The sequence below is a fragment of the Ostrinia nubilalis genome, chromosome 17 (genome assembly GCF_963855985.1).
Source record: "Ostrinia nubilalis chromosome 17, ilOstNubi1.1, whole genome shotgun sequence".
NCBI classification, from domain to species: Eukaryota; Metazoa; Arthropoda; class Insecta; order Lepidoptera; family Crambidae; genus Ostrinia; species Ostrinia nubilalis.
In genome coordinates, this window is record NC_087104.1 from 4,733,376 (window position 1) to 4,805,464 (window position 72,089).

At 36.5% G+C, this 72,089-nt stretch overlaps 1 protein-coding gene and 1 long non-coding RNA gene across 3 annotated transcripts; one reads left to right on the forward strand and one right to left on the reverse strand.

Annotated features, from left to right (window-relative positions):
* Window positions 1–20,048: 20,048 nt before the first annotated feature.
* Window positions 20,049–56,255, reverse strand: LOC135079881 (G-protein coupled receptor dmsr-1-like). Of its 2 annotated transcripts, XM_063974506.1 has the most exons (8): window positions 56,072–56,162; window positions 35,150–35,529; window positions 33,251–33,409; window positions 27,550–27,686; window positions 26,537–26,639; window positions 23,492–23,712; window positions 22,585–22,751; window positions 20,049–21,184 (listed from the first exon to the last, which is right to left on the reverse strand). In XM_063974506.1, exons 2-8 carry the CDS (start codon window positions 35,417–35,419, stop codon window positions 20,961–20,963), a joined length of 1,281 nt encoding a protein of 426 aa, XP_063830576.1. In that variant the 5' UTR covers window positions 35,420–35,529; window positions 56,072–56,162; the 3' UTR covers window positions 20,049–20,960. The 2 variants fall into 2 exon arrangements, with proteins under 2 accessions (XP_063830576.1, XP_063830577.1); XM_063974507.1 differs by lacking the exon at window positions 35,150–35,529 and having other exon boundaries at window positions 56,072–56,255.
* Window positions 56,256–62,643: 6,388 nt separating this feature from the next.
* LOC135079659 (uncharacterized) lies at window positions 62,644–63,493 on the forward strand. Its single transcript, XR_010258856.1, has 3 exons — window positions 62,644–62,745; window positions 62,934–63,072; window positions 63,158–63,493. It is a non-coding gene; the product is annotated as an uncharacterized LOC135079659 (long non-coding RNA).
* The last annotated feature ends 8,596 nt before the right edge of the window (window positions 63,494–72,089 follow it).

Below are 72,089 nucleotides of genomic sequence, written 5' to 3' on the forward strand. Positions count from 1 at the left end.
CAAAAAGCCCAATGACAAGCTTTGTTTCGTTTGGGACTAGAATTGTAGGACCTAGACAAGAGTACAAAAATTCAATTTGTGAAATGGCTCAATTAAACTAAAAATGATACGTATCCTCCATTGTACAGAATACACAAAACAACAGAAAGAATTTCAACGGAGTAAGTAATCCGGGTATCACCCAAAACCTAGTAGAGACAAATCTACTTTAACTTTAACTTTACTTTATCTGCAAATGCATTTTATTTGTTAATCAGTATTACCACAGAAAAAGCCCTGGTATAGGCACTTCTAATAAATTAGAATATAATGTCATAGTCATAGGTAGGTACCTACTCTAAAGCCTTGATCACACGTACCGAGTAAACGGGCGAGACAGTAAAATGTTTACTCGGTCGAGACAGTTGGATGAGCGAGTCACTCACACTCGAGCACATTCTCGCCCGATTACTCGGTACGTGTGATCAAGGCTTAAGGCTGAGTTGCACCATCTTACATTGACTTTGACAAACGTCAAAAAACTGTCAAACTCCATACAAAAAGCACCGGTTATTCGGGTAAATTATGTTGCGTTGGTGCAACTCAGCCTAAGTTTTCTACTCACGTTGTTGAGAACCATTATAAAGGTTAGATATTTGGCCACCTAGGTTTCATAGTACCTACCTATAGTACAATACCAGGTTGTAAGTCTCGTCGAAAATGCACAGGCTGTCCCATAATACTCGTAATTTATATCTTTTAAAAACACTAAAACGTAGTCATAGTCGTAACAAAGCATTATTTACGGCTTTTAACTTTTAGTTCATTGTTTTCAGTTAAAATATTAAACTGTAGCATATTCCACATATCGTAGTTTCAGTCCTGTAATATGTGGTTATTGTCAACTACATCGATATGTCACACTTTTAAATGTTTCATACATTGAAAGTAAATATAGTTATGTATGGACCAGTCATTATGGAAATCCAACGTGGACGTCTCTCGCTGCGTTTTCCGGTACGATTTCTCCTGTAATAGGTGAATAAACTCAAAAGTAATGGATATGCATACTAGAATGTGGTTTCGTCGTACAAACCTTAATTAAGTCCTGATTTGCATCACATAATTAACTTTATAATTAATGCGTAGTAAACTAAAATATGCATGTTCCTGAGAAAATTTTTCATACATTTCTAATTTCCATGTTACTCGGACCAGGAATTCTCAAACGTTGTTTACCTAAGCGCCGACATGATAATACATATGAAACGTATGGAAAAAAGTGTCATATGGATACGAATTTAATACATTTATAACCACCAGGTGAAAATATTGGATCATAAATCTATAAAACCAACAGTAGAGTAGCAGAGGCCTGCCTCCTCCATAGTAAACGGGAAGCCGTAAGACTCTATGAAATACCATAACAAAACAAAATACTTTTCATAAAATCACTTTTGCATTTCAATGCACAATTCAACGGTCTGTACAAAATGAGAAGGGATCTCGGTCACAGTTCACGACATTAAAGCTGCATTGGTTGAACTATGTCAATAGAAAAGAGCTGAGTGCAGGCTTCCACTACAGTAAAATGTTACTTCCTTAATTAGATTCCTTTGGCCCTATCACCGCGATATATTTTTTTTTACTAAAGCCTGGTCCGTGAGCACGTAGAATTTTGTCCAATGACACCAAGCTACCCATCCTTATCGCTCGCGCGTAATTATGTTGCTGTCGCGCTCGCACACTCACTGCGGGCACCCGTCGCACAGTCGCGATGGCTCACGGACCAGGCTTTAGTGTGCTAATCGGTGCATTGGCCTGGCATTTACCCGTATTGTGAAGACTGGTGCCTGAAGTAGGTTCTGAAAGCCTGTATTACAGGTCACCATACTCACTTTATTGGTTTTTATACGCATCTTAGCGGAATAAATACTGTTTTTATTTTTAAATAATCGCAAAAATATCAGAAGTATTGTGCATAAAATGTGATAGTATTAAAAGAGCATAGCTCGCATCGATTAAATATTGCAAAGAGTGATTCAGTTATTATATTTTAAGCTGCTACTTTTAGTTCAATTTTCAGTACGGTCTACAATGTAGACAGTAGAGTAGGCAAGTAGACTCTACATAATTTCCCCGAAATAATGGTAAGTTCAATGTTAATAAAACTATATTAGTTATTTTCCTTTAATCTCACAGTACGTCAAACAAGCAGACTGTTTGTAATTTGTAAAAAATACAAACAGTGGATCATCATTATAACCTATTATGAAGCCGATTAATTATATTGTAAACACAATATCGACAGTCTTGTTCTACGCTTGATCTACGAGAACTACTGACTAGTCCGATTTGAAAAATTATTTATAGTCCATTTATTGAGGAAGGCTTTAGATTAGGTATATATCATCACCCTTCAGCCAATAGGGGCGGAATAGTAAAGAAAAATGTTGCTAAAACAGGAAATATTATTCAAAGTACCTATTTTCACGCGTATAGGGTTGCCAGGTCCTATTGGCCGGACATGTCACGGGGGGGGGGGGGGGGGTTGCAATTACCTGGCAACCCTACACGCGTACAAACTTACGAAGTCGCGGGCACAAGCTAGTTTGTAATATTCTATTACTAGTACCCTTTCATGTCATTTTGATTAACAGAACAAAATTATCGAGCTGTGAAAAAAGAGAAGACATTTTCTGCCAAATTAAGGCACTTCGAGGAATCGTTGTTAAAGTATAAATATCTATAAGTTACTTACGCTTCATTAAATCAGCAGAACCTTGTGGAAGAACTCTTAAAGCGTTCTTATTAAATTAATATTTTTGGGCTATCTTGAGAGTCTTTCGTGGTACTAATTAGTCTGAAAAGTTTGCTGTTTTTAAGTAGGAGTTAAGATTTATTTTAAGAATAGGAATCAAGTCCCGAACGGGTATAAACATGCTGGTTTTAATCGTTCTTTTGTATTTGTAAATACATAGGAAACACCCAGCAAGACCAATACAAATATCCTAATGCAGTTTGGTTTATTAACCTAAGTAAAGTTTGAATTGAACCAAAATCAAATCTGCGAACACAATAATAACTATTCTACTAACTACCGCGGAAATTAGTCGTAAGAGATTTTCAGTCATTTTCAAAGCGTGTGTTAATTTCACTAACACCGTACAGGTAGCGCCATCTCTTTATATCACATTGAACTAACTACGTAGCGCCTATTCATAAACATCCACCCATTCAGATGGTGCTCGCTGATTCAAGTTTCGGGGCAACTTTCTTCAATTACTAAGCCCGTATTCACAAACGATGCTTGCTTAAGTGAAGCAGCAAATCGAACGCACAGCGTTGAATAGAGCTCTGTGATTGGTTCATGTCTCCCTGACCCACGGACCCTGTGCGTCCACGCGCACTGTGAGACCTCATAATAATGTTTGTGAAAATGGGCATTACACTCTACCGAATATATCTAGGTAAGTACCGAATCTTACTAATAAGTTATACATATTTTGTCGAGATGCGCCTTTTTTCTTGTTTTCAGAACTACGAATTTCGAAACTTGGAGAGAAATGATGAGAAATGAAGGTATTAAAAGGATTTCGACAAAACAACGAAATTAATTCTTCAAAAAAAAACAAATTTGACTAACTTCGACTGGAGTAAGCTGATTAAATCGTTAGAAATATCTTACCTATCCTATTCCTAAAAATACTTTCTTTGGCGTTGTTAGTTTATAAATTGAAATCCCCTTAGTAGAGCTAAATATTTCTTACACTTATAATTCCATAATTCATCTACTACATACACAAACTATTTTGGTATACAGGAAAGTATTTGTCATTCAAAACCGCGAATTGCATACACAGAGCCGGACCGTGAGTGTAGGGGGCCCTGGGCTAATACTACGACCGCGAGTTACTACTACTAATACTACTTAGGGGCCCATCTACTTTTACTCCACTCTTTCGCATCATCGTCTATTTTTGACTTGACTAATCTGGGGGCCCCTTGAATCCACTGGGCCCTGAGCTGAAGCCCAAAAACCTGTATGGTAGATCCGGCCCTGAGCATACAAAAGTGAGGAAACTTTGTGGACACTAATTTGGCTTCACGAATGCGAATAGACTTCCGCCTCATTATGCAGATGCATTTTGTAACTGCAATTAATTCTACCGCTCGACAGACAGTATAATTTCAGTTAACACAGAGTTAAGTTTCACTGTTAAACAATGAAAATGTCATTGTGGGTTTAAAGCTTTCGTAATCAGTTTACTTTTGAATTTGATTATCCTTTCTTTCGCGCATTCTAATAATAATTTATTTGTACTGAGGCACAGATTATTAATAAGTTACTACGATTGAGGTATTATAAGATAATAAATTTTCCTGATAGCATCAATTGGTGTTCAAATAAATAAATAAATAAATAAATAAGATAGTGTCCTGGACATGTCCAGGAGATTAGAGTTAACTATCCCTAACTGAACAAACGTACTTAGTAATTATGTGTAAAGATGTTTCATTCCCTGTAACAGTCCTTCCTTAGGACAGAAATATTTCTGGAAGCATTCATCAAGAGTGAAATGTTCCTAGTAGAATTCCTGGAACTTTGCCTTTCTTTCATTTTGTAAACAAATAAACTCGCAAACCAAACAACACGTTCATTGAACTGCGACAAAAGCTCCGTTCACATTTACATGGCCACGGTCTCCGTCACAAAAATTAAAAACAGACATTTATTTGCGAATATTACATGGGCGTTGTAAAAATAACTTAATCCGTGAATGGCGCTGCATATAAATGTGGTATCACCCCGACTGGCCACAACAGAGTTACAATCAGAAGTCTTCTTCTTTTCGTGTCGACAACAAACCTAAACAGTGTCAGCCCAAAACTCCGCCACAAGAGTGGCGTTGTCAGCAGCATTCATCAAATCCTCCTGAGTGCAGTTGCTCGGGCACTCAGGGCACGACATCAGGTGTTCATCGACTGGGGAACAAAACCGCACCTGCACTCCATGTTTAAGCCATCCAAGAATCCCCACCTGACCAGATTGTCCTTACTACGGCGTCCGAAGTCTATTTAAAGACTTCCAGGTAAGCCAGATCAGAAAATCAGAAGTGTTACTCCCAACTATCATAGACTTTGCATTTATCATCATCATCATTTCAGCCACGTCTACTCTGCACAGGCCTCCCCTGTTGATTTCCAGATTGGTCGGTTGGAAGCGTCCAACGCATCCAACGCTTTCCTGCAACCTTTATATTATGTGCTTCTGTCCACCTTATTGGAGGACGACCCACATTGCTTCTCCGTACGTGGCCTCTATTCCAATTTCAGAATCAGAATCTTTATTTGCGTAAAAACATGGTATACTTCCATTACCTTACTGACCTGCTAGCTTATTAAGATTTCTGCATTCTTACCCATTAAGTCAAACCTAATCCATATTTTAAATCACATTTGCATTTCTCGCTACTGTGTGATATCCTAGTTTTTTTATTAATTTGTGGCAGCCAAAACTCTAAAGCATTCTAGCTTATCTTAAGCTTGCGGAACGTGCAGCGAGAATGAAAACTTTGCGAATGTCGTGGTAGAAAGGGGAAACATTACATGCGCGTCAGTTGAAAAGTTTTGTTTGCAAGTGACGCTTTACATCACCTCAGGGTAAATTCAAAAGTTATGGCTATTTATACCGTGAACCTACTTCACCAACTTCAGCCGTTCTGACATGCTTGATCCCAGCTGTAAGTGACATAATCCGTACAAAGGTTAAAGGACAAGGTAGTTATGTTTTCATTATTTTAGAATAATACGTACTTTTTGTCCGTATTAGTGTGCCAGTATTTACTAACTCTAAAAGTTATACATACTGTAATGTAGATCAAGTGAGTACGCTCTATTCTTTCTCAGTCCATTTCACAGTTTGCTTGTGCGAGGCAGGAGGTTTCTGGAGAAATATACAGTTGTGGACTGACAATAAATCTAAGGCTGAGTTGCACCATCTTACTTTAGCTTTAACAAACGTCAAAATCTGTCAAACTCCATACAGGGTGGCCAAAACAGTGAGGTCTAAAAGAAAAATTTAGATTCCTTACATCAAGGTGTACCCAAATCACCCCCATGTATGTAATACGATTGTGCTTAGTTTAGGAGATAGAGTTAATTTTGTGATATTTTAAAATTTTGTGACCTAGTAGGCTTTAAACATTTTTATCTTTTTTTTGGGGTGACTTTTCTCAGATTTCTTTTTTTCGACAGATTTGTTATTAATTGCAGATGTTTGAAAAAAATAATCACCTTCCTATCTTTGATTCAAGATACAAAAGTTTTGCTAGAAACATTAAAATTATGCTTTTATCAGAACACTATCAAATTTTCAACTTAAAAGTTTAAGTAAAAAAAAGAACTTCCATAGGTCCAAAATCATTTTAAAAACTGCGCCGTTTCCTGAACATTCATAATAATACAAAAAAACATGTACTTAATGGGCCACTGTTTCCTGTAATCGGTCCACTAAAGTGGTAAGTCGGAGATTCTGTTACATGTTTTTGACTTTCTTAGAGTGAATTAATATTGGGAATCCTCTAAGTTTACATTACGTAGAACAGATTTAGAGCAGTAATTGGATAGAACATGTTTTTATTCTCAACAAGGAAGGTCTTGCCCTTCATCACACCTGGTGAAAACTGATGATTAGGCTGAAGGTGGAAGGGAACTTCAACTACAGAGGAACTATGGCTTCCTACCTCCAAATTCTGGAACACATTGTTATTTTAAGTAATTTTTAATGAACATAAACCAAATATCCCTCCTTCTTCTTCTCACTGTAGTAGGTATTTCAAGGGTAACAGTAAAATGTAACAACTGACTCTGTCTTCAAGTGGTAAGAGGTAAGTTTCAGAGGTCACGGCTTTGATTCCCAGTGGAGGTGAAATTTTCTGCTCGGTTTGGTTGGCGGTAGGGTTTGATCTAAGTCTGCCTGGCTAGCAACTCTATTTTCCTAAGTCTGTCACTATAACAATAATGTTAATAGCATTACTGTATTCCGGCATTTGGAGGTAGGAAGCTATAGTTCCTCTGTAGTTGAAGTTCCCTTCCACCTTCAGCCTAATCATCAGTTTCCGCCAGGTGTGATGAAGGGCAAGAGCTTCCTCGTTGAGAATAAAAACATGTTTTGTCCAGTTACTGCTCTAAATCTGTTCTACGTAATGTAAACTGAGAGGATTCCCAATATTAATTCACTCTAAGAAAGTCAAAAACATGTAACGGAATCTCCGACTTACCACTTTAGTGGACCGATTACAGGAAATAGTGGCCCATTAAGTAGTTACATGTTTTTTTGTATTATTATGAATGTTCAGGAAACGGCGCAGTTTTTAAAATGATTTTGGACCTATGGAAGTTCTTTTTATTACTTAAACTTTTAAGTTGAAAATTTGATAGTATTCTGATAAAAGCATAATTTTAATGTTTCTAGCAAAACTTTTGTATCTTGAATCAAAGATAGGAAGGTGATTATTTTTTTCAAACATCTGCAATTAATAACGAATCAGTCGAAAAAAAGAAATCCGAAAAAAGTCAACCCAAAAAAAAGATAAAAATGTTTAAAGCCTACTAGGTCATAAAATTTTAAAATATCACAAAATTAACTCTATCTCCTAAACTAAGCACAATCGTATTATATACATGGGGGTGATTTAGGTACACCTTGATGTAAGGAATCTAAATTTTTCTTTTAGACCTCACTGTTTTGGCCACCCTGTATAAAAATCAGCGGTTATTGTCATAGTTTCGGTTAAAATAAGTTGGTGCAACTCAGCCTAAGTGATGAGGATGGAAATGCTGCCGCGTAGAACGAATGAAAGGAAAGAAAATAGTCGGCAGGGAAAGTCAGGACAGTCTTCTGTCACGTTTCCATATACGAGGGTATTTTCAATTCTGACTAGACTACTAAAGAGAATTCGATACGCCACCAATAAACTTAGGTAAGTACTTGAACTTGTTGATCATTACAACAAAGCTATTACAAAATAATATAGTTATCAATGTCTGTCACAATACCTACATTAACCACTCAACAACGTTTAATTTTTTATCAGCCCAGACAGTTGGCGGCACTACTTTTTTCTAGAAATAAACCTAAATACTTTGTTATTTTATTCTATCAGTAAACAATAAAGCTTCTGCCGGTGGCTTCACCTGCCTCATAATTTCCTAAATCTTGCTTTTTTCTACAGTAAAATAGTCCAAGTTAATTCTTATAACATCAACAATTTCATTTATTTGTGTTCCAACATTTCATAAGGCAGCATGCCTAGACGTAATATTTTGGAATCCTACCAATCTATACTAATATTATAAAGCTGAAGAGTTTGTTTGTTTGTTTGTTTACTTGAACGCGCTAATCTCCGGAACTACTAGTCCGATTTCAAAAGTTCTTTCAGTGTTAGATAGCTCATTTATCAAGGAAGACAGGCTATACGATCAATAGGAGCAGAGCAACAATGAAAAATGTTGCGAAAACGGGTTTTCACGCGTACGAAGTCGCGGGCACAGCTAGTTTATCTAATATAAGTAATTGACATGTCTGGAACTTTGACGTCTCAAATTCCTGTAGTCAATAATAAAAAGGCATATTGTTTTATTAAATATTTTGAAGGACATGTCGTTCAGTACATAACAATAGAGTACCTACCTACGTTAGAGTAAAATTAAACTGCTGAAGAAATAAAAGTAATAATCAGATAAGACCAATACACAATAGAATACTGTGATAATATTGGGTATTGGTATAGGAATAAGGTATCCTAAGCTCGTCATGACAACATTTCAAAGTTGATTAATTGCCTTTGCACAGTAATTTGGGGGAGTGACGCTAGAGCCGCCGGTTAATAACATTAAGGTACATTCACATAGCTACGGGTGCGAGACGTGTCCGATACGTGGCACCTACGAGGATATTTACACCTGTAGTCCCGTGCGATGTGCTTACCATGAGTTTACGTTAGGTGTGCTCGCTAGCGAGTACGTCAAAGAATCTATGACATGAAGATTTTATTTCTTGAAAGTAGCCGCTAGGGGCGCTGCACAATATGTCACGTACATAGCGCAGTCGCTAGCGTGCACACCTAACGTAAACTCATGGTAAGCATACGGGTCCCGTACGTAATACTTACGGGGCTATCCGTATTCACAAACGATGCTTGCTTAAGTGAAGCAGCAAATAGAAGGCACAGCGTTGAATAGAGCTACAGAGCTCAATCACAGGATTGGTTCGTGTGTCACCCTGTAGGTACGTCCACGCGCACTGTGAGACCTCATAGTAATGTTTGTGAATACGGGCGTAAGTATTGTGCTAATGTGAAATTGAAAACGGCCCTATAAGAATATTCGACGAAAATAAGTGGAGATTTTACCAGGGAACCAACTGCAGTCCGATTAATATATAGTATATGTCGCAGACGGTCATGAGTACGGACACTAAAGTGAAACGCAAGTGCGCCACCTAGCGGCGAATCGGCGCAACACCGCTTTGGCGCGCTTCGACAGAGTCGTAACGGTCACGGCGGGACGGATCGAACTCACTTTCGCTCCGGACGCCGACAAGAGAAGACATCGTCACGGAACTGTCCCACGTTTCACCTAGTGCCTATTTTATCGCTCGACGAAGTCTAGATTGTAATACTAAGAACTAAGTGCTGATTTTGAACTCTATTTGACGATCATTAAAAGTGTTCGAACACAAGTCTCATTCTCATTGCGCGATACCCTATTTCGCCCACAATATCTGAGGTTCGAATCCCTGACGAGCCGACATATATTTATAATCATCAAAATCTAAATCAGATTTTCTAAATATACAGGGTGTCCCGTAATGTAACGTCAAGCCGGAACTGGGTGTTGAGGCAAGTTGTGCTGGTTATCAGAAAAATATAAAAAAAAATCTATGTGGCATATTTTAAAAATAATAGGCATTTAAAAAAAATCTAAAAATTCTACTCCAGGTGACGGTCCTTTTGCTCGTGTTGCCACAAATCTTCACTTTTTCCAAATTTTTTTTTTGTTATGTAACCCTGAATAATGCTTCTCTAAATTGTCATCAAAATTACAAAACCAGCTGCTCCAGCTTGGATGAAAAAATTACATTATTCCCAAAAAAAATTTCAAAATAAAATTTTTGCCTAGTTTAAACTGACTGTACTGAAAAAAAAAAGTACTACGCGAGTGTGGCAAGTGACGTCATAATTTGGCGCATTTAGTAAGGATTCCAAAATGGTATAACACTTGGTAAATTTTTGCTGTAATTGTCGACAATTTTTGTTTTTTTGGAAATAGTCCCGATTTTAACTTTATCTACCTTGGTTAAAAATTATTATTCTAATGTGCCCAAAATTCAAGTTTCTGTGACTGACTACCTTACAGTCAGTCACAGAAACTTTTGTCACCATGACAGTAATTAGTAGTTGACATACTGTGACAAAAGTCACCCGTGCGCGCGCGCCTTTACTACCTGCTCTGCCTGCACTTGTACTTGGTAACAGGGATAATAAGGATATGAAGTTTCGGTTATGGATACGGTTACGGATATTAGAATAATATTATACCGGTTTCGGTTACGGTCACGGATATGAAATCATTTCAGATTATCCGAAAGTCTCGGATAATTTCGGTTACGGAATTATTAGAATTTCAAAAATGTAGATATATTACAAATAGCAAGATGCTGCGTGAGCGTGACCCACATAGCTACTTTATGTACCAACTAAGACGACACCTATGTATGATAAAGGTAAAACAGGCTGGCATATTAGATGGTGCCAGCGAATGCCAGACAAGTTGGTAACAAATATTAAGATTTAAGGTACAATTCCAAGACGGGCCGCAGACCGCAAACTGCAACCGCAAACTGCAAAACTATGAAATCGGCAGCGCGGCATTGCAGCTGCGGCGTGTATACTGCTGATTTCATAGAGTTTTGCAGTTTGGCCTTTATCCGAAACTATCCGTAACTTTTGAATCAGTTTCGGTTACGGTTATGGACATTTTTTTATTTCGGATATCCGATAGTTTCGGTTACGGTTACGGATATCCATAACATCCCTGCTTGGTAAGATGGCCCTCTCCGTCCCGCTCATACCTTTTAAAATGGCTTCTCCACCTCACTTAAGCCAGAAACATGAATTTTGGGCACATTAGAATAATATTTTTAACCAAGGTAGATAAAGTTAAAAACGGAATTATTTCCAATAAACAAAAATTGTCGACAATTACAGCAAGATTTTACAAAGTGTTATACCATTTTGGAATCCTTACTAAATGCGCCAAATTATGACGTCACTTGCCACACTCGCGTAGTACAATTTTTTTTCAGTACAGTCAGTTTAAACTAAGCAAAATTTTTATTTTGATATTTTTTTTGGGAATAATGTATTTTTTTCATCCAAGTTGGAGCAGCTGGTTTTGTAATTTTGATAACAATTTAGAGAAGCATTATTCAGGGTTACATAACAAAAAAAAAATTTGGAAAAAGTGAAGATTTATGGCAACACGAGTAAAAGAACCGTCTCCTGGAGTAGAATTTTTTGATTTTTTTTAAATGCCTATTATTTTTAAAATATGCCACATAAATTTTTTTTATATTTTTCTGATAACCAGCACAACTTGCCTCAACACCCAGTTCCGGCTTGACGTTACATTACGGGACACCCTGTATATGTTATAGTCAAACCTCGAAGTTCCGGCACTCCTAGGTTTGTCTAGTCAATCCTCAGGTCTGACTAGAAGTCTTAGTCAACGCCCAAACATTTCGGCCTTTGACTAAATAATGTTAGTCAAACCTAGGAGTAACTAATTTGGTCAGACAAAGGTCGAAACTCAATTTAATGAAATCGGGGTTTGACTAGTCAAACCTCAATTAAGACTTTAAATTAAACTATACTTAATTCTGATCTCGAACTTTATTGCATAGGCGTTACGACGGTCGGTTTTCACGCGCACGCGCAGCTATCTCTTTAGGTGAAGGTACGAGTAACTAAACTTATACAATAGAGGTTGGTTGTCAGTGTTTCTAGATCGATCTTGATTAATTACTAATTTTTAGGGTTCTGTTACCTTAAAGGATAAAAAGTTTTGACCCTATTATTATGACTTCGCTAAATGTTGTCTGTCACCAGGCTCGTACCTCATGAATCATTCACTTTAAAAATAAATAATTCAATAAAATTCTTAATTATTTAAGGGCATAATACAGCAAACGTGACTTGTTGCAGTTTTTTACTTGATATTAATTAAAACGTAAGCAGGTGAACCCCTGAAATATTCACATAATTTTAGTTGCATTTTAAAAATAAATCATAAAATTAATATTTAAGGGGGCTCCCATACAACAAAAGAGTCGCACGGAACCCTTTGTGAGCGAATCCGACTCACACATGGCTGGTTTTCTATTTGCCGTCTACTTTTGACCGAGTCTGTCAGTCGTTTCTAGGATTGACTAGGCAAAGCACGAAACAGATTATTTTAGTTTCGATGTTTGACTGAACCGTTTAGGCACTTCTAGGTTTGACTTAGTCAAAGGCCGAAATAAGAATTTACTTCGGGGTTTGCCTGAAGGCCTTGGTCAAACCTAGGATAGACCAGTCATTCCGCGAAGAGACTGCATATCGACCTTTGACTATGACATATACTTAAACTAAGTGTATAAGAAAATAACTATTTTTCAAAATTACACCATTTTCCCGGAACATCGATAAAAACATTTCACAGAAAAATCTTCGTCATTCCCTCCATAATTCCTGAGTATTCAATGTGAGATTCAATGAGACCTTTCTTACCTTAATAAATTCACTTGATCGCTTAACCAACGCCTTGTTATCATGTTAGGCTTTTCATTCTGATTTTTTTCTTCCACTTTTCTAAGAACTAAACATTTAGAAAATAAAAACAGAGGATTTATGTGTTCTACCTTTGTCAATGAAATAAAAACGAAAGACATTTATTTCAGATTCATTTACCCATTACCTACAAAACACACTTAACGCTAGATTCATGTAATTGTCTAAATATAAAAATCCAACAAAAAAGACTTGAAACCAAAACGATTTTTGAGTAAATATGCACCTCAGTTTTACTAGAATTGTAATACCTAATTAAACAATAAAGTCGCCGGACGTTCGAGTAAGAGCAGATTACGAAAAAAGCATGATCTTGCCAAAATACAAAGGCTTTACAGTCATAATACTCACTACTTGATCGTATTCTATACGATAATTGTTATAAACTCAGAGGGGAAATGTCCTGTTAAGATATCCAGACCATTACTTTATATGGCAGAAATATTCACGATACGGTTTTATTCAAATCTGAACCTTACTGGAATAAATTAAAATCTAATAATTTCGTAGAATTTGAATTTCTGATGACTATAGAAAGCAGAATCCATTGTATGTACAGCGACGGGGGACCGCAGCGCTCATTATACGTGATTTTGCACTGAATTTAAGTTGTAGAACTAACGCTTTGTATGCTTTATGAAATTTAGAAATTCAGCAATAATAGGGTGTGATTTTTGCTGAAAATCTTGTCCGTAACTAGGTTTTCAGGTTGACTTGTCGAGGAGAATATGGGATTGAACAAAATTTTACAAAAAAAAACCTCAGTAAGTATTAGACATTAGTGTCGTGTAATTTACGTTGAATTCAACCAAAAAGGAATTCTGTTCAAGCCACACAAAGACCCAAAATCAGTTGAAAAGGAAAATTGCGTAAAAATAGCGAGATTCACAAATTATTCATAATGCTTGTTTAATCTCATCTGTGTATGGCTGGAATTTCCATTTTTAGATATTTTTCTCTCTTTTGCCTTTTCGAATCTCAAAATTTGCTGTACTTATTTAGAATACAAAAAAGGAAAATGTACCTAATCCTCTAAATTATTATACCTATTGTTCGTTCGTTATCGTCTATTTATACTTTTGTTTACATTTCCCTTGTCTCCTAACGACCAAGTTAAATATCCCTCGCGTTTTGGATAAAATTTATTGTAAATAAACTCCAAATGACCAGAAAAGGGAGGAACATTCCGTTTTGACGTTTTGCAGTGAATTTAAAGATTTGCCGCGAATACAATCTTTCAAGAAGAGAGTGTACCTACTTATACATACCTTTAAGGCCGGCAACGCATTTGTAACTCCCACGGGGCTGCGGGTGTCTAACGCCCGTATTCACAAACATTACTATGAGGTCTCACAGTGCGCGTGGACGCACAGGGTGACACACGAACCAATCACAGAGCTCTATTCAACGCTGTGCGTTTGCTGCTTCACTTTGTATAGGTAAGCATCTATTGTGAATACGGGCGTAGGTATGTGTCTTTTATAAAAACGGCGGTAATCACTTACCATCAGGTGATAAGTCTAGGTACTTATTTGCCCCCTGTCCCATAAAAAAAAAGAATAGACCACTTCCAAACTAGTTCACAATCATGGCATCGTGCTATTTTCACGTAATTTGTGAAAATGTGAATTAATATGAAATCGATCCCCTGATCGATATTTCAGTTGGTAGATTAACTTTTACAAGGCAATTTTTTTTACGAAAATTTGTTTAAGATCTATTTCAGGTTCTGGAGTGGAGGCCGCGTACCGGAAAACGCAGCGTGGGACTTCCACCCACAAGTTGGACTGACGACTTCATAAATGTAGCAGGAAGGCGTTGGACACAGGCCGCTACCAATGATCAACATGGAAATCATTGGGGGAGGCCATGTCCAGTAGTGGACGTCCTATGGCTAAATGATGATGATGAATAATAATTTCATACTACAGTTTAGTTACTTATTCAGTTGTATTCTCCATTTTATCTTAATAGGGAATCACATGGACGAGTCTGACCGTCCATCTATTGAACATCCATTAATGAAATCTAGAAAATAGCATATAAATATTTTGGATAAATTGCCAGCAATGTCAGACCTTAGCAAAATGGTTTAGAAGAAAGTCGTGAATCTGGAAAAAGCAATGCCCAATAAAAGTGGTAAACTACTTATGAATAATGTTGTAGTTATTTACTATTGTATCTGTCAATACCTAAATGTGAAAATCCATCACAGCTCCACTCGTGCTGTGCCTCTGTGTCAAATAAAATCTAACATCATGAGTATTTGTGTGTGTAAGTAAATATACAGGGTGGAAATGATAAGTGATCCACTCTATTATTTCTAAACTATAATTTCTAAAATATCGAAAACCTGTTATAAGAATGCAATTTACGAGAACACATTTTTTAACACTTCTAATATTGTTCGAAGTGGCATCCTTCATGTATGGAAGCTGGAAACGTTAAATTTTCGGATAGATTCAGTATTTTGTAACCTAGTACTGATACTGTTTGATAGAACTCGTGAAGCAGTTTCAGGACCAGTATCATTCACCAGTTTCAGGATCAGTAACCAGTTTTTCGATAATCTTGTGTAGTTTAAAAATTATCGAGTGATCACTTTATCCTTTCCTTATCTTTTCCACCCTGTATAAAAGTATAGAAGAAAATATATACCAAGATATGTAATAAAAGGAAAACCAATATTTGAGAATAACAGCGCTCATTTTCCGAAACCTTCGGACTTGTACAGTCAATAACAATTATAATATTCGTAGATAATACCGGTATTGCCTATAACCGTCAATTTTCAGCCATAAACATGATTTACAGGCCATAGAGTAACGTTTTATGATATGAGAATGATACATTAATCAATTTATGTGTTTATCATCGCAGTTTATCACAAGGTATTATAGTTAGGTAATTTTAAAGCTATCGATAGATAAAGCTTTATGGGTTACATTCTGCCTTCCAATTCCAAAAATCGCTTAGGTAAGTATGAAAAAATTAAGGCTAACAACATTAAAACATGTTCAATGATAAAAAAAATATTGAAAAAATTAAGGCTAACAACATTAAAACATGTTCAATGATAAAAGAAATATTGAAAAATTCATTGAAAAAAAGCAGCATTAAATATTAAAAAAATGTTTTCTTTACGTAAATCGATTAAGTTACTGATTCTGAGTCACTAGTAAAAATTTGGATACTAATTGCAAAGTCACCCTGTATATGCATCCGCATGCCAAAATCCGCATCACAGGAAAAAGGCACTTTTTATGTATTTTCAGTACCCGTATACCCGTCTACGTAACTTATAAAGTAAGGGCGTTATTCCGCCCTTACTTTATATTCCGTAGAGCCAGAACGGAAGCCATAAGTTATCTTTGCCTGCTCATGACTGTTTGGGGTCTGTCCTAGTTTTGATAAAACGTCCTCACATTTTATTTACATTGACCTATGCACCTCCCATTCGTCGTTCCTTTTTTGTGGTTCCCACTTATAAATTAGATTTTTTTTACCGTTAACTAATCAAAGAAATGTTCATTCTAGCCCTATAAATCTTTATTGGTTTTCTAAGTACATGTCTAGCTTTTTGTTATTGATGTCGTAGTTTTATGTCCGTTTTCACCATCAATCTCTAATTTTTAAGTGACCCCTATGATGACACTTAACATGAATTTGGTGTCATAGGGGTCACTTAAAAAGTAGGGATTGATGGTGAAAACGGGCATTAATTTCGTAGTTTCGTATTTCGACCTATAAAAGTTATCTCAACGATTGTGGTATAATTTACCCATTGGGATATGGTTTAAAGTTCTTGGCATTCGCGGTTTGGATTTTAAAATCTTATATCTTAGGTAAGAACATAAACCATAAAGCTATGTAAAAAAAATACCTAATTACCTATCTACTTTACTCAACTCGAGGTTGATAACGACATGGATAGATACGCTCTAATTGCGAAATTGCTTGTTGTTTTACTAATCATTTCCAAAATATTTATAATACGAGCGTGTATTTTTACCCTAATGAATTCTCATTTCCTTTGCATGTATACCGGCCCTATTGACTTGGCAGTTTGCCAAGTTGCTATAATGTTTATAGCACATGGGCGAGCCTATCCTATAACGTAAACTATTGACTCTTACGCTGGATTGCACCATCTTACTTTAACAGTAACTATAACATTAATCGATGTTTTTTGTATGTAATTTGACAGATTTTTGACGTTTGTTAAAGTCATAGTAAGATGGTGAAACCCAGCCTTATTCTAAAGCGCTAAGATTCATATAAACCGAATGACACTGGATGAATGATGGTGTGTTGAATACGGGACTTCAAAGAAATGTTTCTGTTTGTAGCAGAATTTCAACATTTGGTTCGAATTTGTAGACTTGATGACCTTATTTTAGATTAAAGTACTTACTTAGATATCCATCCCAGTTTTCACAAGCTATAACTTTCTTTAAGATCTAAAGAAAAAGCAGGAATTTAAAAGAAAAGTGTTAAATAAAATTACTACAAAATAATAGAGACTGTCCGTCTGTACTATGTCCGAGACCGTCTGTACTATGTCCGAGACCGTCTGTACTATGATCAGGAAGTTAGACGGGTCTTACTAAACTGGTTGAGATATTAAACTGCTGTCCAACATGCTTATTTGTTGCCTGCCAGTAACCAGTGCATATTTTTTTCTTAAAAGTTACTTAAACCTTTGTTTTGTCTCCTGTCATCATCTTTGCACTGGAGGGAAGTCGAACCTTAACTTTGAACTCCTATATTCTTCTGATTAATTTCGTTGTCCAAAGATAGTTTAACTTTCCCCTTGACAAACTTACGTTCACTGGTTGGGTTTTTTTTTGGCGGTCAAGTTGCAGATCCTGGCTACACAGGAGTTGCAGCGGTGGGAACGAAAGGTGGGAATAGTCCCGTTTGGATAACTGCAAGTGTTTTGTTCACTAGATAGTGTACCTCAAGCATCTAGTTAATAAAACAATTAATCCTGCTTTTCGCATTTAACCTCAAGCTGAATGTAAACCGCAATCGGACGTATGTAAATCAACTAACTTAATTAATCTTCTTTACCCATTTTATGTCATTAATAACTGTGTCAATAGATTTAGGAAATAGGATTGAAGTTAAATTGTGATGTAAATAAGGGAATTTAAACTTACCAAACTTTGTGGTCGACCTTTTATGGGTTTAATAGTATCTTCTCGGAGATACTGTCATAGTCAAATGAAGCTTTAGCCACTCTACAGCTAAATAAAAGCCCAAATGTTCAGCATACCACTTTATGACGTCAGAAATGTACTTAATCTTTCGATCTAACATACCTACTTACACAGACAGACATTACAGAGCATGACCCATGCTGAGCGGTGTCCAATTTTGGTTCTGAATACTTGTACAACATCATCATCATCATTTCAGCTATAGGACGTCCACTGCTGAACATAGGCCTCCCCCAATGCTTTCCACGTTGATCGATTGGTAGCGGCCTGCGTCCAGCGCTTCCCTGCTACCTTTACGATGTCGTCGGTCCACCTTGTAGGTGGACGTCTCACGCTGCGTTTTCCGGTACGCGGCCTCCATTTCAGAACCTTGCTGCCCCATCGGCCGTCAGTTCTGCGTACTATGTGCCCTGCCCATTGCCACTTTAGCTTGCTAATCCGTACTTAATTACTTGTACATATCTGTGTTGTTGTTGTTGTTAAGTTGGAACCAAAATAAATATTTTTCTTACTTGTATAGAAAGGTTAATTCAATCGCATGTCCAATCGGTCAGTAATAGGTCTCCGAAATCTCAATCAAGTCCCTCGTTCATCGGGCGGATTAACGTACGGTTTGCTTACCGGCTCAACCCTGTAGTGATGACTTATCTATTATTGTAATGTTTAGCTTACTTATTAACTTTAGATCTGATTTTATTTTTCCAACTGTACGCATACGGATCAAAACAGCATACTGTAAATGATCCAATCCCTGCAATATTGTAGTCTGAGTTATAAAGTCTGACCCTGTATTTGAAATCCAAATCCATGGGTGGATTATAAGGTGCAATGTGCATAGTCTGTTCATCTATGGCATTAAATTGATTGTGTATCCGAAGAAAATATTGTTAGCAACTCGCAAACATCTGTTGCTTTGAACGTTTTTCAGGTACTTATTTACCCGTTTGAAAGTACATTGTACTTAGGTACATCATTAGTTACGCGTGACATAATTATTGGAATAAGAAAAAATGTACACAAATATTCGTAGATTCCGTTTCTTTGTATTTGCGATTGCGATCTTCTTTCATCTTTATTACTTCCAGATACGTATTTATTTTCATTTTGATTTTCCCTTGTCGCTACATCTTTCTTATACTGCTTTTAAAAGTATGATTATACTTAACTTACCTACTTGTAAATGTGTTGATACCATTTGAAATTATATTTTTTTTATTAATTTTGAACAATCATAGATTACATCTGCATCCCCTGGATGAGATTGTTTCTCGAAACAGCTACGACACAAAAACTAAACACAGACCGCAAAATCTGTCAGTTCTAAGTATTACCTAATTACGAGGCTTGCGATCCATTCATGCCTCTAATAAATAAAATTATCTTCCCCAGCCACTCGGTAAAGATGTCCCGGTCCCCCGTTACTCATAATTACAGTAGCCCAACCACTGAAACGGTTTACCCTAACCATTCCTAGCTTAGTCAATTTACATGATAAAAAGCAAACCCGCAATATTGTCGTGAACACAAAAGTACGTCGAGTTAGCGGACGCTCGTATAATTTACGACGGGTAAAAATACAGCAGGACATGACAAATTACCCCAATCTTTGGGACAAAAAACACACATTTCACAGTCGCATCGTCATAGAAGATTATTGACTAAGAGCTAGTGAACTCCAGAGTCTGGAGTAGTGGAGTTTTACTAGTAACGTAGGTCTGGAGTCCAGACCTACGTTATTTTATAAAAGCTGAATGAAAGTTTGTCAGTTCATGATCCCAACATAGGTAAAACGTTTGCATCATGCAGTTTGGGTAATCGCGGCTTTGTCGACGTTCTTACCTATGTTGGGAGCATGCGCTGACAGACTTTCAGATTTTCTAAATTAACGTAGGCCTGGCGTTCACTAGCTTCTAGTCTATTAGGTTTCAGAATCGGGTAGTAAATGAAACAAAAGTTGTGTATTTATATGAGTAACAAAATAAACTGTATAATCAAGAAATTACATTTAATTTCCTTGAGTCCAGTTTTAAAGCACAAATCAAAAATATACGTCATAATTAAATTAGTAATACATTGAACAATTATTTTATTTTGTTGCGAAGCATAAATTTATTTCTTCAATTTACACTTCTTGACACACTTTGCCTAAAGGCGTCATACTAAGCTTTTTAGGGTTCCCTACTCAAAGGGTAAAAACGGGACCCTATTTTTATTGTATCTTGAGAGCAATGTTAATTTCATTATTGTTTATCAATCAGACGGACATTCTTTTATTTTACTCGCATCAACATTTTGCAATCGACGCCATAATTGTATCTTAATTTTAGACATTTTATACAATTTTCCTTATTTATAAACATTCATAATTTCCAATTGTACAGGGCTTCTCAAACAATGCCAATATTAGCATTCGAAGATTAATTTGTCACCATTAAAAAGTGAAAACAATTTTCTTGCTGTCAAGCAGCGCAGCTGGATTTACGTAGGTGCCTGATAGATTTAATAATAATATAAAAATCTTTATCATAAAGATTCAGAACGGCACCAATTTCCTGCTTGTCATATACAATAGTCGAGCATTATCTAGGATGAAAGCTTTATACGATAACAAGATACGTATAAAGAATCAACATCTGCATGTTCCACATCTTGAAAACCGTCTCTTTATCTTAAAAGTCTTTAAACGATAACATTGGCCTCTTTGAACAAAAAAAACAAACTGACTGTGATGTCAAATACATCACAGACATTGTTCGCTCTCTCTGCCTTCTCCTAGAAGTCCAGGATGCAATGTATCACACATTGATCGGAAAATTCGGAAACTTCACAAAAAATGCTGCGTCACACTTCTGCGACACTTTTTTAGTCACACGTAAGTCGTCTGCAGTTCTGTGGTGGAACTTGCTCTTGGTGTAGGAGCACACCTATTCCTGATCATGTGCCCGAAAGTGGTTCTGAACTGGCGGGACATGGAGCAGTAGAGGACGAAGTTGATGGCCCCGTTGAGGAGGGCCAGTGCATCCATCATCTCCCCGAAGAGATCGTAGCAACGCTTGAAGAAGCAACGCCCGAGCACTCCGCTTAGAAGACCTGGAACAAAAACTTTTGTTATACCTACAGAGTGTATAAGTCCTTAAATATACTAAGGTAAGGAATATTCTGGCAAGAGCTAGGTTCTTTTGACAAATACCAACTTCAATAGACGCCATGGATGTGTACTTAGAAATTTCCACAGATTTCATTAATACTGTAAGGGATATATGACGGGCTTGGTGCGTAGGCTTAGCGTTGTGTCAAGGATTAATTTACGTATTTTGTTACCTAACCTTCCCTAGTTTAATGTGCAGGCATAAGTTCTCCGCGTAAAAAAGTAACCATAATTGCATGACTTTTTTGATGTTCTGTATGTGCAATTTTAGAATCTTATTGATTTCTATTTCAATCTAATTTGGAACAGAATTCGGGAAGGTTGAAGTTATACCGCTGTATATCATCGCTATGCAATACCACAATATTGCTCCATTCCTATTGTATCACGATCTTCAACTATTTTAACATGTTTGAAATCTTTAAATCGTTGCGAATCCGGGATTAGCTCGTTGCAATCAACAGTAGGCAGCTAACGGATTCTCTCAACTTTGTTTACAATTCCTAATTTATTGATGACTGAAGTTCCACAAGTTTTTATTCGCGTATTTTCTAAAATAGGTTTTTATACTTACATATTTCCCGTGTTCAATGAGCCTTGTGTATCTGTCAGTGGCGGGTTTGTTTATAAACCCAACGACTTTGATCTAATCGGATATGAAATTGAAATTGACGGGCAAAACAAACTTATTATTAGACCAGAATTGAAGCCAATGAAAATATTTTGATCTTCTTTGCCTTTTTATTGATCTGCACATAAAATTTGAATAATTGATGTACGGATTTAATCGATCATAAAGCTTATAAATAAATCTTTGTTACATATTGACGCACAACCTTGACAGCCTGTAATAAATGATCTTCTTTGTCTCGTCTCCACTGCTCTTACCTATGTCTTATTGTATGTTTTGGTGAGTAGATTTATACTTGGCAAATTATGTCAATGCAGTTCGTCAAGAAGTCCCACGTAGCTGGCTGCAGCCATCCACTACTGCCAGTGGACATGCAGGTATGACGCGTTATCGCCAAGAAAAAGGGCGGGTTTTAGAATCACGCTGACCGCTCGCTGATCGTCGGCGCTGACAGATCAATATGTATGTAATTGAAGGGAACGTTCCTGAGTGACGCTGATCGCTCGGCGCCGACGCTTCATACATTTCGGCTGTCAGCGCTGACGGTCAGCGTGCGTCAGCGTGACTCTAAAACCAGCCTTAAGGTACAGACGACAGCATATCAATTTAATTTCTGTGGGTATCTTATATGTTAGTTGTGGTGCTACTTTTCAACAAAAATGTGTACCTACTCTGATATGCTGTACCTCGAATAAAATCTAAATACCTCACCTAATATACCCTGCGGGAACTCCGTCATCAGGAACAGGAGGAGCACCGCGACCAGCATCTTGGTGGTCCGGTCGGTGCGCCGCTCAGCCTTCGATCTCTTCGTAGACTTCCTTGTGAACACGTTCTTTTTAGCATTGCCGTTCACTATAGTTGGGCAGGCGTTATACCTGGAAGGAAATTACTTTGTAAACATACTAGAAGTGTAATGTTAAATGATATGGGTGATGATACGTGTTGATGGGTAGGAACTGTTTGAATGGTCTTGAGCAAGCTAACAGCTTTAACTGAAAATTTAACAAGGATACCAACTTCTTGTATGCCAGGGTAAAAATAACTTCTCAGCAAGCGACAATTTGGTGTAAATTAAAATTCATATAGGTAAACAAACCACATCACTGCTAGGCATAGTTATCTCCTAATGCACATTCTAATTTGGAAAACAGGACCATATATGCAAGCGTTTGTCGTTTCGCAGGTACTGCTGCTACTGGCGAAACAATTATCTCAACAACAGACCATGTATAAATCATATTCTAGGGATCGGTGGAATAGGAATAAGCACGATCGTTACTCAGTTTCTCAGTAACGTGATTCTTAGAAATCTCGTCGCGTTTGAATCGGAGTGTGTACGGAACCTAAAGCGTACCCTCTGTTTCTATGGACACATTATGCTGTCTCCAAGGCATTTTTTGGAGAAACAAATTATCTTAGGACAAATGGAAGGCAGACAGACGTGCTCGGGGCAGGGCACCGACGAGATCGTCAGACGCGATGAGGAAGACGGTGGGCGGGAGTTTGCATCGTGCGGTCCACACAGCTTATGACCGCAGTCTGTGGAGGAACACTATCTGTGGTCGCGATCCTCATCAGCGAGGGACCGAGGACGAAGAAGAAGACAGAACCTTACCCTTTCAAAGCTTTCTTCCTGCTATTAGCTCGGTACAGCGCGCGAATGAGCCAAGCACTGATCAGCGTCAGGATGACACACGGCAACAGCTTGATGAGTACACCATGCACCCAGAAGTTGATCTGGTACAGAGTCCCATCGTAGTCTGAGTCCACGTAGTACACCTTCGTAGGAATGGTCCCAGACTGGTCCACAGTGAAGTCATTGTGGATTGTGAACACCTGTGGAAAATGAACTTTAAATTGGCTTGAATTAAACACAGAAAGCGTTAACGCTTCGATTAACAACGAGTTCATTTTTAGAGAGAGAAAATAGCAGCGTTGGAATTTTTTCCCTAAAATTTTATGACCTATCAACTTTTCGCATTTTTGCATAGTTAAAACAAACCTTCAGTACTCATTTCTGGGAAAAATTCGGAACTGTTTTGATAAAACTCAGTCGTTATCTACGCTTTGTTTAGGTACATTGTGCATTGAACCTACAGGCTACTTCCTTGTTGTTGCTTCCTTGACTTAATCATGGACATGATCATGGAGTCAGTAGTGAATGGTCATAATCCACAAAAAAAATACATTATTTATACAATAGGTTAAAGATATCTTAGTATAATAGACTGATGCAGTTTACAGACCAAGAGCTAAGTTAGTTTAGTTTGTGGACGCACAGGGTCACACACGAACCAATCGCAGAGCTCTATTCAACGCTGTGCGTTCGATTTGCTGCTTCACTTAAGCAAGCATCGTATGTGAATATGGGTGTCAATTTTCTATAGTTTTTAGTTTGCATACAAGGAAAACTAGCTATGCTCTCGGTCTGCAAGTACTTATTAAACTTTTGTTTTAAAAAAATATTAATAAATGACCGATTTGTTACATCTCTAATGAATTTTCAATGAAACAAGACACCAAAACCACTAAAGCTAAAGATAATGAAACTGTTTATTCTACACCCATCTGTTGAATTATGGATGTGTATTTAATAATCTAATTGACTCGAGTAGTTCAAGGCACGCAACCGAAATACACTCAAACCGCAAGAGCTTGATGGCGTCCGTGCGGTTTATATTGTTTACGCCCTCATAAACCTCGAAGAAATCGATTAATCTAAGGTGCGACTTTGTCTTACCACAGCCTGGAGAAAACAGACTGTGCAGTTGTTTTAAAATCTGATATTAAAGTTTTACGACTTCAGCTATCATAAATTCTTGGATATTTATCGTTGCACTCTATAACAGTGTTATAATAACACTGATCGTTTCTGTTTTCAGGATGTTAATTTCGTAAACAAACTGAAAACCATTTCAAATGAATGTTTGTAAATCAAAAATTTTACAGATAAGAACAGGGCAACGTCAAACTATCCATAACTGCTGAATTCCTTTACTAGATCTATAATCTTATATTTTATCCATAAAATTCAGATTTTTTATACAAGGTGTTAGGCTAAACAGTCTTTTTCTTGTATAAAAATGTTAAATTTTAAGGAATTTTCCTATAGGTTTTGGACTCTTAACATGATACTGAGCTACCTGCGTGATTGAATCAGAAATGAGGAGATCCGTAGGAGAACCAGTGACTGACATAGCCCGCAGAATCGCTAAAATCAAGCGGCAGTGGGCGGGGCACATAGCTCGTAGAGCTGATGGCGCTGGGGCAGGAAAGTTCTTTAGTGGCGACCACGAGCCGGAAGACGTAGCGTGGGGCGGCCTCCCACTAGGTGGATCGATGATCTAGTGAAGGTCGCGGTAGGTGCCTGAATGCGAGCGGCGCAGGACTGGTCTTTGTGGAAATCCTTGGGGGAGGCCTTTGTCCAGCAGTGGACGTCTTTCGGCTGATAAGAACGAACGAACGAACTGAGCTACCAGTTAAAAGGATTTATGTCTAAACTAACACTCTGCATTAAAGACAAGCAAAAAGAATTGTATGTCTGGCTGACTGGCTGCTTAGCACATAGTTAAATAAATTAATTCATCAATTATTCAATTATTTTTATTCACTGGCTGTTTTATTCGAGATTGTAGCTTTGACTAGGCATTGCGGTAATTGTTTGTCCCACGCCATCCGAACCTTTATCAATCGCGAATAGTCTTCCGCTAATCTATTAATCTTGGCAACAAATTAGTTACGAACTGTTCCTAGTTAACTGATTTATTATCATCGTCTTCATCATTTTAGCCTGTAGCTAAAATGACGCTGCTGAACATAGGCCTCCCTCAATAATTTCCATATTGCCCGGTTGGTAGCGGCCTGCATCTAGCGCCTTCTTTCTGCCTTTAAGAGGTCTTCGGTTTTCCGGTAAGTGGCTGATACACTGATTTTTTTTACTTTATTCTCGTAGACTCAAAATTAAATTTTGGGGTCGTAAACTAGAATATTTAAAGAGCCTCTCCAATGGTTACACATATTATTATAGTTAGGCGAATTTAAGGGATTCCCTTGACGATAGCCAATGCCAACTCCAATCGCCAGGTGTACCTGCTCATGAGCATCCGCGAGTTTTCTCATAAATTCCCTCAGGATAACGGGGAACGATTATAGCTTGCTCTTCACTTCTCCCACTTACCCTGATTTAATGACAGTGAGGAAGCCTAATTGAAACGATAAATAAGAAACTTTTAACGTAATGAATCCTTGATGTTAAGACTGAAGACGTGATTATGTAAACAACATGTCGCACATTGAAATTAGAGACCTATCTAAAGTTCTATTAGAGACCTATCAGACCCCGGCAGGAAGAAATCGCTTCCCATCCCATTAACGAGTTAACTAGTATGATTTTTTTATTTGAAAACTTGAAAATATTTTTACTTTGTTTTCTAATGATATATTCAGTTAAAATTTTAGACACTGTACTCTTTCAAAAAATAATTCATACTGATATGCAGCAAGATATGCTGGAAAGTGACTATGGATTTTGCCTAGATTCCGTTAATTTTATAATAAAGTGATTCAGCACTATTTTCCTGGAATCCAACTTTCTGAAAAAACATTATATCCGTCTGGTCTATCACCCTGTATTTTAAACTACCTGAAGTAATATACTTACAAAGTACGAAGGTATGCACAGTATGGGCGGGAGGATAAAGCTCGCAAGAATCGCGGCGGTGCACCGGCGGTCCGTGCACAGAGACGCGCTGTATGAAGGGTACCTGGAACAAACAAGGATTTAGCAACTCCGAATTCATCGTTTGTACTAACTTCGTAGCGCTTCTGCAATCTAGGTAATAAACGACCGGATTCGTTAGCACGTTTAGGCAGAAGAGGATTTTGAGTGTTAAAAACAAAAGAATTTGTGTTTAAGTCAATTGTGCTATGTATCGTAAAGCTAGAATCTTTATGTGTGGAAGAATGACAAAAGGACTTATTCTCCGCTATATTCTATTAGAAACGATAAACACTTTATCGGGTTTGTTTACTATTCGACTTTCGCAAACAACAACAAAACCAAGTGACAAAAACTTAAGCAAATTGGAAATCCGATTAGTTTTCCGACACAAAATTCTGTGTTTTTCCTGTCCCTTCCATCTTGTACTTCGTAGAAATACAAAATCCTTTCAAAGAAGGCATGTCTAATGATGTGTGAACTGATCGCCTTAAAAGGGTCGATGCGTAAGCGAATTGCCCCGTCTGATTATAATGCATTAGGATCCAGTACTAGAGGCTGACAGTGACCTCAGATAGCCTACATGTTTGTTGGTCTTTAGATCCCTCGGGAGTTACCCAACTTTCACTGGTTACTCTGGTTAGTTGTATTGGCAAACAATCCGTCGATCTTGGTTTCACAGGAGTTGCAGTGACAAAAACAAAGGATGCTCATTCTGTACCTACCTCCAAATTACTTCAACCACACCAATAATGTAAGAGCCAAGGCACACGATGCGTTGCGGCGCCGCAGCGTAAGAATTTCGCCGTATCTCGCTCGCGACGTGTGCACATCACAGATATTTCTATGTAAAACGTCGCGGCGACGCAGCGACATCGCTCCGGAACCGCGACCCAACTCATCGTGTGCTTTCGCTTTAATGCAGTGTAAAGATGACAATATTTGTAATAACTTACTTGATCGCCAGGTACCTCCACACAGCGAGAGACAGCGTGAGAAGTATGGAGGCCGTGTGAAGAATCTGCGTGAAGTGCATGTGGAACAGCATGTACACCGCCCATGAGTACGGGTAGTCTTGCTGGCCGGGCAGCAACTGGTGACAAAAGCATCAATAACATAACGTCAGCGTATTACACTTGAATGCAGTGTCTAAGTAGCTCAGATAGAAGCGAAAGGTCGTGGGTTCAATTCCCACCTTAGGCAGTTCAAGTTATTTTAATTTGGTTCCAGCACCAATAAAGACCGGTCTTCGTGGAAATCCTTGGGAGAGGCCTTTGTCCAGCAGTGGACGTCTTTCGGCTAAAACGAACGAACGAACGAACCAATAAGGCTGGTTTAAACACAGCGATAATCGCGCGGTTGATGGCAGTTCTCGTACCTTTGGACGAAACCGTAACTGCACGGTTACCGCTTCAGTGAGGGATCGTACTATTTATTACTGTAAATCTAATGCCAATGTATTTTTGCTTTAATTTGTTTGGTTTTCCATTTTCCAATCTATAAAAATCCAAAAGCAATAAGTACCTTTTAAGTGAGGCAGTTTGTAAGAAACCATACGTAGGCATGCTTAGGCAGTATTACCTCCGTATAGGTACCTACTGAGAATTGGCTGAAAGTCAAAGCCAGTAGCGCAGAAATTTAAAAAATATATTCAGTAAGTAGGTATTAGCGTCGAACAAAACAGAACCGCAAAATTGTTAGAGAACTTCTTTCTAACTTTGATGATGTAGCGTAATAAAAACTTAATACAAAGCTACGTAAGTACGCCTACTCGAGCACGTAATGTAATTTCTTTATAACGTCAATCAACTAATTCTGCAAAACAGATGCGGCCATGTTTAAATTTTGTAACACGGCAGAATGAGTTCTTTTTAGGAATAATTTACTCACGGTTAAATCATTCCTAAAAAGCTAACTAAGCTTTGGTTCCGCGTCATTTGTTTCTTTTAACAAAAGATTTATATTTCGGTATGTTGGACAATTATAATTACCTCTTAATTGAAGGACCTGTCTAAAATAACAAAGCAACTCTCATACCTAATAAAATCGTTTGTATTTCATGAGAACTCATCAAATTAAATGGTCTCTAAACATTTCATTAGAAAAGGAAAATTATCATTAATCCGTAACGGTAGAAGGTAGAGTCGTTAAATATGCATCATATAACCACAAAATATAACTCTGTTTAATTTAAACTATATTTGATGTCACTTGTTTCTTCTACTTTACACTGCCTACTTATTTTACTTTAACTTTGACAAACGTCAAAAAGCTGTCAAACTCCATACACAAAACACCGGTTATCGCTATGGTGACGGTCAAAGTTTGGTGGTCCAATTCAGCCTTAGGCTGGGTTGCACCATCTTACTTTAACTTTAACAAACGTTAAAAATCTGTCAAACTCCATACAAAAAACACCGGTTATCATTAAAGTTACGGTCATAGTTAGGTGGTGCAACCCAGCCTTAGACTTTTCTGTCCATGTTCTACCTACTTTAGCCTGAAACCACGCTAACGCTTGTGTACTTGTGAACACGTGATTACTTGCATATTACACCATCATTCAAGTAACGCTACTTTCAAAGGGTTTCCAATTTAATCTTAACCCTTAATTAACCCACAGGCTCATATTACACGTGGCTCTAAAGCAATTCGCGAACTGTAATACGTCTCGGCATGTGTAATAACCGTAATTTGAAACAGATTATGAGTTAATAGTTTGGGGTTCAAAATGAACAACGAAGTCGGGCGAATTTGAGCGATATTGGCCCAACGTTTTAGGTATCGGTCTGCCGACTAGACCTAGGCTGTATTTATGCACTATAGATGAATGTTTAGCCTAACATTCATCTATAGTGTATACTAATATTTAACGTCCAGTAAACTTAAAAAAACACATATTGGAACTACGAGTGAAGTAATACATACTTTTCAAGTTTTCATAGATCTCATTACTTGAAAACATCTTCAATTTCAAAATACCTTGCTAAGATACAGTAGATAAAATGACAATGGTACAAAACAAATACACAATTGTCATTTTAAATACCAATCAAATTTTACTACAAACCAAAGGAAAATAAAATAAAGAAACATCAGCTCCATCAAATTAGACATTCGATCAAGAAGACCTCAAAGGAAATTCTCTGTCTAAGCAGAAATTTATTGCCCAGGATTGCAGGTCAGGCTCTGCGGGCAATCGATCAAAATTGTCTCAACGAGATGCAGTCGAGAAAAGATGGTTATGGCTTGACCGAGTTAATACTGCAAATGAAGTCCTATAGATTTCACATCTACGTATTCCAGTGAGAGGCAAAAGATACTACAGTAAGGAAAGAAAAGACACAAGCAAGATACATTGTACATTGTACGGACGTGTAAATAAGTGCACTAAAAAGGGCCTACATACTAATAAAGAGTTTTGGATTTGAAAAACTGTTATTTTTATAGTAGTTAACCAATATATTTGTACACCATGCTTGTACAGTCAATTTCACGTTCTCTCTAAGATTATCATGATAAAATTAAGAATGTTTTGCTTAAACAATAATAATAATAAATATAATCCTATTTTCACTAACAAAGAAAGAAAGAAAGAAAGAAAAAATATTTATTTGATTAAAGATGATTGATGCCCACTTTTGAGCTTAAAGAAGCCAGGAGACACCGCTATTCCTTAGAATATTATTTGTGCTTGATTTTACACAATACCTTGACAAATACTAATACTACTAATACTTGACTCTTTATTTTCACACCTGTAATTCTATACACTAATTTGATTTCAATAAATGTATACGTTGGAAATAAGCCAATCAATTTCTATTGTCTAGTTTCTCAGTACTTAAAGGCTTAACTACTTTAGACATCATCAATAAGTGCTCGTCGTCTGACTCCGAAGTTCTGAACTCTACAAAATTAAATTAGGTTAAATAAGCAAGCACCTTAATTAAGTGTTTATTAGCCGTAAATTATAATATTGAAAACAAAACTTTGACCGCTTCTACTCGGATCCGCAGTTTAACAAAGAATCTCGAAATGAAACTGCTTCTCTGCGAAAAGTTTAAGACAGACATTTAAACATTAAACATTATACCAAAGTTGTAAAGGTAAAAGGTTATCGAGTTTCAGGGTTAAATAATAATAAGGCCAAACTGAAGTTTGTTGCAGAGGAAACGTATATTGTTTCAAAATTTAATTGAAATATCATGGGTGTTATCTGACAGTGACTTCGAGGAAATTCCAGAGATAACTTACTGACGTATCAGTAATTTATTGCTAGCTTAATGAAATAGTTTTGGGTTTACACGCGCCATGGCATTTCTCTAAAATTCAAATTGGAGTAAGAATTTTACTTATTTCGAGTGGGATTTGCCACCATAATAGCTTTTTCCGTCTGGTGAGGGTCACAGGAGGTGCCTGAATACGGGCGGCGCAGGGCCGGTCATTGTGGAAAACCTTGGGGGAGGCCTTTGTCCAGCAGTGAACGTCATTTTGGCTGAAACGAAGCTTTTGAATAAAAACTGGTCAATGCAAGTCGGACTCGCGCACTGAGATATACAATCCTGACTCAGCTCTTTCCTAAATTGCATGTCTGCATTTTCTGCGTCAACATGGACCATCTTCGAAATATTTATTGTATAAAGAGATCTAACTCAGCAGTTTAGGTTCTCCCATACTGTAAAGTAACGTGTGATGTATTGTTTTATTGTTTTTGTAATGGCAAAAAAGTAACATAATTTTTACACTAAGGAAGCCCTTATAACATACCCTAGCTGTATATTCGTATTGCGTTAAATCCAGAAAATAATAAAATCTTAATCGACAGGCAAATGAACTAAGAAGTGGTAATAAGGTGCCGTTCTTCCTTTTGAAATACGGGACCCAAAGGAAAGAAAAAGCGACAAGCGACATTCCATTAATTTATGAGCTGTCCGTTAGATTACGAGGAAATAAAGCTTTCAAAAATATAATCTGTCATGACTATGTGAGTCTTTTGAGGAAACCTGACGACTAGGTAGATACCTATATAAAAAGCATGATCATTGTTGGTAACTTTTATCATATTAAGAATAATTATGAACATAATATTTTGTATTTTGCTTTTGGCATGTTTTTTTCCTAATGTTACATCACAAAATGGTTTACGGATCTTTAGATTATAATATCCTCCTAATTTCCTAGATTTATATCCTGTTCTTGATCACGGAACGTACGACAAAGTGCTAGTTAAATATGTTAATGTTACGTACGTATCTGTCTACTGTCCTCCCTCTCCCTAGGTAGTCTAGAAAATCGTTTTGTGTGATGTGCAAAATAAAGGTGCCTGCTTATCTTCAAAATTATCTTATTAATCTAAGTACTTCTTTAAAATAGCATTTCTGTAAAATCTAGATTCTACTGTTTCAATTGAATGCTTGGCAGGAGCTGTAGTTTAAAGAAAACTCTTGTTTGTTACTTTTTGCTCCATCCTTTGGAGACGACCTTTTCACTGGAACTCGGCGCAAGAAAGTCTTTGAAATATTCAACTGTTGTTCGTTGAAATTGATATTGAGAGATTTCTAGTAACATCTCCATTTACCGAGATAGTGCTCACAAATTACGAACTACGTGTTAAAATTTAGCTATCTTTCTTTTAGTCCATGCAACTTCTGCTTCTTCTGTCATATGCATAATTAAACAAGTGATAAAAACATCTGCAAGATGCCTTTGCTTATTTTTATAACGTATTAAAGTATAATCTCACCGGTTTAAACAAGCATAGAGATTTACTAACACCACTTTGATAAGTAAAAGGTACATTTGTTTTATTATTTACTTGGGTCTTTAATCCATGCACTTTGTGTCATTTACTGTAGTTTCTAGTCCTACATACCTACATATATTGAATAGTCAAGTCTAGGGTAACCTTGACAATAATTGAAATAAATAATAGCGTTCCCTTAGATTACCAGTAAGCTATAAGTAAGGGAAGCCACTTTTATAGAGGGTATGAAATTATAAAGATTAAGTACCCTTGTAGTGGACCCTAAATATATCACCAAAGAGTCCAGTTTTGAATTATTCGAGTTGATAGCAATATTTCAACATTTTCAACGGCAAATCCGCAAAAGCCCTGTACCCTTTGAACGTGCGCCCGCTGTAAGCACTCGCAGCACATAATTAACTCCAGCCCTTTAGTTTTAATCGTTTAATGGCCCCAAAAGATCTGAGCATAAAACGCTGAATGAAGGTTACATTAAACTATTAGAAGAGAGTGATTTTTACAGACATTAATTGATTAAGTAAGCCTAAAATCCGCCATTTTGTTTTTTATTTTTTCAATTTATCATAGCCAGTACGAATACACAGACGAATCTAACGACACCTCTCACGCTAAAATCGGTCAAGCCGTTTAGGCTGTAGGCCGTGCCAAAGAAATACGAGTACCTATACATACATACATACATACACTCGAATGACGAATAGGTACGCGTCTATGAAGCTACGCAGTAAGTGGGCAGTTGTCGTCGTCGTCGTCGTTTCAGCCAAATGCCGTGCACTGCTGGACAAAGGCCTCCCCCAAGGTTTTCCACAATGCACGGTTCTGCGCTACAACAAGCGCTAAGTGGACAGTACCAACCCACAATAAACAAAAAACTCCACCAGCAGACTTACCAGGTATCTGTAGATGGCGAAGGGCACGTACTCCATCATGACGAAGACGTCGGCCACCGCCAGCCACTTCAGCAGCCGGTTGATGGGAACTGCCGCTAGGTCCCGCCGCGTCAGAACTGCTACATTGAGAATGTTGGCCAAACTACCGAACAGGCATACCTAGGAAATGAAAGAAAATTTTATTAAAGAAATAACTACCTATCGACGGGATGTTCGTGTGAACAATAATATTAAAACACTTATTACACAACTAAACGGGATCCTGCAAAAAACGGGATGTCTTAACTCAAACGTGAACTAGTGTCACGTTACAAAACAACACTTAAAATTCGTTACTTTTAAAGAATATTGAAATTTAAATGATAAAAAGACTATACTTGATATTAAATATAGTTTCGACTTTCGAGCTACTCGTACGAGTGTAATAAGTATCTACTTTAAATCTAGATTTTAAACAGAACATAAAATTTTACTAAATTAAATTAATGCATTCATGTGCCAACAATACCAAACTCTATACAAGTTCAACATGCAATTAAGCAACGACATGTCGCGTCGTATGACATGGTAAACAACCGACCGAAATAGGTTTGATTTATTGTTAAACGATGTGTTTGAATAGTAATGGAAAGGTTTTATTTACCATTGTGCTACATTAACTTAACGACTTTGGGCTGAGACTGTTTTCACATTAGCGCGTTAGGGTGAGGTCCCGTCATAATAAATGTACGCTGCGAGTGACGTTTTCCATATATTTTTTATGACGCGACGCAGCGCAACGTATTTGCAGTAATCGTGTGCTCGCCACAGATATTTCTATGTAAGATGACGGAGCGACACCGCTCCGACGTCGCACCGCCGCCGCAACGCATCGTGTGCTCACGACCAGCAGCACGGCAGCAGCGGATTCCTGCCTTAACATTATAAACGCCGCTGCCGTACTGTCATAATAGTTAGTAGGAAATTATCAGCAACCCAACTGTCACGCGTTTGTAGCGCTGCTAAAGTCGCATAAATATAAAAGCGCTCCAAATGCTCGTACTTATAACACAAACACACCCCTAACGGGATTAGAACCTGCAACATGTCGGATACGCGAACTCAATTCCAAGAGCCGTCAATATATTTATGTTTATTGAAGCTAAAGCAACAACTGACTTGTATTCGCCGCGCGACATTGCGGCGAATTTGCATTATACATGAACCCTTCAATCGCTCTGTGGCCTCTGACATTATAATTTGCATCTTTAATCAGTACAAAACAACGCTCTTTATTTTTAGTGCAAGAATTATAATCTATACTTAATTTATAAAGAGGAGAGATTTGTATGTTTGTATTGAATAGGCTTAAGTGAAGAAATAATTACAAACATTAAAATACTGTAGCACAGGCTTTAGGTAGGTTGTATTTGGTTTCAGTAGAATCTTAATAACGTAATTTTGTTTTTAACAAATGTGATGCTTCAGCCGTCTTTACCTACCTTACTAATGGTTTTGGGCTATATTTCACCGGGACACCATGGCGGCGCAACCAGTCGCCGCTACCAACAAAACGTATACAGCTTTGCGCAACCAAATGGACACCAGGTGAGTAACTCTCTATAGAGCTGTATACATTTGTTGGTAGCCGGCGACTGGTTGCGCCGCAATGGTGTCCCGGTGAAATATAGCCCTTTGTCTTCAATTATAAGAAAATTCACCAAATATCGGGTGTCAATTTGATAAATCTACTTAGAAAGCAATTTAACGAGCCCATGCAATTTAAGGCACAATAATTTATTTACTCTCACATAGAACCGTGGTACAAAATAGTTTTAAGAGATCTCATCAGCGATCAAAAAGTTGTAACTATAGTTACGAAATGAAGTTATCGACTCTACCTTACAATGATTTACTTACCAACAAACTGACATATCCATGAATACTGTTGTACGCCAAAATCAACTCTCTGAAGTCTCCAGAGCAATACTCGAACCTGTCGCATTCTTTGTAAACTGAAATGTTGTATCTGCTCTTCCAATCATTGAGTGCTTTTAATACTTCTCCAAAACTGGCACTGTGGTTGTATCCCCTATGTTTTAATAGCGATATAAATCTTGGATCATCGAGGAATGGTGGATCGCTGTAGTTGGTAACAGAGTAGTTCAATCGGGACTCGTCCGTTAACATTGTGACGGAGTCCTTTGTTCATCACTTGAGACGAAGTTCACTGCGCCATCTCATGTCCATTCCGATTATGTGGTATGCGATATCTTCTGGGGTCGGAAAGGTCCATTTTTCTGGAAATAAAAGGAATGTTTGTAATTTTTATTGATGCGATATTGTATTTATATTATGATACATCTTCAATTATTATAATCTAACAACTAGAGTCGTCATAACCGAACCATTTTGAACCAAAAGTTGGAATAATTAAAGCAACAGTTTCGCGAGCCCTTCGAAACCTAGAATCATATTATTATTTCTTTTCAGATAATCAGTTTCATTCAAGCATATAATAGGTATCACAAACAAACTTGAAACAACTTACTCAATTTGCTTTTTAAATTAAATTATGTCTCAAATTACCTTTAATCAAAGACAAATTACGTTCTTCAAATGTTAAGATTACTGACCTTGGAATCATCAAACAACATGTAATTCTCGGTATTTTTTATTGAATTACAGTACAAACAGTTACAGATACAATAGGCTTTCGGGAAAGGCTGATATTTGAAGACCAATAGATATGTCCCAAAAAGGGCACTGAACTCCTTCATACTGAAGTGGCAGTAACTTAAAACTAACTGCCACTTCACGGTTAATAAATTCCAGCTCTTTTTAACACTTTCAACAAGGGTGTGGAATATCTAATAGGGATATTAACCTAAATGTCATATTCTGTATATATTTTTGTTAATATTTCTAACATTATAGCATTTCATGAAATATTACGCACATGTCGCATACCCAAATAAATTATCGTAACGAAGAAAATTTATTTTTATTATGTGTTTTCTTGTATTTGACTGTTGAGAAAATAATACTTCATTTAGGTACAATATGAATTTTTCAAAGGGGAAAAAGTAGTTCTTTTTTTCCTTCTTATACTACCACAAAAATAATCAGCGCTACCATAAGAAAACAAAGAAACTAATTAGCGCTAACATTTGCCATAGCATAAGCTGAAAATGGCGCAAAAACTAAAAACTGCAGTCGGATAGTACAGACTGTGGTATCTTGTATACTTGTAATAGGTGCTATTTTTCAATAATTTCAGATCAGATTCAAAAATATCTAGACTGAAATAGTTTTAGTACGAAGTCATTATCGGCTGCGGATACGCGCCTTGCAGTCTATCTTACTGCAGCGGATATATAAATCAAATTATTTGAAGTGTCGATGACTGCAGTGTACTGAAATAGATATTCTTTTGAGTCCGTTATTAAACTCTTAGGCTGAGATGCACCACCTAACTTTAACGGTAACTATAACGATAACCGGTGCTTTTTGTATGGAGTTTGATAGATTTTTGACGCTTGTCAAAGTAAAAGTAAGATGGTGCAACCCAACCTTAGCAATTATTTAGTCACAAATAGGAATTTGTTTATTGATTTTGTACACACTAACGTTTATCGATTAAAAACGATTTAAAATGTCATTATACTATTTTTTTAATAATATATCGATTTTAAATTTCAAATTAGTAGGAATTAGGTAATTCTCTGGAACTGCTGAAACGATTTGGAAAATTCTTAAACCAATTGAGGCAGGCCGTCAAAAAATTCTGAAGGTTATTCTTTCTATTCATTATTTTCTTCCTCATCAAACTTTCTAAAGAGGTTTTATACGTAATCATTAAGAATAATTATTAAGAGTTAGATTTTTACTAAGAATAAAAAAACAACTAGTACTTATTGTGTTTCTTATAAAATTTCCACAATGATCATACAAGGCAATCAACAAAATCCAATTATTTTATCAAATTAAATTAAATTGTGACCTACTACGTAGTAAATTTATTTATTCTGTGCTTAAGCTAACAAATACTGCTATTATTTTTCACTTATTGACACTTTCCAATAAATGCAAAATCTTACTTACTGGCCTCTACGTACCTCTACTCTAGTAAGTATCATAAATATTGGTAAGAAGCAACTTCTCTCAGCCAGTTGAAAAATTCGAAAAATGTAAATACGAAACCCATAATATTAAATTTATAACTTAACTTTATTACAATTCCAACTTTTCCTATAACAGTCGTAGTAGCTGTAACAATGCCAGTGTTGTGCCAGACAACATTGTTATACGACACGATGCCTGTTTGACAGGCCGAGAGCTCAATAGAATGCAAATAGGGTGTTCTTAAGTCTGCGGGCACGAAACTGGCGACGGCCGAGCGATGGCGGGGCGATCAAACGTCCTCACTAGTGAGCGCATAAAAAAATGACATTAAATGGATTGTACAGCGCCCCTAACGGAAACTCTCAAGAACTAAAATTTTCATACATTTTTTAACGCGTTCACTAGTGAGGACGTTAAAAAAACCTTTCATGTAAACTCACACGTCGTGCGCGTCACATATACCTACTGTCCATGTTGTTGTAATGCATCCGCTCCGAAATCGCGTCGCGTCGCCATCGCTCGGCCGCGGCCGTCGCCAGTTTCGTGCCCGCAAACTAAGTACGAGCGGCCATCACTATTATGTGTTCGTTCATGTCAATACAAATCACAAACCATTGCATTTGGAAACTTGGAAGCAAGTTCTGATACAATACTGATTGAGTTCAGTATTGTTGTTGTTGCTTTTGAGCATGTCTACGTGTTACTTATCGCGTCACGCACGTTCAATGATGGTGATGATGATTACAGTAGAATAAGTAGAGTACTCGTGTATAAAAGATAACTAAAACCTAGTTGTAACAAGTAGTTGCACTTTTTCAACAAAAATGTAGATTTTTTTTTATGTGACAGGAGGCAAACGAGCAGACACAAGATTGTGTGCTGTACTTCATTTTTGTTCCAGCAAAATAACGTCCACTGCTGGACAAAGGCGTCCTCCAAGGATTTTCACGGTCCTGCGCTGCCCCATCCAGGTAACTATGGGTTAATGATTGACGGGAGATAATACAGGGTGTTACTTTGCATTCTTGCCATATTTACAGAGGTAACTATATTACTGATACTGAACACAAATCCGTTAAAAAATAATGCCCGAAAATTTTGATTTTTAATTTTGAATATTTTATTTTATCGACAATCTGTTAAACACATCACTAACTATCGTAACGCATGCACATCACTTATGGTAGCGATGGCGATGGAGACTTTTTTACTTTTTATTGTATTTTTAAATATCTATTGCAATCTATTGTCTTTAAAATGTCTTTTTGACACTTTTGTAAAAAACTGAGAAATCCATCAATCACAAATCACGTTATAAATAATACAAAAATGACTGAAGTGTATTCAAACAACGAATAATTTAATCAAAATGGAGCTTGGAGTGTCTGCAAGACGTCTTAAACGAAATGCTTGATGACGTACCCTTAGCGTTACACCAAATGCTCTACTACCAGCAGGATGGTGCTCCCCCACAATAAGGACGTCAAGTGCGCGAATAATACGTTTAGTGAACAGTGGATTGGACGAGGGGGTCCAGTAGCTTGGCCACCACGATCCTCGGACCTAACACCAATGGACTATTATTTTTGGAGTGACTTGAAACGACCTGGTATGCGCAGAAGAGATAAAAAGTGTAAACGTGTTACGTGAAAGGATTGCTTCAGCGAAACTGTGAGACAAAACGTTTATGTGTTGCGAAAACTAAAGCGAAATACCTACGCTTCGCCGTGCTAGACTGTGCCTTCATCAGAACGGAGGACACTTTGAACACTTGCTTCGCAGTACGTAAACTTTGTAAGTAGGAACTCATAAATAAATAATTAATTGTGAATAAGGTGATTTCATTTCAATACTTAATTTATTAATTTGTAAAAATAGGGAACAATGTTATAAATTAATTAAAAGCCTAATAATTATTACGTATTTTTGACGGTCCTAAGCTCGTAAAGTAGAAACTGAGAGTAGAAAGGAAAATCTAAAATCAACTGAAGAGTATTTTAAAATAATTATTATGACTGGATAAAAAGGCTGGTACCCAGAGCCATAAAACATCACAGTTTAATAAGAACTAGGCCACGCCCACTAGGTTTATTCCACTTGCACCTGTAGAAAGTGCGAGACAAAATTGGTTTATTCCAATTTGTACTGCAAAACCAAATTTACTAAAAACTCAGTGTATTTTCTTTATGGGAGTCTCTTGTTTATCTTAAATAATAGGTATTGGTCCCTACTTTTATCTCTGTGAATATGGCAAGAATGCAAAGTAACACGGTGTATAGAGAACAATAGTGTCTAGACAAACCTAAAGAGGATTTAGGACGCTATTTGGATCAAATATGTAATTGCTCAATAATGAATAATAAATTAAAAAAAATAGAAGCACATGTGCCACTTCTTTTGACAACACAGTTTTTGAAGGAGTTAAAATAAAAAAATAAAGTTTGAATGTAAGCCCATAGAAGCCCATCATTTCTCAACCTGAAAAATAGTTTTCATGCCATGCATTTAGATTTTATGGCCAATTTTTGCCAAAAAGTGCTGAAGTTAGTTGTTTGTACTTAAATATTGATTTCCTTCTAATACAACACGTTTTATTTACGCAGCAAAAGGCCCCCAATTATACATAACTCAGTTGTCGAACGATCCGACTCACCATCCATTTTATTCACAAGGAAAAGAGCCCAAACAATATTGAAATTGATATACCTAGTTTGGTATCGGAAATACCTATAGCATTATGCCAAAATATTTATTCTACTCTTATGCAAACATTACAATAATGATTACGTAAGAAGTTAGGTTACTTTTCGGAAATGGTACTAAAAGGCATTTGTTGAGTAAATGTATAAAATAAGCTGGATAAATAACAACTTCAGTAAGTATTTCCCAATTTTCTACCCATGGACTTACAAGTATTTATTCCAATATACAATCAAAATTTATGATATGATAACCATTCGTTCATAAATTATGTTATGCTAACAAATTCAATACTCAATACTCAATTGCTTATTGCATAACCACATTAACACATTCACATTAGGTCTTACAATTTAGGCAGTTATACAGGGTGGAATTTTGTAATGCCACCTGGAGGGAAAGAACTTTAAATATTATAGATAGAATTTTTTTCTCAAAGAAAACATTCCTTTATTTTTGAAAAGATATAGAACTGCATTCAAACATTTCCTAAAATTTTCGAAAAAAATGCAGTTCTCTTTCTTTTCAAAATGTTAAAGGAATGTTTTCTTTCAGTAAAATTTTCTATCTACTGTATTAAGAGTAGATACTTGCCCTCCCGGTGGCATTACATAATTCCACCCTGTATAATGTGGACCCAGTTAGGGCACAGCAACTTTAGGAAGGAGGCAGAACGACGATCTTAACAGTTTCAAAAGAAATTAATTCGTGAAGAAAAAAGAATTCGTAATCTTGATGCAGGCAGCGCAAGAATCGTTGTGGAAACCAACAGGACATAATTGATGTGCATGTGGATTGAGTGATCCTTGCGTCAATCTTAACTAAAATCGAGGAAGTTTTAGTTAAAATAATAATATGTTAGAACATTGCGGTGAAGTAAAAAAAATTGTTAAACCTAGGATAAAAATGTTATGGTCAATAAATAGGATCACTCATACCGCACGCTTTAAGAAAACATATTTTAACTAAAACTTCCTCGAATTTTGTTAAGATTGAAGCAAGGATCAATCATAATTGTGCCGAACGAATGGATGGATGTATGGAACCTGTCCCTTCAAAAAGCTGCAACACACGTGTACAAATACCTAGCACACGGCACCCTCGTGCTTTATCGCTCATGTAAACACAGCCAGGTGGCAGCGGCGTGATCGATGGCCGGCGATGGCAGCGCATAAGCCGGTGCTCTAATTGCTTTTTTGAAAGGCCATATACACACCATCTGTACGTGCATCGTTATTACAGCGTCATTAAAACTCATTTATTTTTGTTCGTTCGTTTCAGCCGAAAGACGTCCACTGCTGGACAAAGGCCTCCCCCAAGGATTTCCACTAAGACCGATCCTGCGCCGCTCGCATCCAGGCACCTCCCGCGACCTTCACCAGATCGTCGGTCCACCTAGTGGGAGGCCTGCCAACACTCTACGTCTTCCAGCTCGTGGTCGCCACTCAAGAATTTTCCTGCCCCAGCGGCCATCAGCTCTACGAGCTATATGCCCCGCCCACTGCCACTTTATTTTAGCGATTCTGCGGGCTATGTCAGTCACTCTGGTTCTCCTACGAATCTCCTGATTTCTGATTCGATCACGTAGGGAAACTCCGAGCATAGCACGCTCCATCGCCCTTTGGGTGACCTTAAGCCTTCTTATGAGGCCCATAGTGAGCGACCACGTCTCAGCTCCTTAGTTATTTTTGTAAATAGGCTTTTAAAAAGCACTTTTACACGTCCTAGTATTGACCCTACCACTGCTTGGAGACAATACGAGTACTCGTAAATGGGCCATTGATTAATTCTATCATCATCACAATCATCGACAGCTTAGACCTTAGCCTAGTGATTTGTAATATCAGCTAATTAAACACGCTTGCGTCGTTATTACACAGTCATTAATACATTCCATCATCACATTCATCGGCAGTGTAGCCTAGAGGGTTGTAATAGCAGATAACTAATTACTAAACAGGTTCAATTTATTGTAATCCTGTATTTAAGCTGAATGCAAGTTTCCCTAGGATCCTTTTTACACCGTTCTGAAAAAGTTCCTGTTGTTTTCGTTATTAATTACAAATGGCCTTATGAAAGTAGATAAGTACGAGTATTAATAGCCTATGTAACATTTCAAATACATTACCTGATGACTCCATATTTAAGATATGAGAAGGTGTCCTAAACTTCCAATGAGTATCATATATCCTGTCCTGGTATCTTTCTTGTAGGATAGGAAGGCTAGGACTACCTAGTTCTTGCTAAAATAGACTATAATTTAGAATGATCTGTGAGAAACTAAATTTTACGTGGGCGAAGTCGCGTACTAAAGCTAGTAGTACTAAAACAACTCTCAAGAGTTGAAGATGGACGACTTTAGGGACATCGAAGGATTATTAAATTACTAGAGACCGCTCTGACATCAATCGTGTAGACATAATGTGGTTTACCCAAAAAACTTTTCAAACCTCTTTTTACTCCCATCTCTAGAGAAAATGTCAAAAACTCCGTATAAGCCAGTGGCGTAGCGTGCCTTAAGCGGGCCCTGTATCAAAATTTGTTGGGGCCCCATCCAAAAAGGGTCATTAGATCAATGGGCCATTTTCATCTAAGAAATGGTCGTTTTAAAATTATAGATCAGTTGCCTGACTAATCCATAAAATTCGGCACTATGGCCTCGGTATCCTAAGGGCTCCGTATCATTGATAAAATCATATCAGCTACGTACCTGGTATCTGCCTTTAGGATAGGTACTCAAATACATGAACCTAAAATATTTTAAGTCTCCAATACCTACAGGCTATGAGATGAGCGAAAAACAAAAACAGTGATAGTAATTTTAACTTTATGTTATTATTCAGTATAACAATTTACATAGACATAATTAATTTTCATAGATTGTAGCTAAAAAAACAGAATCCTTAGATTAGCAAACAACCTCTTATTTTCCTTTTAATAGAAATTTCCTATGGAAATATCCTGTTTTTTATGAAGGCAACCTTTAATAATAAAATCTTTCAAAGGGATGAAGCATGCCAATAGCGGTCAGTATCCGGATAATATGAGAATGTGGACCTATAAAAAAGCTCTAATAGAAATCTTTTAGGGGTATTAACAATTCTCTGTAAATAACTGTAGGTAAATGCTGAAGTTTCTATAAAGATAAATACGAAGTCATGTGCTGTCGACGGTATAGTGAAATCTAAGAAAGATATATTCTCAGAAGTCTGAACTTTGACATACAAGCTATTTTTACTTAGTAAATTGTATTCGAAATTGATGCTACTCATCTCATGTTACCTTTTCCAGGAGCAGGCCTGTACAAAGTAACATAATAGGGACAATTAGTCGCGCAGGAGTCACCTTACACGGAAGCATCAGGAAAAGAATTCACTCAAATGTAAGTGTCTACTTCATTCGACTTGGACACACAGAATGGTACTAAATAGACAAAATCATGCTCTTAATCAGCTTCAGACAAAATCATCAGTTTAAGATAAAGGTGAAGATGTACTCGTATTTATAACATGTACTAATATTAATATTTGCTTTGTTTCATAGTTCATTATGTTAAAGACAGTTCAAGAGATGGAGTAAATGTAGTCCATTACCTACCTAATAGGGTCTCGTCCTAGTCAATTGACATAGTTTTTTAGATGACTATGACGTTATTAGGTCCGAAATTCAATTGAATAACCATTTATTGCCTTCAAAGCTATTGAAAATTGAATTTATGGCCAACTGAAAACTAACTCGATTTTCAGGGCTAGTGACGAAGTGATTTCTATTCATATTGGTTATTAGTGTCGACGACCATAAAATTGCTGTTTAATTTTACAGCATTGGTTTTCACGCACTAACTGTTTTCACCTAGGTAGGATTTGCATCCAAAACAGCGTTAATTAACATTCTAGCGGAATGGCCACGTTTGGTTACACGTAAACAATCCGCCGACGGCACTAATCCCGCTCGGGACGCTGATAATCCGATTGTGTGACTGCTGTTATTAGATTTAATCGGGTACGAAATTATCATTTCAATAATATTGTTGTTAGCATAATATTAGCTACCAAATAGCAGATTTCAGTGACTTTAAGACTTTTTAGAAACGTGTAAAATGACACCCAAGTATCAATTTACTAATTTACTGTTTTAAAATTGATGGAACCTTGGCTCACAGCCTAAAATGCGCTTGAAAATGTCGACATATTAATATTAACCAATGTTTTCCTAGCTGATTGGTCAGATCAGTCGCCGTGCACGAAAATTCGTTGTTCAATTATTGCCTACGGCCTACCTCGATTCTTTGAAAGATGAAAGAAGAAAATATTTTTATTTGGCAACAAAAGAAAAGATATAACACATAATTAATTGAAAAAATTAACGATAAAGTTGCCAAAAAGGTTACCCACTCGATACCATCTTGAGAATGTAACTGCCAAGACACTGATTTTCAGTGGGTGCCTTTTATGCAGGAGTTTACAAAAAATAATAACAACGAAAACCGTATCTTACAAGTTAAACACAAGTTTATAAGCTTGGAAATCTTGGAATTTTCCACTGTGACCTATGAATAGAAAGCTCAGCCAAAGTAACCTCTAGACTTAAAATCTAAAAATAACTAAACCAAATAACTAATGAAACGAACTAAAGTGCCTGAAGCACCACAAATTGAATTCCATACACGAGAAACTTCTATTGTCTCCACCACAAAGTTTTACTATAGTTATGTTCATAATGGAGGTAGCTCTACAATGAGAATAAGGTTTTCCTAAGGGCTTATTTACATTTCCAATTATAGGCATTCCCTTAGAGCAGGGGTGGCCAATCGCGACTATTAGTCCAGTCGATCGTGGCAAGGCAAAAAATACTACATGATTGTGACTAAATTATGCTGTTTCTTTAAGATTTCAAGAAGTATGTAAGTGGTAGGTAGATCACCCAGGGTCGTTAGTAAACAGTAGATCTTATGTCTAATCAAGTTGGTCACCCCATTTTCGTTTTTCGCCAGCAAACTCAGACCATAAGTTTTTGTTTCTGTTGTAATTTTATACCTTACTTGCTCATTTAATTTGTTGTTTAATTCCAATACTGGTTCACGGGTTGCTTACATTATAAAATTATGTTTTATCGTTTGTGTGGGAGCAGTTAGCTAGAGACCTTTGGCTTAATTGTTTATTTTTTTAATTGTGTTTAATACTGTATCTCATGTTGATAGCCCAATAAAATAAATAAATAAATAAACACTTATTCTTGAGAATTTTATTAAAATTACCTACATTTCGACAGAAGTATTTCATTGTAGCTTACCGATTTCGGTGAAGTTAATAAATAAAGGTAGGTTAAAAGAGAGCTGAATAAAAGTTATACGCATACCTACTTAACTCAAATGACTTATCTAACTTGTTACATCATTTTCCGGGATAATATTCATTCGGTTTTTACTCAGATGCTCTCATGATTGGAATGTTAAATATTAACCTGCTATCTATACTTATAATAAATCTGTAGAGAGGTCAATTCTGTACATGAAATATATTTTCAAAATAACTATCAGGGGGTGATTAGTGATCGATACTGATGCCAAAAATGCAATCAGTAAAATTTTTGTCTGTCTGTCTGTCTGTCCGTCTGTATGTTCCTTATAGAAACAAAAACTACTCGACCGATTTTAACGAAACTTGGTACAATTATTTTTCATACTCCTGGGCAGGTTATAGTATACTTAAGAATTCCCACGGGAACAGGAATTAGCGGGAAAATCCTTTTGTATGGGAAATATAAACCGCTTAAGTTAGACGCTTGAAATTTGGCATGTAGGTACCTTAATAAACTTAAAGCTTAATTACAACAAGGAATTCCCGAAATTACCACGGGAACGGGAATTAGAGGGAAAATCCTTTTGTATGAAAAATCTAAACCGCTTAAGTTAGACGCTTGAAATTTGGCATGTAGGTACCTTAAACTTAAAGCTTAGTTACAACAAGGAATTCCCGAAATTCTCACGGGAACGGGAATTAGCGGAAAAATCCTTTTGTATGAAAAATCTAAACCGCTTAAGTTAGACGCTTGAAATTTGGCATGCAGGTACCTTAGTAAATTTAAAGCTTAGTTACAACAGGATATTGCAAAATTCCCACGGGAACGTGAGTTAGCGGGAAAAAACATTTGTATGAAAAAATCTAAACCACGTAAGATAGATGAAGGGGGTAAAACGGGAAACACGCGTACGAAGTCGCGGGCGGCCGCTAGTTTATAAATAATAATAAACATAATTTTATTTCCTCTTAATGTGAGCAAAGATGGTCGCAGAACGTTGCTTGTGACCACGACTTACGCTCCCCCGCTGGCATTATTAAATTAATTAATTACCAAAGTCACAACTTATAACTGGCATTGTTTTGCTCAATCAACAACACGTGTTCCAAGTATCAAGTTACAGTTTTGTTTTGTTATTTTAACTAGTTAATAAACGTCAATTTAGCGTAAATTAGCGTCTCCCAGCGCGAACGGACTTTAACGCAGGTGCAAATTGGCAAATCATTACATTAACTAGATACGGACGTCATCAAATAACATTTACATGTCAAAAGTTTGCACTAGCTTAAAAATATTCTTGGTAAATATTTAAATGGAAGAGTTATTCGGTGTTCATTTATTTTTAGCTAGACAACTCTGACAACACATTCATGATAATCCTTTCTCAGTTCAATCTAGATTTATTAAACATGAAATAGTCAAACTGACTAATAAATCAATATGGACAGGCACAAAGCTTAGCGATCAAGGGTAATGACTTATAGAAATTGTGAAACTGACACTTTACCGATAATTCTGATAATTTGGGTTTCAAATCATTCGCCAGCCATATCGCAGCAGATTTTTGTAATGATTTTATATTGTACTAGCGACCTACCCCGGCTTCGTACGGGTGCTAAGTAGGTATACGTCATTAGGGATGTTATGGATATGTAGTTTCGGTTATGGATACGGTTACGGATATAGGAATAATATTATACCGGTCTCGGTTACGGTTACGGATATTTTTTTATTTCGGATATCCGAAAGTTTCGGTTACGGTTACGGATATTTGTGCTTTAGAATGCAATTTGCAATAGTTGTCCAACACGGTTCATTCATGGCCGCACACTTTACATCGAATAAAAATTGATGGCATTATAAAGGTAAATCAGGCTGTTATGCCGTAACTATATGCTGTACAAAAAACAATTTAAACTGCCACATCCGAAACTTTTGAATCGGTTACGGTTACGGTTTCGGATATTTTTTTATTTCGTATATCCGAAAGTTACGGTTACGGATATCCATAACATCCCTGGTATACATATAAACCTTCCTCTTGAATCACTTTTATTTTAAAGATCTAAGCATACATAGAGGGACAGACAGCGGAAAGCGACTTTGTTTTATAGGTACTATGTAGAGAAGAGACGATAGATACATAAAACTCAAATAGGTACCTACAAATTTAATAAGAAAATAGGTGACGAGTAACTGCCAAATGAAAGATTCATGTTGAAGTTATCACCATTCATCTGATCTGAAAGGTCTACATTATCGTTTAAAGTCGCTATCGCGGTCTTAATCGCCATTCCTTTGAAAGCGATACATACAGCGCAGTACATGTTGACATTAGATAATGGAATGATGAGGCCCTATTTCGAAGATGATTTCGAAATGTTTGACTCTACCCGTCGCTTTTCTTCGCCATATAAGCTAGTATGCGTGTAAGAGACTTTACAATGCAAGCAAATATAAAATACTTTGCAAGGATAATATTTAGGTACATTTATATGGTTAGTACGTCAAAACTACGCTAGTATACCGCCGCGGGGGCAGCTAATGGGTTATGTGGTACCATATGTGGTAGGTACTCTCCCTGCCCGCCTACCGACTAAAAACCTAACGGTGTCCTCCATGATTCGTATGAAAAGTTTACCTCTTTTCAAACATACAGTTAAATGTGGATCACTGTAAAAAATAAATACCAGAAAGAAACTACAAACAAATCATTTATGATAAGGTATTTTTTTTTTACTTATTTATAAAAAGTTTATCAAGTAATTTGTATTTCACAAATTACTATAGTCCCGTTAACCCCTCGTGGTTAGCTAAAATATGCTTGTGTTACGAGTGGGCTCACCACAATAGTGGAGCCTTTTTGTTAACCTCAAATATATTAATATGTATTTACAATGCCTACAGCCGTAAAACCCCGGACAAATATTTAATATTCCAATCTAAATACCCAGCGACCCACTCAAATCGATTTACAATTTGATTAACTATTGAAAACGCTTAGAACTTTTGTATTAGTTAATTAACAATTCATTATTAATAGCTAGCTTAGAGCCTCGGTTTTGCCCACATAGATTTAAAAAACACTCGTCACTCGATGAAAAACACGCTCTTTAACTCTCTGACAAAAAACAATAATTAATTCATATTTATTCATGAATTTTCATATCACTGACTTTATCCTTCCTCCCATACAAACTGCCATCCCTTATTTGATCAAAAAGTATACTTTTCCGACTAAATGTTTTCCATTTTCAAGCTATAATGGATCCTGTCTGTGAAACAAACAAACAGGCAAGATTACTTTAGCATTTAGCTTAAATATTGGAATTAAATTCTGCGTTGTTTTGCTAAACTTAAACTCGTTTCAAAAAAGTAAACTAATTGTTGTACCTATAATAAAGTAATTTAGTCAAATACATTTTGTAAAGCTGTTTTGATTAGATTTAGTTTTTTAATCATCTAACTACATTAGGAAAGATTTGATTCCTTAAGTATTTGTTTGTCGAATCCTACATTATTTTTGATGAACATAGGCGATACGAAGTTCGCCGGGTCATAACAAATAATATAACAAAATAAGGTTTAATTAAATAGTCTTTGTAGTACGTACTAACAAACATCCCTGGGAACATTCGAGATCTGTGCTTGTAAAAATGCGTCTAGAATCAGCTGTATACTCGTACTGGACACAATCACATCTGTATACTTACTTATACCTAGTTACTACATGAATACTTTTAACGTCATCTCACTAGCATAATTGTTATTAAAATAAGAAACAAATTAGCTATCCTTTTTTAAACAATATAACCTGTGGTATAATGTCCAAATACATAACAACCCAACTTTATTCAAAATTCAATTCACTAGTGAAAATTAATTATCTCCGCTGACATCAAGCCCCTGGCGCACAAAGGTTTTAATTAAGTATGTAATAGTATCCCACTTCTTTAACATCTGAAATTAATGAACTGGCCATACTACAGGGTGTTTGAGTCATTAGCATCCTTCTAATATAAGACTCTACTCATATAATACATAGTGCATTCCCCGAATATCAGACAAATTAAATGAGATTTTTTATCATTATTTTTACTAGGTATGTATTTGTATTAGTGTGCTCTTATAGTTTTAAACTAAGTATTGTACAGTCAACAGCACTTCAGCATACACATTTTTGTAGCAAAATAACACTTAATACGTCGAAATAAGATGCCAGTATAAGCTTGATGTGCTGTCGTCTATACAAGATTTGTCTCATATTTGGGGAATGTATATTACTATGTAATAGATGGGTAGATTCTTATTCAAAAGGATGCCAACCATTTAAATTTCACCCTGTATACGTACATAGCTGACGCAGTGGCCACTGGCTCTTCCTAGTAATTTGTTAAACTTGTCAACCTATCCAAGTGGATGAATGGATGAATGAATTTTATTTCCTCACAAAGGTACAGTCAACGAACCACAATATGTTAACTCAATTGATTATGACGTTCGTACTTATAGTACTAACTTTAAAACACATTGAGAATTTTGTGTATTACTTACTCTATATTATTTACAATATCGGATTAGGATGGGATAATCGGGATATGATATCGGGATGGAATATCGAGCGATCGGCATAAGCTCTATTTAAATAGATCGCAGTAAGATTAGTTTTAGAATTGGTGCTATATCGACATTAAGCTATCTTAATATCATTCAGAATAGACCAACAGAAAGTTTAATTTTAAAATCGGCGTGACTTAGCGTTTTCTGGAAAATAGCGTAGCATCTATTTTCAAGAAAACGCTAAGCCACCAAATTAACAGGAAGAAAATCGCACAGCGATAGAGTCGCTTTTCACTACTTAGCTCCAACCAAACAACTTTCAAGTAATTTAGAATCAAATTGGTATAGAGCGATTTCGATATCGCGATCTAACGCGAATTGTAATTAAGGATTCTCTGTGACTTTTGAGCCTTTTCTTTTTCAACAATACAAGTCAAACTAAGTGATGATATTTGAATGAAATCAAATCAAATCATTCTTATTTCAGATATAAATCCCTACTTTACGAGCAAATCCAAGCCAAACAGTCAAATATCAAGAATAAAGACCACTACTTAGTCATCATGAATATAAAGCGAGAACACAATCATATAAAATAACTACTAGGCAACAAATAATAAACTTTTACAACCTCACCGCCGAGTCCATTATAATAATACATAATACTTATTTAATAATGATCTCGGAATACTCGGTAGTCGCTATCAAATTTGTTTTATGGGGGAATTTGATGGCGTTCGCGATTTTGGAAGGACCGTAACGATCGGTAGAGTTGTAAAACTAGGCGTAACTGCGATATAAAGACCTTCAACGACCGGGGATTAATATTCTGTCTCAGTAAAGCCTTTAAATACAGGACAAACCCGAGCCAATAGCCTTACTTAAACCATAGTACCTACCAAACCTAACACGGGTGGAAAAAACCTAGTACGAAAACCAAATACACTTCTTGTGATGATATTTGTTCGGGAAACTTGTTGTATTTGGATGATAACGGTGAAGTTATTAAATTGATTAGTATTTTGTGCGAAATAAACAGAATGGATTCACTGAAATTGAAAATAGTGTTACAAAAACATTTTTTTCGTGCTCTACAATACAATTATATTAGTCCCACTAATCATAGTATCGCCTGACTCGGTGGATTGTGCAGAATGCAAAGTTTCAAGCTTCATGATATGGTTTAAGATATTTATTTTCTCAAAACATTCACACACCGAACATTCAACTACTGATCGAGTTCGACCCAGGCGCTAATGATAATTTTTCCACCATGTATAGTAACTATGGTACCTACACTACCTACCTACACGGGTTCAGTATAAACAAGCAGGTTCATACAACAAAGAAAAACCCAAGTAATAAATAAAAATAACAAGTCAAAGTACAAGAGATACAGCTCGTAACTCCTGGACGTCAATTAAGTTCTATTTACGTCCTCGGTCGGCGCAAATTTTCAAACGGACCGACTTTATTACTGCAAATAAAAATTCACTTCAATGCTCTTTCACGTTAATTTTTCAGACTTAAACGATACGGACGTCCCTACTTAAACATGCGATGAAACGTACATTAATTTATTTAAAATGTTTCAAACGAGACGTTAAATCAATTAACCTTTTTGCGTCCATGAAGTTAAATATTTTAAACATTATCTTTCAGGAGGTGTGTTTCAAAACGTACTTTTAGAAGTGTCTTTTTGTCTTATTTTGAAAATTGTTTATTAGAATAGAAATGCTAAACGTCCCAGTATACCTATGTACTAAGTTTCACAGGATTTGTCTTTGGACTTAGATTAGAATGCCGCGTTATCCTTCATTAGTAAGTTGAAATCCCTTGAATAAGAGGTTTCGGATGCGATTGTCCCAACGGACGCATTGTTAAACCGTATTATCACATAATAATAATTAGTTTACGTTGCAGGCATGAATCAACTTTGATGGGCGGAATACATCTGTGCTTCAAAAGATTAGGTTAGGTGCGTTGATAGAGCATACAATCTAACACGACACATCGGCAGTCAGTTAGTGTAATGTACTACGAGTACTTATATTATTTCTAAGCACATGCTTTCATGCTAAACTAAGTTCATGTGATGTTAGCAAAGTGATTAATTTTAATAAGTTAATAATTTCTCATGAAGCCTATGGGCCACCGTTTTCCTTAAGCTACTCATTTCCGGTCATGTCGTCTCGTTCTATCACAAAGAATCGCCATTTGACGAGAGCGAGAGAAAAAACGGAAGTGGGTAGCTAGATCTGTACTGCCCACTGCCTACTGTACGTAAACTGACAGAAAGTATGGAATTCAGTTTGAAACAAACAAAGTATTTATAAAACGTTAACCACAATGCATATTTAAAGCAAATTTTAACGATGTTTAAAGGAATTGCAAGTTAATGGGTCATCGCCTCATCGGCCTACCAGTAGGCACGCGCTGTATAACACGGTCGTAAATTCGCGCGCAGTTATGGCGTCGGTAATGGCAGTCGAACGCGTGTCGTCCATTTTTTTACGCGTTGATTCATAACGCTGGCATAACAACGCTGGCAGATAATAATATTTTTATTATGTTGCTACAACAACGTTTAGTAGCTAAAACAATATGGAATGTAATGAAAGTGAAGCGGAAATTTTCCGTTTCATGTTACGATGGCGTTACTCCGAAATAGCCCTTTTCAAAGCTACGATTTTAATCTATTTATAAAAAATGTATACATGCGGCAATAATAACATGTTTAATGTGATATGTATTTTATACAAATTCCAAAAACCATTTACTCAGTTAATTCATCAGGAAAATTCATAGAACGTCAATGTAAATACATATTTACTCTGTCGCTCGTGGAACTCTATCATAAATTTTATGTTATTTAAAGGGTTATACCAGTTATACTTACTGTTTGATCACTATTTAGTTGAAACGCAATCAAAATTATGTTTATTAATCAGCATCAGCTTTGTGCAAGAAAAGAATTGTAGAGTCAGGATCAAGACAATTTATTCATAGACGGCGCCACTAGCGAAAAATCACAACATTCAAATGATTTGCCATAGACGAAAAGCATTGTTACGTATACATACATAAGTAGCTACATACGCTCTCTGGCTGTAGGCACAATATCCAGTAATGTAATTTGTAAGGAAGGGAAGCAGGCCTCCGAACCTGCTGGGTATTCTGTGCCAAAGGCATTTCCTGCCAATCTACAGTAATATTGGTAATATTATTATTATGCCTCGATGCACTTAAGGGCAGTTATTTTAGGTATTTCCTATTTATTTACTAAATGTTAGAAATTATTTTGTGTTTTCCATTTAAACTTAATTAAAACTTTAGAAACGAACTCGGAACCTCATAAATCAAATGCCTATCAAGCAAGTTTGAAAGTTACGGTTCGTTTCTCATTCACCGATGGGATACCTATACAAAATTTTCCCAGAAAAAGGATATCCTGGGAAAATTTTGTTTGATGAGTTTGTATTACAGTAAGTATACCCGCAATCACTGTTTAGTGATTCCGGGTAAAATATACGAGTATACTAAATAAGAATATCATAATAAATATCTATTTAGGTGGGTATAGCTACCTTTTATTTCTAGTGGCAACTCCGCTAGAATATTACTTTTAACATTGACTGCCAGGTTTTAAATTTTGGCTACACAGGCTTACAGACCTCCTGGGAATAAGACGTTGAAACAGGGTTCCGATTGCTTTTTGACATATCCGTATCGCGGTATCGTTTTGACAGCTAGTTCAAACGATGCTGAAACGTGAACGGAGCGCAACTGCGCCTTTAAGTTAAAGCTGTCAGAAAGCTGCTTTTTTTCAAACGCAAGTGACTCTTTATGAACGTATGATGTCGTAAAAGGCGACTATGATATGCTAAGGAGTGTAGGTCAAAACCTCTAGTAAATTAGGGAGAGTCGTCTTCCTTCGGTGATGGTCACGGGAGGTGCCTGGATGCGGGCGGCGCAGGACCGGTCTCGGTGGAAAACCTTGGAGGAGGCCTTTGTCCAGCAGTGGACCTCTTTCAGCTGAAATGAACGTCTTCCTGCATGCAGTGGAGACTAAATGACCTGATGATGATACCCAATCTTCAAAGATGTCATTCGAAACCCTATTTCGTCTCCATTTCTTCAAAAGATATGCGATTAGCCAAATCTAGTCGTGCTGCGCCGGAGCACAATACATCGTGTAACGACTGCCTTTTTAATGTAATGTTAATATGACATTCCAAGTGTCGCCGGTTCTATGTCGAGGTCAGGCAATCTAACAATATATTCACCAATCCTCATTTGGAAGTCGAGTGATAATTATAATACATATCGATCATTGTTGTGCTATAATTTGATAATGGTTAAGCAATTTGCAGCGTTGGCAAATATGTTTTGCTATCCGCTCTACCACTTCCTTTAATTATTTTGTAGGTACCTACTGCAGGTGTCAGCACTGAGTAATATGCAAAAGTAAAAAACAACATAGGTGGTAGGTTTTTTGTTGTAACAGAAACGCTTAAATCAGACTTTGGGTCATTTTAGTTAAATACATAAATCTATAGTACCTAAAGAATAGGATAATAAAGAAAAAATCGGTCTACTGAAATTTAACAAGAAAATTAAAGTCCTAATATTTTGCTGTAGCTTTTACGTTGCTAATTAAAGCTTAATTTTTAAAATCGACTTTAGACTTGAAAACCGGATTAATATAATTTTAGAATCTATGCTTATTAAATTGAAACATTGGCCTATCTATTTACATTCGTCTTCGAGATAAACTAATTAATTATCTTACATCTCATCTTTATAAATTAACTGGATTTCGTGAAATATTTGATATTTATTTATTATATATTAATTAGTACAGTAATAATTCACCCTTATAAATCTCGTAATTACAGCTTTTAAATGAAAGTTATAAATATACGAACCAAGTATCGAATAAATCAACACTGCCATCTCTATTGCTCGGCAATTGGGGTTTATGGATGAATTATGGGTTCTGGTTATGGTTATGGTTGAGTAAAAGAGAACGATAGAGTCGAATTACGAAGTTGTTTCGCGGAGTAGATACAGTCCTAATATATTACTGATTTTATTTCCAACTCTGACGTAGATAGGTGCCTACGTAAAGTACTCTACACACTAAGCCCGGCGGCTTGGCTTTATTTAAACGAATCATGTCGACGACTTGTATCTACTTTCTATAACTTTTGAAAACATGTTAAAAGTCGATGACTAGGTACTGTCGGCGGGTTAGGCAGTTTGGTATGTAGCTGCCTAGCTGCATAATACAAACTTACCTACTACCCGATTACTGGATGTTTATCTCTGGTTAACCACTTCAAGTAAGCTAAACATATTTAAATGCTTGTACAAGGATTTACCACACCGAATGCAAAATGCCAACTTAAGTTCCCAGTAGGACTGGACTAAAACAAAATTAACTCGGAAGGCGCGTTGCTATAGTTTAACTGCGTAACTTCAAACAATAGTACGTACAGAAAAGGTTTCTCTCACTTCTACGTTTATTTAAAAATAAATCTTTTGAAGCCGTGTTCTTTAAACGATGCTATTAATCTAAAAATGGAATAAGGAAATATGAAAACTGTTTTAATTTCAAATTGGATTGCTATTTTTGTCATGAATGTCGCGTTTTAATTTAGAACAAAATAAAGAATTCTGTCAGATATTGGCCTTTCAACGAAAAAAGAGGCAAAAACATAAAATAATTTTCGATTGAAATAAACAAGAACACATTCTGAAGTATACAGTTTATGAAAGTAGTAGGCTAGGTACCTACTTAATTTTACAAACTAATCCCTATGTAGGTACCAAAAGTACCTACAAGTAATTAAACTCTATCTCATGTAACTAATATAATATTTTCACAAATAAATTAAAATCAAAATCAAATAAAATCTTTATTGAATAGTAACTTATTTGACAGTCTTTTGAACTCTAGGCTAATCTTAAAAATAAACATGTGCCATTTTTATGGGACAGGAGTCAGGAGTCAAACGAGCTGACGGATCACCTGATGGTAGTACAGGTACTATACACACACCTGTACTAGTAGTATAGTCTTCAAGATAGGCCTTAATGCTAAAGTAAAAACAAAAACTTATTGTGTTTGTCTTCTATTGTCCATTTACTCACATGGCTTGCGTAACTCGATCTCCACTGTAAACACTCGTGGGTGATCCGGTTATAAGACAATTTAGTACTCCAATCAAATGTTCGAAAACTTTTGTATTCGGCAGTAATGGCACACAAAAATAAACGCCCCGTTGATAGGCAGTAGAAACGTTTGTTTAGCAAGCAAGAAAACTCGTTACGCCAAATTTTTCACTGTTTACATTCAAAGATAATGGTTTCCGAGATAAAAGACGTCTGCACCTTACATACACACGTAATCCGAAGTTTGTAAGCAAAGCAAATATGGCGCGGATTAATTTATTTGACGTTGGTTTTGGCGGCAAGTTTATTTTTTTCGTATTTGCGCGCGCAGACACCGCTGGGGAGCGCAGCGGTTGGCCACAGCGGCGTTTGCGATAGGACTGGCAGACTCCGCGCCTGTTGCTTCGACAGAACACTTCAAAAACTATCCTTATCGTCTGGAATTCTCTCTATCAGCGATTATCATCGGTGCAGCTTATTTACAAGCTCAATAAAAGCCTATCATAGCATTGTTATGAGTTATTTATAGCGATCATTACGGAGCGCACTAATCGCAAAAGTTTCCAAAACTTTATGAACTTGCTATCGTACTGTGTACAAACAAAACAAACGCAATTAATTTAATCACAAAATTGCAAGCTGCAAGTTTTCCAGCAATGGCATATTGCTGTAAGTAAAACTTTTAGTTTATAATAAAAATCACTCATGAAATTAAAACCTTATGTACAAACAACTTGGAATGCAATAAAGATATTGACTATTGACTATTATCAACTTGTGACCTGTACATAAATGAAATTATTTTCAGTTTTATTAAGAGGTCTTTAGGCAAGATACATTTTTTACAAGAATAACGTTTCACGTTCCTTTCAAGCAACAAAGCAAAGGCATCCACTGCTGGACAAAGGCCTCCCCAAGGATTTCCACAACGTCCGGTCCACTTAATCACCGATATCAATTATATTTGACGTAATAGAGCCATGAAACTATTTACAATCGGAAGCGAGGTACATTCAACATTTCTAAGAACAAATTTTCCGATAACCAATTACTTACAAAGTGGTTGTAAGACCGTTCGGCCTAATTGTTATTTCGCCATTGTCCTCATTCTCATTATGGAGGAACTTGATCACAAAACTAATAACGTTGCAGTTTGCGATGTCTCGAACTCAGTTCTATTTGCCGTCTATTGAAGGGTGGTCCCGGGGGATGACCCTTTTTCTCCCAAACGGTACGAGTATCTGGAATTTCAGAAACTATTCAGTACATTGTCTTTAACTAAAAGTCAGGCGTCCCTTTCAAAATTTAGTAAAAGAAAAGGGACGGGTTGAATTAATATTATTTGGTAGTTTATTTTCTTTTTAGATTTTTGTGACAATGTATTATTTGAATGCAATAAAGATGCAGTTTTTCAACTTTTTTCAGAACAAACAGTAAACCTGATAAAATAAGTACAAGTTTATTAGGTAGGTACCTATAGAAGTAAAAGGTGTAAGTAAAAACAAGGGCAGGTGTGAATTTTTATTCAATTAAAGAAGATAAGCCATGGCTTATCATGTCAAATCCCGAGATTGACTCGAAATCCCTGACTCAGCTGGGGGATTCACCAAATATGACCTGGGAATTCGGCGAAAAGTGATATTTTACTCGTAATTTGGAAAAACTGAATTCCATTAAATTGTACAGTTGTCTATTTACTGGCAATATTTGTAACTGTATCTAAATGTTGTGTATCAAAAATATACTTTAAATATTTGCCCACAATAAATTTCAGTAGCAGGAATCGAATATTATGTAACAACTGGCGTTGTTGTCCGGTTCAAATCACTAGGCCAGGTGACTATTTTACATTTAGACCTTTGACTTAGACTTTACACTTTGCCATAGAGCATAACCCATAATTCATTATATTATTCAATAACCTGTTTCTTTTTTAAAATATACTACTAACATAATCAAATTAAAAAATGACGTTTGTTTTAAGAGCTTACCCATTTGGCAAAGTCGTAAATAAATACTAATCTTATCTGTTACTGTGCGATTTGTTTTCTCATGTGGTTAAATTTTCCTATTTCATTGTTATCATTTTTCTTTGGAATTGAGTAGAAACCTAGCCAAATATGAACTACATTCACAGAGATAGGGTTCCGAACCAATTCTAAATAACAAACGCTGAAAAAAATACATTTCTTTAAAAGATAGTGCAGCTTGAGTCTTGCTCTCGTGGTAGCTGTACCTGAAAAAACAGAGGCTTGGCCCTTTACTTTCATAAATGCTTTTTTCATATTTATTTTGTAATTTTAAAAGTCTGTTGCAAAAAAAGGGATCGTAACCGTATCAACTCGTGGCGGTCATTCTTTGTATGAAACTCCATACTGCAACGCACACGTCTTATCCGCAGCGTAACGTAAACGCCACGCCTCGCGATTCACAGCGCGCGAAAGGCAATGACAACTCGCGAAAGGCAATACGGTGTTGATGCCTTTCCGAGTTGATAAGTCTGCTATGACCTTTATACATACATACTTGTGTTGTGACTGACGGAAGAATAAACAAGCCAACATTATTACAGAGAAGCCCAAGTCAAATTCCGTTGACATTCTTTTAGTATGAAACCCTAAAAATAAGGATGGCTATTTAGGCAACAACGTTCCCCAAATTCAATGTTTTAATTAGTTTCTTTTTCTTTGTTGTTCATTAAGTATCCTTAATAAGCATAGAATTCGAATGGAAATATAATACTGTTTCCGTATTCAAAACATCCTAATTAGCGTTGAAAGTGTCCCAATTTGAGTGGGACTCCTCGAATTGGTAAAATGTCCCTTACGAGGAGTTTACCCTTAACGAGGAAGCAGTCTTCTTTTTTCGCATTTGTCATTTCCGTGAAAAATCACTTCGCATTTTTATTATTCTGTCCCAAGATTTGGAATATGGACAGCTCTTAACCTGATGAGGACATGTTTTTTAATGAAAACAATACGTTTTCATTAAAAAGTCTGTACTACTGAATAGACTTCGTTATGCTGAAAAGTGAAAAGTAATACTCATGAAACGTTTTGTGAAATTATTAAACGAATTTTATTAAATAGGTATACACCTACTTATTACGAACAAGTGAATCTAATACAAAGTATATAGGTATACGGGAGGCAAATAAAATTCTCATATACCAAGTGTAATTGAAATGACACAAAAGCACAGACACCCAACACATTTTTATTAATATCTACCTAATTGTCATCGATTTCATATTAATCATACGCATGAGCTTTTTCGTAAATAATTGTCAAAGGTTCGTACGAAAGAACATTGACATTTATACACTGTGGCATCTTACTTAGTTGGAATAGGTTCTACTTTGCAACAAAAATATACAACTTCATGTGCTTTCAAGTACCTATATCTTTTATTTTCTTTGATTCGTAGATCTACGACTCATTGAGGCTCAGGCTTAATTGCGTATCTATTTTTTATTTTTTGGAGTACCTACAACATTGATATTCTATAGTATTTGGATTAATAATAACGAACGCTTTTGTGGGTTAATATCCCGTACCCACTTAATGAAGATAATCGGCTTAATTAAATTTCAGATTAGTACCTAATTGGATACATACATACATAAAGTAGAATTACAACCTCACCTTAAGGTTCGACCAAACCAACGCGTGCAACCGGCGTGCACGATGGCGATGACGATCAGAATTCGGTTTAAAAAATCTTTATACATAAGAACAGGGTTCACTTACATGAGATTATAACATATTACTCGTACAACAATTTTTGTCTTGTGACGAAGCATGAGCAAAGCTTACAAATAAAAATAATTGATCGCCATCGCGCACGCGGGCTGATCGCGTTAGTTTGGTTTAACCTTTTAACCATTTTCAGGGTAACTTTTCAAAATTCAGTAACTTCTCATTAATGTTACGCAGTTCGTGTCTCGACCAAACGATGTGGAAGTAAAATATCTGTGTTGACATTGACTGTATTGTGTTATGAAACAGATTGGGTTTGGCTCAAAATGGGAATTTATTGTAGAGGTGTTTTGACGCGATCCAGTTACCAATACTAATATTCTATTATGATTCTTTTCTTTGGTGAAACGTGTCGTAGAAAAGAGGTATCTATTTATAACTCTGTACAAGAATTTTTTTTTAATAAGTAGAGTTAGACTCAAACCTACTTTCCCTGAAAAAGCAATAGAACGCTTTTACTTTTCGTGAGGAAAAAACGCTAAAGACTCTATTCGTGTGTCCGATCCACACTTCTGTGTAATCTGTATTCTTAAGTAAGCCTGTAAGATATAGATATAAAAGTTTCAAAAACTTACATAAAAGCTCACGAAAGATAAAAGTCCCGAAACTCACAAACTGTTAACAATTAAAAACCAATTTGGCTACTTTACCCCTGATCTATTTACCTTCTTTTGATCATACTCATTTTATGAGCAAATAAACAAGCATACGGTAAACATAAATACATTAAATAGCTTACAAATAACGGTCTAAAGTAAGCTCTGTGAAACAAAAATAAATAAACAAAATGAAGGAAATAATAAATTATGGAGATTGATTCATGAGAACACATGAGAGGATAATTAATTTCCCGTTTAATATTTGACTTGGATTCACAGAAATCTAAAGGCAATATTGTTATATTCGAAGATAGACAATATTTTTCAGGCGGTTTGAATTATTTGAAGAAAAACTCTTAAATCTAATTTGTTTTTTCTCTTGATTCTTTTGATTATCTGTTGATTCTATCCAAAAACTCACAACTCACAAGTGGCTCAAGCTGGCTAGCTAAAGTGGCAATGGACAGGGCACATAGTACGCTGAACTGACGGCCGATGGGGCAGCGGTTCTGGAATCGAGGTCACGTACCGGAAAACGCAGCGTGGGACGTCCACCCACAAGGTGGAATGACGACCTCATAAAGGTAGCAGGAAGGCACTTGAAGCAGGCCTCTACCAACCGGGCGATGTAAAAATCATTGGGGGAGTCTTATGTTCAGCATTGCACGTCCTGTGGATAAATTATGATGATGATGATGAACTGGCTCAAACAAAATGTATATAAAACAATCTCGCAAGAGATGATCTGAGTAAACATTCTGACCATACACTTTATAGCAATTTAACTTGGAATGTCGTTGAAGTGATTGCAGCGTGGATTAGTCCACCCTTGAGAGGATCGTACTAGCAAACTACCAGAGAAAGTACGGTGACCACTTCGTATTCTCAAACAAATATTTACCAAAATTAATACAATACAATATTTACTTGCGAATACAGGATATTATCTAAAATGTAGTTTACTCGATAAAAATTAAATTTATATCTAAAAATAGCCCTAAAAATTGGTCTAAAAGCCAAAATAAACATAATTTAATACAAGTGTTAAGTAACTATACTTACTTTTATTTAAGTAATTTAACGATGTAGCTATCTATCACGGGATGGCAGAATCTATGCTCGACGAGAACAGGGAGCTCCCCGTCATCGCATCAAATCGGAAACGGATATCAACAGGGTTTTTGGATGTGGTGGTGTTCGCACGTGATGGTGATGTTGACATTTGTGAAACACTTAACATTATAATATTAGTTAATTTAAGAAATGTACCTTATGAGTTACTGTTTTTGTTTTTAAACGTTACTTGCTTGGATTTGTTTTTAGGTAGACTGTGCCCATGTGTGTGTGTTCTTTCAATACATTTATTTCACATTTTTTTTTACAAAACAGACAAACTCTTTATTAATATTATGAAAAATGGCTTACTCAAAGTTTAAAAGTTTGAGACTAGGGCTATTGAATGCTAGATCTCTCAATACAGGTGAGGATGAACTTTTAATTTCAATGGCAAATTTCAAACCCGACATCTTAGCAATTAATGAAACATGGATTGAGCACGGTCAACAATCCCTGGCACCAGTCGTCCCCCACTACAATTTTCTACATAAAGCACGAAAGAATAAGCGAGGAGGTGGAGTTGGCTTTTACGTGAGAAAGGACATCAATACTCGTGTCCGTCGCCACCCATCTTCTGGTTTGGAACAGCTTTGGATTGAATTGCAACTTCCTGGAGGTAAAATGGCGCTAGGAACAGCATATAGACCAGTGCCTCTACCATGAGTTGCCATCGAAAACTTGTATTCGTATACTACAGTCGATAGAGTTTAAACGTGGATCGATGAAGTTTGCATTAAAATCATACCATGAGTTCAATTACCGTATACTTTACTCGCCAGCGATAATTCGATGGTTTTGTGATGTCATGTTGGTGAACATGTTAACGTATCCAACTTCACACTCTATGAATGGATGAATGAAAGAACGAATGCCGCTCCTTTCTAACTATATAGAAAAGATAGAGTAGGAAATAACAAAAATGTCAAAAATAACACTGCAAAATTTAAGTGTCCTAGAACAGTGCTTAAAGCTGAATTAACACGATGATTTTAAATATGTATTGTTTATTTCTTGTCATTGCGACTTTGACGCAGCTGTTGTCATGACAACAGATAACAAAACATGTTTTGTGGAAGGATTATTGATGAATAATTTTCCACAAAAAATTGGATTTTAACCACGATAGGAAAATGAGAACCTGCGCCTATCCGTTTAAACCGATTGTAGAATTTATGGAAAGGTAAGTTAAGTAAAAATAAACATACTATGTAGTGGACCAATTTCGAAATTAAACGAATAATTTTGAGCTGGTTTTTTTGGAGAAAAACAACCTTTCCAGCATAACTTCCACGTGCCTAGCTAAAATTCAGTAATATGAGTGCTAGATTTATTATATTTTCTAGATACAATAAAGTTGTTTTTCTATAGATATGGCGATCTGAGTATGCCCACTGAAGGGCCTCAAGAAAGAGCCAACAATAGTCAACGGTGGGTGGAACTAACGGACACGCGAACGTGAAATGCTGATGCCACCGGCGACACGAAAACTACTGAGAAATTGAGAAAAGTGTGTATAAATACCTACTACTTTATTCATTTTGATTGCTTTTATCTTATTTCGTCATTATTATTTGTAATGTTTATTTGTTAAGGTGTGGAGTGACTTTAAACAGCAAGAAGAAGGCAACTCGCATACACAGAGCTGCCAAGGGAACACTGGACTGGTGGCGGTCCAGGTTCTTCCCTGAAGCCAAAGGATTTAGAGCAGTGTGCTTGTAAATAACTACTTGTAAATTAAATCCATAATAAAGACCTATGGTAACTGGATGGATATACCTACCTTATTATTGTAAAACTTAAGATATTATAATTAATTAAATACATTATATTGTTTTAATCTTTCATGGTCACTAAACATACATGGTAGCAATCTCGTCAGTAATAATAATTAAGTAAATACATATCCTACTAATATCCTACTTGATATTAAAAATGCGTAAGTTTGGATGTCTGGATGTTTGTTACTCTTTCACGCAAAAACTACTGAACGGATGTTGATGAAACTTTACAGTATTATTGTTTATAACCCAGATTAACATATAGGCTATAATTATGACGATCTGTGACAAATTAAATTTCACGCGGACGAAGCCGCGGGCAAAAGCTAGTTGAAAATAAAATGATTAATTTTTATTGACTATTTATTTCACAAAACCTAATACATAATACACAGACTGATTAAAAACAAAAGTAAATTTCAACTTATGAAAATACATATTCATTGTCGGATTAGCTTTCTATCATGATCTCGTAAGGCTGCGTTTCCACCAGAGATGTGCGAGGATCCTTTTGTACCCTTTGCACCACCGGCCTGCACCACTGGTGGTGCAAAGGGTATTTTTTAATCCCTTTTGCACCACCAATAGGGCCGCCCTACCATTAACTGTAAAACGATTATCTATAATCATATAATATTAATATTAAAAGGGCACTTCTTCGAAATCGCATTCTTCGGCTGATTCATATGGACAAAGGACATTGTCAGAAACCGCCTAAAAAACCGCCCAAAATCATTAACCCATCATAATTATTTTCTATTTTTTTTAATACATTAAGCACCCTTTCATTCTAATGGACACTTAAGCATTGAAAAATTAAATTAATAAGTCTTTTAACGTTTATTCTATAATACTATTACAACTTCCGGACGTTTTGGTGCGTGGCATGGTCTAAAACCTATCAAGTTCCATTATTTTTGCCGATAAAATCTGTACGAGGCATTACCGTACTTTATTGCTGGGAGTCCATGTATAGTGATGTTCCTGCGGCCATCATAGACAATAAAATATCGATTTTGAAAATAAAATAAATCGATTAGAAGACTAGATTTGCGTTAAAAGCTAAAAAGATATTGACACTATTACAAGAAGCTTTCTAAAGTGTCCAACTGGTCGAAGGACGTAAATAAAATGAAAATAATTAGGACCATAAACTGATATTCATGGTATCATAACTGTAAAAGTGTCAGAATCCGATGTTGAATCCAATGCCAGTTCTGCCGCACAATTTATAAACGCAGTAAGTAACACTTGAACAGTTTCGAGAAAAACGCGATCAAAGTTGAAATTTTATTTTGGGGTGTCTACAATTGGTTACGCAAATATTTGTAAAAAAAAATATATGGGCTTATAGAGCCAAACTCAAAGTTTATTTTGATATGAGGTTTTTGTATTTTAATTAATATTTTGTATTTAAAATTATTAAAAAACTGTTTATGTTATGGATTAACTAAGTTTTCGTTCGATACTTACTACCCATGAATGCAGTATGATTGTTCCTTACTGCGTTTATCAGTAGTTTTCGTTACTTACGGTACATGTGTTAAAAGATCGACTTAAATTTTAGTTCTTACAACGTAATATATGCGCCGTATCTTTACAACTTACTGCATTTATGAGTGGGAGTGTGAATCAAAATAATTTATCAAAACTTTAAATGCGCAGTAATAACACAATTATACTGCGCTTATATCATAAGCCAATAACGCTTTCATGTTGAACTTTCCCAAATGAACAAGGGGTAAATGAAACAAGTATTACAAAATAATTGCTGAGATCGCTTGTTATTCAATCAAAAATTAAGATATGGCACCCACTTTTAGATCTTAATATACCAATCTAATAAAATAAAGACTCGGTCGTTCGTTTCGTCCACTGCTGGACAACGGCCTCCCCCAAGGATTTCCACAAAGACCGGTCCTGTGCCGCTCGCATACAGGCACCTGCCGCGACCTTCACCAGATCATCGGTCCACCTAGTGGGAGGCTTGCCCACGCTGCGTCTTCCAGCTCGTGGTCGCCACTCAAGAACTTTCCTGCCCCAGCGGCCATCAGACAACTTATAGTGTCTCCAATCTTCAGAGGAGTGGGTACAACACGGCATTTGACATGATTTTTGTCTTGTCCATTAAAGACCCATTTGTTGAGAGGCTCTATTGAGGCAATCGAGCATTGAGCTTAGATCCTCCACGGTCTCAGCCATGATTATGATATCGTCCGCGAATCAAAGATGGGTGATGTACTCGCCGATGATATTTATTCCCAATCCGCTCCAGTCCACAAGCTTGAAAACATCTTCCAGGGTGGTAGTGAACAGTTTGGAAATATGACATCTCCCTGTCTGACCCCTCGCTGCAACTGGAGTCCTGATCCCGGAGACGGACTGACATTGTGGCGTTTTCGTACAAGCCCTTCAACGATTATATCTATAGTAAATTTGGCACCGTTGGAGAGACTGTAGCTTGAAGAGAGAAGTCTTTCTCATAGACCTCAAATGCCAGACAAAGTTGATGATTATTCTCCTCAGTTTTCTGCCATAGATAAGTATGTGGTCTATCGTACTAAAGCCTTATCGGAAACCGGTTTGTTCGGGAGTCTAGATGTCGCGTGAAACCATTCGTGATGACTCTCAAAAACAGAATCAGAAGTGAGGTGGGTAAAAAATAAAATTGGTTTGGGTTAGGTTTTGTTGCCTTTTTTGAAGAAGAGTATCACCACACTTCTGTGCCATGCCGTAGGCGTTTTTCCCTCAAGGATGACAGAATCGAATAGCTTCTAAAGAGCCTTTAGTACCGGCGTTCCGCCTGCTTTCAGAAGCTCAGCCGTGATTCCATCATCACCCGGTGCCTTGTTGTTTTTCAGCTGTTTGAGAGCCATTCTAATCTCGTACAGACACGTCCGGGATATCTTCGGTAGGATAGTGTCGGGTCAATCTAGCTCTTGGGTCTTCGGCTAGATTTGTGACAGGTTTTCAACTTCTTCCAATAACGTAAGAGTCAGTCACTGCGTTCATAACATGTTAACACCTAGGCAGCACTCTGACAATCCTTAGTATGTACGCAGTATAATTGTAATTACTGCATTAATATTAAGTACGAGTTATCTGTTTTTCCTATGGAAACATAATATCAGTGTGTGTTTAAGTGGAATTACTGCACATATACTATGTGCAAGGTGAACTTAACAATTGTAGAAACATAATAAGAATGATGTAATTGGCACATACTGCACTATTACTGTGTAGCAAATTAAGTAAGCGCGAGTATTCACGTAATATTAAGTTATTATGTGCTCTTACTGCTAACATAGTATGTGAAGAAACCTAAAATATGCTCTTTACTGCGTTTATGATAATATGTATCTTCCGTTCTAAGATAGATAGAAAAAAACGGGTCTTTGATTCTTATAGATCGCGATGTCAGGATTCAGAATATTCAAAACAATCATAAATGCAGTAAGTGGTACTTACTGCGTTTATAAATTGTGCGGCAGAGTTGAAGTGAGAGAAACATATATCAACCTAGTATAGTTGCCAGTCTCTTATAATCTATGCCAATGAGGGTTTTCGCGATTGAAAATCCGCGAGATGGCAATACGTATACGCGAGGTCCAAATGCTGCATGATTGGTGGATTTTGACATATCTGTCAATGTCATGTCAAAAATAACCAATCATGCAGCATTTGGACCTCACGTCTACGTATTGCCATCTCGCGGATTTTTCAATCGCGAAAACCCTCATTCATAGCGCATGTATAATAATAGACCAAATGAACTTTTATAGATTGTGAAAGAGAAGATAAAGATTTTATTATTTTATTAAAATTGCCACGAGGTAGTTTTTCAGTAGAAACCGGGATTGGATAATCGCTACAGGCAAGTATCAGAACATTTTATAAATATTTTTAATCGATTATATCCTTGTGAATCGTTTTAATAAATTGTCATTTTACTTTTTCAATTAAAACTTTTTCAATCCCTAGTCTTGTCAAACTGTCATAATGTCAACAAATTATAAATGTCATGTCAGTTGACTCAATTTCAGTCTTCTGTGCGTTTATTGTATTTTTATTTCAATGAAATAGTGCTAAAGGGTTAGTAATAAAAGTGAAAGCCTTTTTTCAGAAAGAAAACCAATGTGGTGCCCTTATTATTCATACTGTTTGAAAGTTACAAGTCAGTGATACAGAGTTGCCGCCATTATAACTCCGTAGTGATACCATACCAAAGAAGAAGTTTTCCTAAACACTTGTGTTATTTTTATATGTGATCAAATAAAAAGGATTAATTCTACTGCTCAAATGGAATAACTTATCCCAAGAGACCGAATATAAAAAAAAACCTCTCCATAGAAATTATCACCATCACGAAAATGTGAATTTTTTTGAGAATTTGATATTGGTCCTGTAAGAAAAGTAGTTGTATTTCAGTAGTAGAATCAACCCTTCTTGTTTCATCAGCAAGAGTAACTATAAAAACGCCCTGTAGGTAGGTATTATTAAGCTGAAGAGTTTGTTTAGTGTCAAAGACTGTCACACAGTGTAACATAAATTGGCATATTATGATAATGAACATAAAAACTTAAATAAATATTTATGTTAATATTTTTTCTATTTATTTATTATCCCAAAGCTTCACAGTGACAGCTGAAACAGCAATACTGTTGTAAAACTAAACTTAGAACAAACTGTTACAAATATTTTACAAATTAAAATAAAACCGCATGTTGCTTTACTTTCTCGTATAGGTAATAAAATGTAATTAATGGCTAGATTATTAATGTTACTTTGTTACCCTCAATAGTGAGGAGATCTTATAAAATGGTAACCCTGATTTTCATTGTCATTCAAGTGCTCTTTCTTCGCATAGGCTTCTGTGATTTGGCCAAGGGCCACACACATTGCGATAACATTATGCGACATTGATTTGACAGCAGCGGAGTGAAGTCTTGCGACTATGCAAAATGATACCCTGTAAATGCCTGTAATCGTAGCGCATATAGACATAGACGGGGCGGGGCACATAGCTCGTAGAGCTGATGGCCGCTGGGGCAGGAAAGTACTTGAGTGGCGACCACGAGCCGAAAGACGTAACGTGGGCAGGCCTCCCACTAGGTGGACCGACGATCTGGTCAAGGTCGCGGGAGGTGCCTGTATGCGAGCGGTGCAGGATCGGTCTTCGTGGAAATCCTTAGGGGAGGCCTTTGTCCAGCAGTGGACGTCTTTTCGGCTGAAACGAACGAACGAACGATACGTATTACCGCTATTTACCAGACATTACTATTTATTGCATACTCGCCGGATTACACGTAGGAGCACGCGCGTTACAGCTTCGGCCTTGCATTATTATAAGATCTTGTTCCGCCCTTTTTCGAACTTCCTCCGTGAGGATATCCCCGCCGAATTCTATGATGAACCTATCAAAAGTCATATTCTGCAATGTCAACCCACCACAAGGTGGACCGACGACCTGATAAAGGTAGCGGGAAGGCGCTGGATGCAGGCCGCTACCAACCGTGCGATGTGGAAGTCATTGGGGGAGGCCTATGTTCAGTAGTGGACGTCCTGTGGCTGAAATGATGATGATGATGATGAAATGAATGAAAATGACAAATCTTTGAACGTGTATATTCCGTGCCAAAGTAATCATATAATTTTGGCACCTTAATAACTATTGCCGTTTTTGTTGTAAAGATCATGCAGCGCTACTTGCGGATATTATTGGAAAGAAAACTATGTGGGCTCTAGATCTGAAGCCGCTTTAACGAACACGAAGTGCTCATACAATGCGGCGTATTTTCTTCCAGTCTTTAGTCAGGAATTTAGTCGAATTAAAACCCCGGTTGAACGTGATATAGCCGCACTAGAATACGATGCTTTTTTGCATAATCGCAAGACTTCGTTCCGGTGTCGACCGAATGTTATCATGATGTATGTGGCCCAGGGGTTACTGTAGCCGCTAAGGTTTGAAACTTCTTGCTTAAAATATTGTAGTCTTTGGCATAGACTACGACGGTAGTCATGGAGATAGGAGTTTGTTATCTCGTGTCAGATGTAAATGGTGAAAAGAAAACTCATGATTCGTGTTATTTTTATGCAATATGTAGGTTTTTTATAAAAGTGGAACCCCGAGTGATCTCCAAAACCCATTCTATTATTATATACGATTCGGCTTCGATATCTATAATACAATAGGAGTTTATTTCATGTGTCAGATGACAAGGGTGGAAACAACCTACGATTCATGTTGTTTATTTACGTGCAATATGTGGGCATATTATAAAAGTGGAATGCCGAGTTGTATTTCTAAAACTTGTTCTATTATTTTATACTATTTGGCTGCGACTCGGCGTGACGACAATACAAAACATTTTTCGCGAATCGGTGTTCATACATTCACACAATACATTAGACGCCATGTTGTCATAAACGACATATTATAAAATCGCTGTGATTTAATATTCTTAATCATTAATTTTATGGCAAGTGTCCATCAGGAATCATTGTTCTTACACACAGAATCGTATTATTTCGCTTTCGGGTAGTAATATGTCAAAATTGTTGGTTCTTAGGCGAACAATGTATGGAGAACGAACATTGTCCTTTTTTCAAATTCAATTTTAGGTTTGTAACATAAACTCATATGAAAATAGGTACACCCAAGAACATATATTTGGATAAGGGACTCGTTTTTGTAATATAGTTTTCAAGATATCGACGTTCAAATATTTTGTGCCCATATGAATCAGAATTTGTTACATATTAATCAAAAATAGAAACAAAATTTATGATATTTATGTACAATTGGCTCTAAATTAAGAAAATAATCATATTATAACAAAAACAATGATCTGTTGTTATGAACAAATGCAACGATTCCACAATAATTCGTGAAAAAACATTTTTTTTAAACTTTAGTATACATCCATAATATTTTGTCATCATCATAATCATTTCAACTGAACATAAGCCTCTCCCAATGATTTCCATAATGACCGGTTGGTAGCGGCCTGCATCCTGCGCCTTCCTGTGGGAGGACGTTCTACACTGAGCTTTCCGGCACGTAGCTTCCACTCCAGAAACGTGATGGGATAGCATCATTTCTGTATACTATGTGTCCTGCCCATTATCACTTCAGCTTGCTAAAACATCGGACTATGCCACCATGCGACTTTAGATCGTTTACGGATATCCTCAATACAGATTCGATTGTATAAAAAAAACAAGCATAGTCCACTCCAGTGTACACTATGCAACTTTGTGGTTCGTAAGCCTACAGTGAGAGGCCGCTTTTCAGTAAAATTTGTCATCACTGATACACTGGATGTAGACTTTCATCTTATGGCACTAAGGTATTTTAGATGACTCTACCGAGCTGTATCACTTATCCAAGCTATTGTTGTAAAGACGTCCACCTACAAGGTGAAGAAGGTGAGATGAGCTTATAGAGGTTGTAGCAATGGCAATCAGTTAATCTCGAAATCATTGGAGGCCTATGCTCAGCAGTATATTATTATGTGCTATGGACGCCATAAGTGTAGCTGAAATAATAATAAAAATAAATAAATCGTTGGGCAATTTCATACAGCGCCATTTAGCTACAAAATAAGCAACAAATATGCTTGTGTTATGGTTGCTAGCTTAACGGATATACTACTTATTTACTGTTTAAACACAAATTATTCTTAACATAAAAATGATAATGTTTTTTTATTCATAACAAGACCGCAATCGCACCTGGTCTTAAGTGAGATGCAGTCTGGGATGTCATTCTTAGTTAAAAAACCCTTTTTTGGTGCTTGAAAGACCAAAAACTAATTTATTTTATGATTCATATAGGGCCCTGACCATATGAATCACGCACAGATAAATCAGTTTTTTGCCTAAAATCGAGCAAAACTTGTCATACATACAGACTACAGTGTTGTCACTTTTCTACATGATTATATAACCCAAAAGCATCACAAGAAAGACAGATTAGATTTTTAATGCAATAATGTAATTTTATAAAGTAGGCATTGTAATCAGCATGCCACCTGAACCAAGCACAGATGAATCAAGTATTTGCCTTCGTCACACCGGGTTCAAAGCCAACCAGCTCCACGTCTGCCTTCTAGCTCATCCGTTGCAAGATGGGCTTGCCTCCACGCCAGAAACCAGACTCTCATGATTAAAACCTGACCAGTTATGGTCAAGAACAGCTCACGCCATATGAATCAGTATTTTATGCCGGACACTGCTTATTTATTTTTTTACGAACAAACTAACTTAATTAAAATTATGACACATTTTTTTTGTAGAAGGACAACTCATTAGCTTTCGAAATAATTTTAATTTATATTGATATATCAAAAGGAAAATGCTACATCAACCATTTTGTTCCGGAAAATGGCTAACGGACACACCATATGAATCAGAGAATCACACTTCAAATATTTTTATTTTGTATAAAGACAGCAATTATGTCAAAAATGTAATTTGCGCCAGATAGGGCTATAGCTAAGCTATACGAAAAAAAATATTGCATGCCATTTTGTTAGTTGGTTACAGAACTATACCCAAAGACATCGAAAATTTTGCCTCCGAAGAAATACCCATAAAGAGGAAAGATTTGATTGTTTGTACTGAATAGGCTCCGAAACTACTGGACAGATTTGACAACATAACATAAAAATTAATAACAACCATTCATACCTACATACAACGAATAATTCCTAAAGTACCAGGGCAACATAATCATAAAGGAGCT

Excerpts from the sequence above, each read along its gene's own strand:
- LOC135079881 (XM_063974506.1), bottom strand. The coding sequence starts at position 35,419 with ATGTTAACGGACGAGTCCCGATTGAACTACTCTGTTACCAACTACAGC. Across the intron at positions 33,410-35,149 it reads ATGGATATGTCAGTTTGTTG|GTATGCCTGTTCGGTAGTTT; the intron begins GTAAGTAAATCA and ends TTCATTTCCTAG. Across the intron at positions 27,687-33,250 it reads TCGCCATCTACAGATACCTG|TTGCTGCCCGGCCAGCAAGA; the intron begins GTAAGTCTGCTG and ends TTTTGTCACCAG.